Raw genomic sequence first — 71,668 nt, 5'->3', positions numbered from 1 at the left:
TGGAGTCATTCAGTCTCTTAGTCTGTATTCATTTGTGTAACCTAGTGGTGGGCCGTCCATTTTATACCTGGGCCTTCACTGCTGTCCTCATTATGACGCCACAGCTATGGTTATTATTTGTTTCGTGTAAAAATGAAGCTCAGCACCTATAAATACACTAACTGCAGAGTGCAGATACATGAATACGCTGAGAGTGCGTCTCCTCTCTGCTCTGACTGCAGCTGGGACTGCTGCGCAAGGCTACTGTGAGAGTAACCGCCTGTGACCGCCTGTGAGTGCCACCACTGATGTAACCCAATAAGAAACGTTGGCTAATGTGAGTTTTGTCACTTCCATATACAGTATATATAAGTGCAAACTCAGATATATTCTGTAAGATCTTTCAGAAAGAGGTTTCCAACTCATAATAGTAACTTCGATGTTGACATGAATGCTATTTTCAAATTGGAAACTGGTAATTATCGTAATTCTGATATGACACGAACGCAGCATTAATGCAGGGTTGAGAGAGGAGGGTGGCTTGATTTTTGGGTTGAATGTGAGTTCAGACTGAAAGCAAGTCTGTGTTTAGAGGTGGCACATTGGCATACAAAGTCAATGCATGCTGGGTGGATACAAACAGATATTTACTACATTTTTCAACCAGGACGAAAGTTTGCACTTTTCCTGTATGAATCCAGCGACTGTACTTTTCCACAGGGACCAGAGGGAATGGAGAGTTGTTTGGAGAAGATCAGTTCAGCCGTGTTCCGACCAGACGGCAACCTCCAGATCTGCCGAGTGAAGTCAATGTGTGTGTCTTAAAACGTGCATTCTCTCTACTGACCATCAGGGGGAGACTCCTCTGTTTGTATAGAAGTCTATGAGAAAATGACTCTACTTCTCTCTTGATTTATTACCTCAGTAAACATTGTAAACATGAGTTTATTGTCTCAATCTCTAGTTTCAAGTCTTCTTCAATACAGCATGATGTTCATTTAGTAAATGATGGTCCATTTAGAGTCAAATAGACGATAAGGCAGCGTATGCTTTAGGCAGTGGTGGGCCGTCAAGGCCAGCTAAGCCTTCTCTGCTGGCCTAAACAGAATCACAAAGTTATAGCTATTTTATAATTTTTCACAAATACACTACATGTATTATAATTTTTTCCCCATTAGCTTATTTTCTCATTGCACAGCTCCTGTCTTCCACTGTTGCTCTTTCTCTATGGAGAGAGGCCCGATGCCCGCTAGAGAGCCTTTACAGTTTAAGTAAATGGGGACGATATTGTTGATTGTCATAGTCTTCAACCAATCAGATCTTTAGTTTGACATGTTGGCCATATTCTTTGACGTGCCAGTGGCACCGAGGTAGCCTCCTAAGTACGTCTGCATTAACGTGCAGCGTGATTGGTCAGTGGGCCAGCGTGACTTTTGTCTAACAGAAAGCTAGCTAGCAGATCTTAGTGTTTAGTAGGGCTGCAACTAACGATTATTTTAATAATAGATTAATCTGTCGATTATTTCTTCGATTAATCGATGAAAAAAACAAAGCATTAACGCTGTGGCGCGATAGCCTATCAGCGTTGAGATGTTTCTCCTGTCATCACTGACGTCCTGCCGTTGTTGAATCAGGAAATTAATACTGTAGCTGTCTGTGTTCACCCAGAGCTCTACATCCCTCATATTAGTAGAGACCGGACCAAACTATGTGTATAAATGTGTGTGTGTAAACCATACGGTGCAAACAATGAATAGACGCTGCCGTATTTACGTCTAGATGACATTGTGTTGATGGAGCTGCTATAATGTTAGCATAGCCTAGCACTGATCGATCCGAGCTCCATTGATAAAACAAGTACAAATGGGCATCATTACGTAGTTATTTCGGAGTCCCTTTTTGTCGGTTTATTGCCATTAAATCATAGCCAAATCAGTTTATTTTGTGTTCATACAACTGTAGTAGACAGCCGACGTGTGGCTCGCTAGACACAGTGAGCTTGATGAAATCCACGGAGCTCCTCTGGACTATGTTATGAACCAGACATGACGGCGTTTAGTTTCCCGTGATATCTGGGACTTCCACAACACGTACTAAGCAGAAATAGAGGTTATTTTTCCACGGTTGATGGCGGACAGTTGAAGAGCTTTCAGGCAGATTAAGCCGCGCCCCCTCTCCGGCGCGATTCACGCGAATGAACACAAATAGTCCCCGGAGAGACCGGCGGTGCGAATGACGCGAAGAACGCGGCGTGAATCGCGAATAATGCCGTGTTTGGTGTGAACACCGCATTATTCGCGAGTGGCTTAATAATCGCGCGACACAACAAATCGATAATGAAATTCGTTGCCAACTCTTTTAATAATCGATTATTATCGATTCGTTGTTGCAGCCCTAGTGTTTAGTAAGAGTTCAGGTTGAAACATATGTAAGAGAAGTTATGACATTTTTAGGGTTTTGCTTGGTGTAGATTCTTTTTTTTTTTACCTAGAGTGTTTTTTTAACACTCAATGGCTGAAGGAGGAGAAACAGATTTCTGGAGAAGGACATTTCCAGAAAAACTGGACATCGTATCAAAGGGTCGGTCAACCACACAGCTAGCAGCCCTAACCCAGCATGGAAAAGGATTTGTACGAACGGTATTTCTGGCTGACAGCGTTGGAGAAGCGTTGCACATTTTATGGCTAAGAATGCGTTTAATTTGCAAATGAGCTCTTGGTGTTTGGAGCTGTTTAGAGCTACGCTATGCTAGCCAAGGCAGCTACACGACAGGACACGCACAAGCTACGTGCTTGTGAAAACATTTGGTGAGACATGAGTGGATCTACAACTCAACGAACACGTTCGCAGGAGGACTGGCTGGAACTGACCCGCACCGATGTTCTGAACAACCACGGTTTTAAACTCTTTATTAACAAAGAAAGGAGGATGGACTTTGTCTTTAAGTGAAGGCAGCTTTGGTAAGTGAACTGCTTTTGCGTTTTTACGTCTGCAGTAGCGTTTCTACTGTGTTCATTTGTCTAACGTGTCGTTTTAATGAATAATATGAATGGCTCGTGCTCTAGCGCTGCAGTGTTGCTGGATTGATTTGTTGATTTGTTGTCATATAAATATATGTCACTGGTTCTTGTGAGTTTGTTCTTGTCATTGTGTTAATTACATTGATTTGGACTATATGCGTTGTCCGTTAATTACGAAGCATCCCGTCATGCGCGGGGTTATTGTCTGGACAATTGAATCCGTTCGGGCTGTTGTTTCCCCGCTAAGCTACTTTAGCTTAGCCTCCCTGAAGACATGTGCGGTGCCGGTGACTCAGCTGTTTTTTGTTTTTGTTCCGGGTTCAGAGGTCACACAGTCCGTTGTCTCCTACTGAGCGCAGTCCACCAAAAACATTATATTTCCCACAATTTAAGCTTCTGCATTTTCCAAATGCACTAGTATTATTCTAACGTATTGTTCGGTTCGTAAGCCTCGTACCAAACGGTTTAATACGAATACATGTATTGTTACACCCCTAGAAACAAATAACCGTAGCTGTGGCGTCATAATGAGGTTATTAGGAGATGGCTCAAGTGTAGTAGGACAGCACAGAAGGCCCAGGTATAAAATGCACGGCCCGCCACTGGCTTTAGGGCGGGACTACCTTGTGATTGACAGGTCACTGCCTCTACCAGAGCTGTATACGCCGTCTCAACATCACTCCTCCACATTCCAAATACGGTAACTTCTGTTCATTGGTTGCCAAAAAGTGAAGATGGCAACGGCAAAATCTCCGAACTCAAGGCTTCATAGCGTCAGTCCACAAACCGATGGGTGACTTCTTTTATACGAGAGTAGTGTGTCCTTTTACATTTGAAATAAGTGTGGAGGTTGGGGTGGTGGATGGGTGGATGTAGCTTGTCCAACCTCATCCTTTCTGACTGATAGGGTTGTGACCTGCAGGCCCACTGATGTTATGCCATGGCAGCTGAGCACCATGTATGATGAGGATTTACATATTTACAGGAAAAATAAGTCTACAGGGTTCAGCCAAATCGAAATTTGTGATGAACCGTGAAATTTATGTCCTGCATTTCTCCCTTCAACACCACTAAAGCATTATTAGTGAGTAGATGACTGTAATCAAAGTGAGTCTTGAGCTCAAGTCCCAGAATGTGGAGAACCAACAGCATACTCACAGGAGCTTTTTTAGTCTGTGCACTGTTGTGTCTATCTGCTGGCAGATTATGGGCAAAATTAACTTTTGCTATCTTTAAACCAAAAAGTGGCAAAAAGATAGCAGAAAGTGAAATTGAATCAAAATACAGTGAAAATAGAATAAAAGTATGACTAACACTGTGAAAATAGAGCAGTGGCACCTCCACAGCAAACGCATCTCTTTTACATACAGTGTATGCTTCACAGTACCTGTGCTAATCCATTGACTTCAGAAATGGCAAGAAAAAGAGGAAAAAATATGCTTGGATGCTACAAATGCTCAGGAGAAGTTAAATAATATTCATGAACATCATCAATAAACAGTTTGGCAATCACAGAATGTTTCTTTCCACCTACATCATCAATTTGAAACCTTATGATTGCAAGAAATGCAGATTACTATCAGTAACAATAACTATCTAACGCGTTGTAGTATTTCAGTGAATATTTCCTGCACAAAACATTTTGAAGCTATATACAATGTAATGAAACTATAGCAAGAGTAGGGGTTTCTCGAGAAAAACGGAAATATAGAACACTAATTGTGATTACTTACTTTACAAAGAAATACATTTCGTTGTATGGGAAGGAAAAAGCTAATTTGACATTTAAGGTATTCCTTGAATGAATTTACCATTTTTACCATTTATTCAACCAGAGGAATTAACTCCTGACAAGTAGAACTGCGTTTATGATTATTTTTGGGCCCCTTTTTCTTCCGATTTGGTTAATCTTCAGTTTTTGAGAATGCAATCGTGGAGTGGTTTGACTATCTGGCAGATTTAGTTTCATATGAGTTGGATTGTAGTTTATAATAATAATATAATGTGACAATATCATATTTTAACTCAATGGATGATGGATGTTGTTCTTTCATTTAATGTTGCTGCGAATATCTTTTTGTTCTTACGGGGAATTTTGTATAGGAAAGAGCTGAATAAACTGTGGAAATATATGGCAGCTGACAGCACCTTTTTATTGTTCTTCATTTGTTGTTATAGTTTTTTTTTCTTGCATGTCTTGGATGAAACATGATCGATCCATAATTAAACAACAGTACCAATTAATCATTCTGAAACATTACCCAAACTGTCATAAACCCAGCTGCTTGTGCACAGTTATTTATTCTATGCAATGAGGGATTATCAGCAACATTTTAGGTGTGTTCATTTTCAGTTTTATGAGTCAGAGTTATCCATTAAGGCAAAAAGAATGTAAGAGAAACATGTGACACAAGACTCGTTCTATCTATTCCTAGTGCTATTCACTGCCATATTAAACTTTTACCAGTTCAGAAAGTAATCATCTGTGTCAGACCAGGAGAAATATTGTCTCTATCTTCTCCTCTCATCACAGACACCTACATACATACATACACCGCCTCATCCTTTTGCACAGGATTTTGTCACCTATTTGTGTCAAGAAAGCTAATGACATCCAGGATTCTTCTTTGAGCTTCCCTCCAATCCCCTGAATGTTTTCATGTTTCCCAAAAGTACAGCTTGACATGTGCAGAAGTCATGTCAAGTCTCACCAACAGTCCAAAACCTAAATATATTCTGTTTACTACAGACAAGGACAAGGAAAAAGAGCACATTCTCACATTCTAGAAGCTGAAACCAGTGAATGTTAAGCATTCACCTATTGGTTTGTGGACTGCTGTTTTTAACCTTTTAATACCTAGCCCTATTTTTAGGCATCTGCTCAAAAATTGCATACCCATACCAAAAAGACTGTAGTTCTGTAACTACAAGGTCTATTTTAATAAGTTTGATAATAACAGAAACACTTGTGAGATTTATTCAGATGTGTAAATATCAGTGTATATGTTACTGGTTAATACTAAATGAATATGGCACACAGCTCAAATTGAACATTTTCAAGTTCGCCCGAAAAGAAAAGCACTTTTATTGTTATTTTGTTCTTGAAATGAGGCCCTGGCTAGCCTAAAAACTCTCCCAAATCATAGCACATGTCAGTAGTCTCCAAAAAAAATGTGGCTTTGATAAAGTGAAGCAGGACAAAGTTAGAGAGGTTTCAGTACAGAGAGGTCACACGGGGTCAAGCCAAATTCTCATTTTGGAACCAGCTGTTGCAGCTGTTCTATTCTAATTTTATATACTATATAACTATATATTTCACTTGTTTTGTCACTAATAGTGTTCAATCTATCCAAATACAGCAGTTTGGCATCATTTTGAGAGCCAGAATCCTCTCTAAACCTGTAAACCATGGATCCATTCTCGTCTGAGCTCCAGCCTTCATGTGTGTATTTGAAGCTCAGCCAGCCTAGGATTGGTCAATTTTAGAAAATGACACCTCTTTAGATGCGTCAGAGGCTCAGGAATGCGGTAGTAGACGCCTGGTGTCGATTGACAGAGTCTTTAGCCAGTCAAAATCGGAAAAACCACTGCGCACCCCTGAGCCTGAAATTCCATTCGCCAAAAGTCTGATCCCTTCCCCCCAGGGTCCCACACGTTAGGTTGACCCCCCCTTCTCCAGGAAACAGATGACAAAGAAACAGGACATACGTAGCAACAGTTTTTAGCTGGCAAACGGGGAATTATGCCGGTCTTTTCGTGATTCAACGTAAAGGTGAGGTGCTGGCTGTGTTTTTTTTTCTGTGAAGCGGTTTGTTTTTCTGCCCTTTGTTTGCTCACAGCTCTGTACTGGTTTCACGGAGAGACATTCTGAAGATATCTCTGGATTCTGTGTCGAATTCTCATGCTTTCTGGCATATTGCTCGGCCGTGTTAGCCGTTAGCTTTTTGTTCGTAGCTTTCTCAGGAATGGTAGTTTGCCAATACGTGATATTGTGGTACATCTTCTAGTTTCTTGTATTAGTTGTCTAGAATTGTGTTTGGAGTGTGTAAAAAATGACTTACATGGTAGTGTTGCCCAGATGTTGCTGTTTAATCTGGTATATAACATGTGTGTAGCATTCATTATATTAGTTTCTGAAAAGTGCATTCTACGACACTCTTCGCTAAACTGTCTCGCTGGAACCCCAAATGGTCCTCGGTCGGTGGCAGATTGGGTTTGGCATGTTGCCGATTGACATTGTGATTTTTGGCCATTGCCATCTTGGTTCCTGGCTGTCGCCATCTTGGTTTTTGACCGTCATCATCTTGGAGTTTTTGGACTGTTTTTTGCAATCAGGAGTGACTCGAGAGGGTTGAGCTAAATAAACCAAATAAGCTGAATAAGAGATTTACAGTATAGGCAACCAAAACGTTACAATTAACTTTCATGAAGTGAAAACACACTGTGAAAGGGTTAAAGTTGTAAGATGAATACACAAACAACTCCCAGACTGGACAATGCCGTGGTAGTGACCTGTCAATCACAAGGTAGCCTCGCCCTAAAGCATCCTCTGTTAAACTTGTGTTTACAATGTTAGGTAACAAATCCAGAGAGAACTAAAGTCATTTTCTCATAGACTTCTATACAATCTGACTTATTTTTGCAACCAGAGGAGTCGTCCCCTGATGGTCAGTAGAGAGAATGCAAGTTTCAGGGACTTCATCATTGGCTTCACTAGTCACTTGGCCGCTGCTGTGCAATTTATTAGAAATAAACTATAAACTGCTAAACTTGTAAAAAGAAAAGTCTTCCTGACTGAACTTAGCTGGAGCTTCATGAAGTCTCATTCCAGCAGCTGTGAAATCAAAATGTGATTTGGCGATTAGAGGAGAAAGAGGGGAGGACATGCAGCAAAGGGCCCTGGGCGCTTCTTATTATTTGTTGTATTCCTCACATATTTATTATTATTGACTACTCTCTGTAAGCCAGATTGACCTTTGGGGACGTTAAACCTTTAAAGCTTTACTCTATCTGCTTCGACCTTCAATAACAACAGTCTCAACCGGCACTGGAGAAAAACAAGCACCAGAAGCTGACCAGTTGCAGTTCTTGTTGCCCGTAGCCCTGAAGTGTAGATACGTTTTTGAGGAGCTTCGGTGGATATGTGCGTCCTCGGCCAGGTCTTCGTAGATTCCAAAGACCATCTATGCCAATAAACCTTTAAACACAGCAGGCTTCTGTTCCATTCAAGTGTCTCAGTGTGACAGTGAGTCAGCATCAACAACACCAGGACCCAGAAACTGAAACAGATATTGTACATTTGATTATTCACACCTGCTTTTCCTCCGGGAGATTCAGCCTCTCTCCATTGTGTGCACGTCGTCCTTGTTTCTCTCTGTATCTCCGTGTCTTTGTGTCTTTTCTCCCACCTGTGTGAATGGTGAGCTTGAGTTTGGCGACACCTGAAGCTGCTCTAAGTCCTCCATTCTTCATATACAGTATATTTACAATAATTTTATAATTTAGTCATCCTGATTGTCCATGCTGTAATTTTACTATCTATTGCGTGTCTGTCCCAAGGCTACAAGGACTGAGGATCTCGCATGCTATACAGATTGTAATGCCCCTCGTGGTGTATCTCTAAGACAACTTCATCTACTGTACTGATGAAGACTCAATTGAGAAGATTCACTTGAAAGCCCCAGAAAAGGCTAGAAGATAGACATTGAGTAAAGTTGTCAAACTACTTTTCCCAAGGTCAAGCATGGCCTTAAACTCCACTACGTCTTCTACCAATCTTAATCCTGTCAAGGAATGTTTAAATAGGATCTGTGAATCCATCATGTTCAACCCGACACAGCTTCAGAAACAACACGCAACAACAGAGACACACTCATTCTCCAATCATATCATAGCAGGCTGGTCTCTTCCAGCATCCAGCATACTTTGTGAAAAAGTAATGCGCCATAGTCCGTAGATATCCCACAAAATGATTTCGGATGTTATCCACGTAATCAAGAATGAGGAAGTATAAAGACCGGTCTGGCACACACAGTGCGGGCAGGCAGGAGTTGAGGTGGACGGGTGTAACAAACAGCGATCTTTCAGCCAGGAGACCGCCGTTCGTTCTCCATGTGAAACATGATGTTGATGTTTTTGTGTAGCTTTTTGTAAGATATCATGCAAACCATTGAGGATGCATTGATCATAGTTGTCATGCACAGATATTCTAGAAACAAATGAGGTTAAAAATGTAAGTTATTGGGCGTTAAGAAATGTGATTGTATGTGATCCCGGGTTTTGGAATGTCGACGTTCTTCCTAACGAAAGGGTTGCCTTAAACACGTGAAGTAGCTAATCTGACAACAAAAAAAAAATCATGGTTCTGTTTTAGATCAATAGCGTAACTGCATTTGTGTGCATGTCAGGGTTGGTAGAAAAGTGGACGATCTCAAACAAACTGTCCCTGATGCAGGAAAGAAAGCAAGGCTCGTCCGTGGTTTCATTTGCGGGGGAGGGGATGATAACACAACAGTGTGTCGTCGTTTGTGTGGAAGTAACAGAAATAACATTTCCGCTGTGAACCCCTTGGCTGCTCGAGGGCAGAGTTGACAGAATGATCTCGAGCCAGTGAACTGTGTCGGGCATGTCATCTATTGGCACTGCCACATCGCTTCTCAAGATGAAGTAAATAAGTGCATTCGGACGCCACGGAGCTGCTCAGCGCAGACATTTGACGGTCCACACATCACTGTGAGGCTGTCGTGTTCATTAAACATTCGGCTGATTACTCTCACAACAGGCCTGCGTATGGGCAAGTGGAGGACATTCACTTTTTAAACAGGCTGCGTCTCTTTTCTCTTTGCATGTGAAATGAGATTGAGCATCCAGCTGACGGCTTGACAGTCTGTTGGCTGTGTGCAGCACTTGCCCGGGGGACACCAGGGGCCAGGCCTGCACAGGGCACTGAAGCAAAATGAACACAGCCGTAGTTTGTCCTCTGCCGTGCACAGCTGTAAATTACATGAGTCACAGAGTCCTCCAACGGACCAAGGTGTCGCTGTCCGTGGCTTTACGGTTCAGCTGCAGCTTCCAGCAGGTGGTCCAGCTCCCGCCATCAGCTGACTACCTCACAGCAAGTGAATTTATTTAATTAAAAAAAAAATACATGATAACTATACAGCATCCATCAATAATTTAATCACAATAAAGCTTTTTGGCTGATTTCAATTGTGTCGTGTCTGGACGATGACCCTAGATTTGTGAAAAAAACTATACTCGCTGCCCGACAACCTATCCTGACCTAACTATTCAAGGTCAGTGTCTAACCTCAACTGTCTTGCCAGAGTTTCGCAAATCTAGGGTTACCATCTAGACATGACCCACCAACAAAGCCGGGCAAAACTAAAGCCTACATATTCAAGGTCACTTCATAATCTCTTCCTAGTTGCTATTTTAGACTGTCTTAATGATATCAACTGTTGCACAACATTTTCTTCAACTCAATAACTCAAAATCAGAAATCATAATATTTAGTCCCCCAAACCCTATCACTCCCATTAAAAGTGCCCTTGGCCCCCTTCCATTAACATAAAGTCCACTGCCAGAAACTTAGGAGTAGTTTTTGATTCAGATTTAAGCTTCAAACCACAAGTCACAAAAGTTGTCCAGTCCTGTTTTCTACAAATAAGAACCATTGCCAAAATCAAAGGAATGCTCTCTCAACCTGACCTGGAAAAAGTGATTCATGCATTCATCTTTGAAGACTTGATTACTGTGTTGGGGAAAATCTAAATGACTAATGATAAGGTGTGCTTAAAAAGCTTGGTGTCCTTATGTGTCCTTGTTGTGTGAACTGCCTCACCACAGTTGTTTAGTCTATGCGAAAGAACACTCAGCAGCATGTCCTGGATTGAAATGATAATAAGGACTGTGGGAGCGTTAAGATGGGTACAGAGCTATGTTATGAGAACTTAGCCTCCTGACTATGAGAATGTGACCTTTGTGCCAGAACAAATGCTCAGGTAAAGTTGCAGACATCTACTTGGACTACATGGCGTGGACGCCATTTTGTGTGTGTGTTATGCTTTCGTGACGTATTGCCTGTGACACTGTATTGTCGTGGTGTAAATATCCGAGGCTCAGAGTCAGACCTCTGAGCAGCCTTGATCCATGTATACTGTATGTGAATCAACTCTGTCTCGTTCTTGCAAGAATAAATGGCCAATTGATTAATGATTTTCCATCGGTCTTGCGTGAATTTTTCTAACATACTGTAACCTTCTTTCTGGCATCAACCAAAAGCCACTCTCTCGCCTCCAACTAGTTCAGAACGCAGCAGCTCGGCTTCTCACTGGTTTTAACAGACAACATCACATCACCCCAATTCTGGCCTCTCTCCACTGGTTCCTGTTTGTTTTAGAATTGATTTTAAGATTTTACTGATCACTTTTAAAGCACGTATGGGTCTGGCCCCAACATATATAGAGGAAATGTTGACCCCCTATGAGCCAGCTCGCAGCATAAGATCCTCGGGTGGGGCCCTTCTGGCTGTTCCAAAGTCGAGGTTGAAAACTAAAGGTGACCGTGCCTTTGCCCTCAGGGCCCCTCGGCTTTGGAACGACCTGCCTGAGGAGATAAGGCTCGCAGAATCAGTGATCTCTTTTAAATCACTTCTTAAAACACATTTTTACAGACTGGCTTTTATGTGATGTCGTTGCTTTACTGTTCTAATTCTGTATTCTTTTTATTTGTTGATTTGACTAAATTATTTTAATAAATGCAGTTGCACTCGATTGTTTGGCCCCTATTGCGGGTTGGGTTTGTTGGTGGGATTTGGAGGCTTTCGGCTGTTTTCGGTGAACGGCTCGGACGGGAGCAGTTTGAGTGGCTGGGCACGGCTGGTGTTGCAGGGTTTTCTGCGGGTTTGGCGCGGAGTGCCGCTTTCGGTGACTGCTGCGGTCTCTGAGTTGTTCGGTCCCTTCATGGCAGGCGTCTTTGGTGCTTGGTGGAGCGCCCTTTTGCTATTTTGGCCTGGTGCCAGCATGGGGCATGGCTGGGTGCCGGGTTCTGGCGGCGTTCCTGGAGGATCTTAGCCCATTAGCTCCCGGGTGGGCTGAGATTCCTCGGGGGCGCTGTCGGGGCCTGGTGTCTGGCTGTGCGTCGCGTTTGCATCGGGTCGTGGCAGCGGAGGGGTGCTCCGCCGGGTACCGGAGGTGCTTGTCATGGAGGGGTTGAGTGGTTTTGGGACTGTGGTGTTCATTGGTGGGGGAACTTTGTGTTGGATTTGGGGAGACCGCTTGTGGCATTAGTTGTGTTGAGCTATTTGGGTTGTCCTTGTTTGGGTTGTTTATTGGGAGCGGCTGGGGGTTTGTAGATTTTAAGGATGGACCTGATTTGCGGTCGGGGTTGAAGCATTCTGAGTGCAACTATATATGTATACATATGTGTATGTATGTGTGTATGTGTATATATATATATATATATATATATATATATATATATATATATTTCTATTTTATTTTTATTTAATGTTAAATTATTTTTAAATTATTTTTATTGATTATTTAATTAAATTAATTTCTGAGTTTATTTTTAACGTATCCAACGGTCTCACTGAGCTTTCTGTTATTATTGCTTTGTTTTTGCTGCTTTGACTGTCAAAGCATTTTTATTTGTGAACTCTGTTTTTAAAGGTGCTATATAAATAAAGTTATTTTTATTATTATTATTATTATTATTATTATTATTATTATTATTATTATTATTATAATAGCAATTAGGCTACAAATGACTGGAAAAAACTCTTTTCAAGGCCACTTGAGAAAGAAGTCGAGTCTTGGGTTTTCCTTCAAGACTAAAACTGATCAAATCTGGTGTGCTTCCTCTTGCAGAATAGCAGTGAGTATCTTTGAGCATTTCAAATGATTTGATAAAAAATCCATCCATCTATTTCCTGCTGCTCATTCGGGGTTGGCAGCCAGCTAAGGAAGATAATCTAGACGTCCCTCTGCCCAACAAATTTAAGCTTCCACCATTGATTAGCGCTGAAATGTTCCTCCTTTCTCTCCCAGAAGACCTCCTTGTTACTCCGTCCATCACTTACCCTGAGTTCTGTGAGTTTCACTATGTTGCCAATCCTTATTGTATTCTCCCATCATTTTATTGTACAAGAAGAAAAAGTCCACCAAGGTTCGTGTTTGTGCCACATGCTTTTTTTTTTCAGTGTTTTCACCCAGATTTCACTTGTTTCATGCTGTGCATTACCCTGTTTCCAGTAAAGGCACAGTGTTGCCAGCCACTCATTTGGCTAGCTTCCTCTATAAAAATGACCATGGCAATACTTGCCCTTTACTCATTCTCATATTTTTTGCTTAACTTTACTACAGTGACTCACACTGGGTTGCCAGTTGCTAACTTAGCTAATCTTAACTAACTTTAGTGGCTATCTGTTGTTTTTGTTACCAACACCATTCTGCTAGTTACAAATTTGGCCATTCTTGCCCCATATCAGCAGTGGCGGGCCATCAGGGCCTGCAAAGCCTTCTCTGCTGGCCTAAAGAGAATCACAAAGTTATTGCTATTTTATAATTTTTCTTAAATACACTACATGTATCATAATTTATAAAAATATTTTTTTATCTTATTTTCTCATTGCACAGCTACTGTGTTCCTCAGTTGCTCTGCTTCCAGTGCAGCTTGTTTTAAGTAGAGCTTTTATCCAATCAGATTTCACCTCTGTGTCTCTAGGTAAGAAGAGAGGCCCGAGGCCTTCAGACTCAAAAGTGAATCCCTCTGCAGTTTAAGTGAATGGGGACGATATTGTTGATTGTCATAGTGTTCAACCAATCAGATCTTTAGTTGGTCATGTTGGGCGTATTCTTTGACGTGCCAGAGCTGCTAGCTGGCCTATAAGCACGTCAGCAGTACGTGCAGCTCAGTTTTCAGGAGCAGCGCTGCAGTGAGATGCAGCGTATGCTGTGATTGGTCAGTGGGCGAGCACATGACTATTATGAAACGAAACTTACAGCAGAGGCTTAGTCGGAGTAGTAAGAGTTCAAATTGAAAGATATGGAAGAAATTATGACATTTTTTGCATTTTGCTTGGTGTAGATTATTATTTTTTTTACCAAGCTTTGTTTTTTAACACTCAATGGCTGAAATTGGAAGATAAACAGATTTGTGAGTTGGGATTTAACTGTGGGATTAAACTCTTTGTTAACAAAGAAAGGAGGATGTGATCAGCATTTGGTAAGTCAACTGGTTAGTTTTTTTACATCTAATATCTGAATGGCCCTTGAGTGTGTAGCAGAATGTGTGTTGCTGCTGTTGTTTTTGCGTTAGCCTAGCCTCCCGGAACACTTGCGGAGCCCCAGCTGTTTTTGTTCTGGTTCAGAGGTCACACAGACCGCTGTCTCCTAGTGAGCGCAGAAAACATTATATTAAACCCCTAAACCAGGGGTCCCCAAACTTTTTCCTGTGAGGGCCACATCACTGAACATATCGTTTGACCTAGGGCCCGATTATGGGGGGGGGGGATGCTACGCGCAGGTTAGCGACTGTTGCATCGTGCGCGCGGATCGGGGCGGAACACCGCCGTGCGCGATACAGAGAGCTGGGGAATTGAAAACGCGGCGTGTAAATAAATTAAGCACAAGTACTCGTCCTTCAAGCTCCCGTCTCTCATCTCTCGGCTCTTCTACTTCTTCTACTCTTCTACTTCTACAGGGTGCGCGCATGACAGCTCTCATCTCGTTCGCCCCCTGGTGGTCGGCTGATTCAGGAAGCGTTTGATTTGATATGTAGCAGAGCACGTATTTTAAACGTTAATATCGCAGACGATCATGCTCATTTAATCGTGGCAGCCAAAATCGTGATCGCAATTAAAATTCTATTAATTGTGCAGACTGAAAAAAAATCATAATGCGTCTCTGGTATTGTTCAGGGGGCCGGACCAAATGTGGAGGCGGGCCGCATCCGGCCCGCGGGCCGTAGTTTGGCGACCACTGCCCTAAACCCTCACGGACTTCGCGGGAGCGCGCCTCAAAGTCCGTGAGTCCGTAAGGGGGGACATTGGGATTTGGCCTGAGTCTCTGTGTCTCTGTCTCTGTAGCTCCGCCCCTGGTCTCCTCCCAGCTCCCTCCTGTCTCTGGGTACTTGCCAAGTCTCTTAATTGTCATTTCCTTGCTCCTCGCTCCTCGCTCGAACCGGAAGTTGTTCTGCTCCGCCATATTGACGGCCGTCCCAAAGCTCTTATTTAGCTCTGAGGAGCGAGGATCGAGGAGGGAGGAGGGATCTCCGAGGAGCCATGAGCGAGGACCCACGAGCACAGACTTCCAGGAAGTGTTTTAACGGCCGACACGCCCCCTCATTGTTCATAAGTTATGTGATTGGACGCTGCAGCCGATCGGACTGACTGACTGAGTTTAGCACCGGAGTGAAGACAGATCAGATTAAACTCTAGTTTATATTTGATTAGTTTTCTGATTCACCGTCTGATTTAAATATATGTTCATTGTAGACTGAACAACAAAAGGACCACAAACAACTTTCTTCATTTATTAGAAAGATTTGTCTTTTCATGATCTGATATATCCCTCAATAACTTTATTATGAAACAATTAAAGTCAGAGAGCTTTTTACACAATTTATCATCATTTCATTCAGTCACGTGAGTGTTTGATGAGTTATATAATTTAAGAGCAACAATAATCATATTGTGGGTTATTTAATAATGATGTCCCAGTCACAATTTCAAAACGTACAGATGCAAATAATTCATAAATAAGAGTGCGTGTGTTAAGAAGAGAAATGTTGCTGCATGTATAATCCACAGCTGATGAGAGTTCTCACTAAATATGTTTCTCTCTCTCCCAGGAGGCAACCTGCAGTTCACAAAGTGAAGCCAATGCGGAAGTCCGTTAAATGTGCATTCTCTCTAATGTCCAGCAGGGGGCGACTTCTCTGGTTGTATAGAAGTCTATGAGAAAATGACTCTACTTCTCTCTTGATTTATTACCTCAGTAAACATTGTGAACATGAGTTTATGGTCTCAATCTCTAGTTTCAAGTCTTCTTCAATACAGCATGATGTTCATTTAGTAAATGATGGTCCATTTAGAGTCAAACAGACCATAAAGCCTATGCTTTCTCCTGAGCTACCTGCTTCCCTGTAGTGCTGCTGCAATTCAAGAGTGAGATAACTTTATTCCCAAAAGTCCTACTCAGAATAGTGGGGCCCCTCATGGACACTAAAGCTTTAATAGAAATGAAAGTTATTTAAAAGAAAACTCCTTTTCTTTTGTCTTTCTTTTCTTTATATCTGCAGTAACCCCAATAATTGTTATTCCACACATTAGGAAATTTGAGTTTTTTTTCATTGCTAATGTTAAATTTACTAATCCAACGTGGTATTGTACTAAAAGAACAAATTCTTCTTTCTGTGTGCCTCCTCGCCTCAGGAACAGAGGGGTTAAATGCCATTGTGATTTGAGCTTTTATCTTTGGAGCAGACACTCCGCTGCTTTAAACACTGTCGTGCCTTCTTCAGTGTATCGCTGTCACCTTATTGTCCCATTTCTTCTGCCTTCCTGTGACAGCACTTCTCCTGCAACTTAAAGATGGCACACACTCATCTCCTCTCTCCGTCTCTCCTTCTGGTTTCCCTCAGATGACGAGCAGCAGGCCATTATACCACTCCCTGGGATGCAGACGCTAAAGTCAAAAGGGCCGTGACAGGTTGTTTGACCCCACAAATACCACCTTATACTATGTACTATAGTATGACATTTTGTTGTGCTTTTTTTAATGGCATGCTACACTAAGACTGATGATGAAATTATTGTGACACTACTATGATACCTTTTTATGGCATAATAAACTGATATTTTTTAAGACTTCTTTATGGCATACTGTACCATGACACATTTTACGACCTTTTTATGGCCTACTATATACTATGACACTTTTAACATATTGTACCATAGCATTTTCTATAAAAAATCTTGATCTACTATACTTTTCATAGCATACTGTACTATGATATTTAATATGACATTTTTATGGCATTTTCTATGGCATACTACCCTATGAAGCTTTTTTATAACATACGTTTTATAGCATAATATACACATTTCGATGGCACACTATACTACAGTATTTTTAATAACATACTAAGCTACAACATTTGTTTATGACCTTTTTTTGGCATACTATAATAGTAAATGGTAAACTGGACTTGTACTTGTATATCTCTTTTCTAGTCACTCAAAGCGCTTTCACTCTACATGTCGTCATTCACACACTGATGACAGGGGCTACCATGCAAGGTGCCACCTGCCCATCAGGACTCTAACTAATCATCCACACCCATTCATACACCGTTAGGTACAGCCTACGGACAGATGATGAACAAACATAACCTCCATGTTTACTCAGTAGAATCACACTCTTACACACTAATTTACAGCTTCCTAAATCCTGTCATTTTAAGAGAAACCATTTGTATGGAGTTTGGTTATTTTCCCAGTGACATTTGAGCCAAAGTAATAAGTAATCAATATATGTTTATATATTTTCAAGCAAGAGCAAAACAGTTAAGTGCAAATTAACCTTGTTATGTTGACAGTTCTTCATAAACCTTCTTAATGTGTAGCTTGTTTGTGGCAGCATTTTTATATTAACTATTGAGGAAATACTTCCTCACTGTATTGGCCAATCAGTTGACTTTTTTTCCCCCCTCAAGGAAATTCCAAACAGTCAAAACCAGTTTCTCACACAACACACCCTGCAAACTACCTGACAACAGCTACCACACTCACTCCTCGCTCTGACTTAAGGACTCAGCTATGGATTTCCAAGAGCAGGTAAGAACCAATAACAAATAAGTAGCACAGCTCTGAAATTTCTCTCAATGGAATAGTGACAACGGAAATACAAAATATTTTGAATATGATCAGACATCTTCTAATGTTGTAGCATGATCACTTGTATTCTCTATGAATCTGACTGTTATTCTAGGCAATGTAAAGTTAGTCAGTGTACTTTAATAGAATATAGCAATGTGACGTAGCCAATCAAACTGAGATTGTCTTCCAAAGGAATATATAAAGAAAACTCTGTGAAACACATTCTGCGTTGTTGTATTATATTGTATTGCATTAATTAAGCAGATACTTTTGTCCAAAGCAACTTTGAATATGTTCAGTCAACCTTCGTTGGATAATAACTAGATGTCATCAAAACTGTTAGAACAGGACTTAGAAACAAACAAACAAACATGGGGGATTAGTTTTACATATGACCAGTTTTTACCATTACTATGGAACTTGTGACAGCAACTCTACCTGAACTCAATGTAATCTAGTTAAACCTGCTTTCAGGCTGGATAGGGAGTGGAGCAGGGTGGAGATGTGTCTGAGACTCATTCTTGTATTGTCATTCTTGTTTTTGCAATGTTTGCAGGTTGAGGAAATCACATCCACTGCCAAATTTGGAGACTTGATAGAATTTGCCTACCCCATTGGATATGCACACTGGGGAGTTTATGATGAAGATGGATATGTATTCCATTTTGCTGTTGCAGGTGAGTACAACATTACATAGCCTGGATTTGTGTTTGTTTGTTTTTGTTGAAAATGCAATACGATGGTTGGTTGATTTCATACTCTTTGATTTATATGCTACCATTTTTTAATAAGGCCCCCTTCAGAAAAGCTGTATATGCTGTATATTTACCAATTACTGCGATAGTGTTTAATATGTAATTTAATAATACACAAGTTAGACATCTGGAAACTTGTAAATGTTAATGAGTTGTTATAACTGTATTTTGGCCCAGATGTTCTGCTGCCTTTACCACAGAATTCTTCCATCGGAAGGATTTTCCTGATTATCTTAAGAGCTAAATGATAAAGTCAAGCCAAAGACATTTTTCACAACCTGGCAACCCAAAAAGTTCTTCTTATAACTGATTCGTAAAGCATTAGTATTATTAAAGGATACGTCTTTCTTGTCAACAAATGCCACGAGAAGCCCACAACCAACAATGAATATATCTACTAACAAGTATTGTGTGTATTGATGCCTGATATATCCTCATCCTGTGGGCCATAGAGCTCAACTAACTGATAAACTAACTGGATTAATATACTGCAGTTTGTGTGCAGGCCTCCTGCCGGAACAGTGCAACTCATTGCACTCTGCCTGCTATTGTTGAACAATGTCATGTGATCAATTGTGTGTGTGTGTTTTTTTTATAGAGTTTGCATTAGATGTTTCCAGTTTCTCACTTGTAATTTACAGCTAAATTAACCCAAAATGCCAAAGATCCACTTTGGAACAAAGCTTCCATCATGAGCTTAACAAACTTGTTACCATTACAATCAATCATTAACCCTTTACAAAATACAGAATACACCAAAATATAGGTTTACACTTGTTTTGCCCTTGTTTGTTGAAAAACTTGAATATAATGGAAGCTTGGCTTGTAAATGAATTCAGTTCCAGCAACTATAAAACACTATTTTCAGGGCATGACTGGTTTGGTGAATGGTGCTATAAACGCTAAAGGATACATGTCTCTATATGGAGTGTCTGTCAAATGAATGCACATCCTGGAAATAAACTGTCTCTTTTTTTTAGATGAGAAGCAACTTATGAGCAACATACGTACTTACCTACAAAAAATCTTCCCGGTCTGTGGCGACCTTCTTCTCGGGGAGACCAAGATCCGCAGAGTGCCTCTTGGTGAGGTGAATGTCCCGAATGGTGTCCGCATGTCTATCGGTAACAGCCGTCACACCTTCACACCATCAGCACCTGAGCATATGAGACTACGGTGTGACGCCCTTCTTGATCAGGACTTCCAATATAAACTCTTCACCCTCAACTGCGAGCACTTTGCCACTTTTGTACGTTACGGAAAAGCAGTGTGCAACCAGGTATGAATTTAGCAGTGCGAAAATGATCATCTTAAGTGCGATGACTGCCCTGTTTAGATTAAGTAGCAACCTGCATGTTTTGTGGCTATATTAGACCAACCAAACTGTCAATTGTGTGTTGTATTTATATCTACGTAAAAATATTCACAAAAGCTTGCACATCTATACGACATACTAGTTGCTGGAAGAAAAGCATGGAAAACAAGTTGGGTCAGCACACTAGATAATGCTCCCATCAATGAAATGTTCATGGAGCATTATCTCCCATGCGGAACATCTTATTGTCTAAGCCCAGTGACATAGTAGTGAAAAAACAAACCTCAATGAAATCAATTTACACAACTCTTACCCAGAGTTTACCCTTATTTATTTACAAGGCTTGCATCAATCTGAAAAACTTAACCAAATTCAATATATCAAATTGGTATGAGTTACATTAGAGGGAAATTTAAGTCTGTACTAAAAGATTCAGTTTTTGCTGAAATGTGAATACATCATATCTGTTGTTGCGTGTCGCTTTAAGGAGCAGTGTGTAGGATTTGTGGCATCACGTGGTGAAAACCATAGGGGTGTTGGAGAACTATAGTGACCTTCGGGTCATGCAGAAATACAAAAAGGCCCTATTTGGAGCCTGTGTTTGTTTTGGCTGTTCTAGGCTCCTGTAGAAACATGGTGGACTCCGAGGAAGAGGTCCAGCTTCATATGTAGATATGAAGGGCTTATTCTATGCTAACGACAAAAACACTTCTAGTTCCAGATGACTATACACTAAGGAAAACTTAGTTATGAATATTATATTCCATGCTAATAATAGATCTCCCTAAAGTGTACACACTGCTCCTTTATGTGGTCTGAATGCATTTTTAAGACCTTGCTGACCTTTAATGACCACTAAGAGGCTGTTATTCTGTTGTTTCTCTTGTAGATTCCTGCAAGACCGAAGAATAAAGAGTGTGAGGTGGCCACTGCAGTCTTCAAGAACATTGTCAACTCTAAAGAAACTGCTCAAGATGCCTTGAATTTTACCACTGACTTCTTTAGTGCATGCGTGTGGTAGGAAAATGCATTCTGGGCAAATTAAGTGAACACTGGTGTAAATCATAAATGATCTGTTGGACTATATTGACCCTCAATTATTACAATTACAATTAATCAGATTTACTTATCAATCATTGTCATGCAACCTCAGCCTAACATGTCAAATGTTATGTCAAACATAATGTGTTAGTGTTATGTTAGTTGTAACCCAAGCTTCAAGTATGTGTGTGTATGTTAACAAGGGGAAGGACAGTGACGGTGTAACCCAACAGTGTAGCTCAACTGGAGAAAACGTTAAAGTTTCTATTTTACTTTATTTTAATGGAGCCTAACTTGAGACGAGGGCAGTGCTGGGGTGATAGCGATTGCTAGACATTGAGATAAGAGCAGGTGCCGCAAACGTATTGGTGATGTGCAGGTAACACTTTGCAATAAGGATATATCAATTAGTGTTATTTAATGCATTAATAACCTTTAATTAACAGTTACTAATGTAGCTAGTAAGCATTTACTAATGGTGTTCATGTTGACTAAGATTTCATTTCATACATTATTTAATGTTTGAAAACATGCTATACACATTGGTTAATGCAGTTAGAAGCATTGACTAAGTAATACAATAATAATAATAAGCATTAAGTAACTGTTAACAAATGTCTCTTTTTAACATGTATTTAGGGTTTACATGTTAATAAAGGTACTAACTAATATTAATAAATGGTTACTAAAGATGTTAATTAGCTTTATGCATGAGTTCACAGCTAAGCCATTTCATTAAAAGAACATTGTGGGAGATTTAGAAGCATCTAGTGGTGAAGCTGCAGATTGCAACAACATACTCCTCTGCTCACCCCTCTTTTCCGGGCGTGTCGGAGAACTACGGTGGCCTTCAGGTAGAGATATAAGTAAGTATTCTACTACTACAAGGAAGTAATCTTATCAATACTCAGTTCTTTCACAAGACAAAATATTTGCTTTTAAAAACATGTATATTATTTTAAAAACAAACTAATTCAGAACCAAATTAGAATTGACTTAAATGGACGGTAAATGGACTGTACTTGTATAGTTCTTTTCTAGTCTTCTGACCACTCAAAGTGCTTTAACACTGTCCCAATACAGAGGTGAAATCTGATTGGATAAAAGCTCTACTTAAAACAAGCTGCACTGGAAGCAGAGCAACTGAGGAAGATAGTAGCTGTGCAATGAGAACATAAGATAATGGGAAAAATAATTTTATAAATGATACATATAGTGTATTTAAGAAAAAATATGAAATTATAAAATAGCTCTAACTTTGTGATTCTGTTTAGGCCAGCAGGGAAGGCCTCGCAGGCCCTGACGGCCCACCACTGCATACTAAACTACAACATTTCTTTTATGAACTTTTTATGGCGCACTATACTGTGACAGTTTTTTCATGACATACTAAACTATGATATTTTCATGTTTTCTTTTCATGACATATTTTATGATTTATTTGTGGCACTCTACACAATATTTTATAAAATACTATATTATAACATTTTATGGCATACTTTACTGAAATTTAAATTCCATACTATACTTTTTTCGTGGCATTTTATACAATGACATATTTTGTTAGTTTTTTATGGCATACCATACAATGACATTTTTATGAAATTAAAGTACTACCCTCGAACATTTTTCTGACATTTTATGGCACACTATACCATATTATTTACCACTTTTTTATGGTACACTATTCTATGACATTTGTATGCTATTTTAATGGCATTTTATGAGATGTTTAGGGCATACTATTACACTTTTTATTACATACTATATGTGCTCTTTTTAACATGTTTTTATGGTATACGATAGTATAATATATTTATGATATTCTACCCTTTTTATGGCATACTATGAAATGATTTAGGAAGTTTTTATGGCATATTATACTACGATATACTTTATAACATTTCACGGCATACTATACTATGAAATATTATACTATGACATTTTTTCTGACATTCTATACTACTACACTACACATGTTACGCTTTAAAGGGAATTTTATACGTTATTTTTTAAAACTTTTTTTATTGTATACTATACTATGACATATTTTAAGACATTTTCAGGGCAAGCTATACTATGACACTCTTTATAACATACTAACTATACTATGATAATACTTAAGACTTTTTCATGGCTAACTATACTATGATGTATTTTATGAAACACTATACTATTTTTCAGGCCTTGATATCTTTTACCAAATTTTCAAGGCAACAATGACATTGTTTATGCTATTTAAATGGCAAACGATACTATTTTTACCTATTCTATCACATTTGATGGCATACCACACTGAAATATTTTAAAGAATACTATACTATGACATTCTTATGCTATTTGTCATGGAATACTATACTATCACATTTTTCTGGCATTCTATGCTATGACAATCTGACATATTTCACAACATACTATACTATGAAATTGTTTATGCTATAGACACAATACTGAAACATACAATTTCCTGACATGACTAATATAATTTAACTTATCACTTTGCTTAATTTGTTAAAATTTTTTATAATTATTTAATTTGAGCTTTTCCCCTGTATTGGAGAGGATGAGGGGAAGGGGAGGAGAAAAGTGACGACGTACAGAAAGGGCCGCAGGTCCGACTCAAAACTGGACCGCTGCGGTAAGATGTTAGCTGATATATACATCACATAAAACACATATGTATACCATTAATACTGATACTGTACACATATCAGTGGTATGAGCTGTTATGCTGCAAGATGGGGTGCTGCACAGAGCAGAGTTAAAGAGTAGGTTTACTTCGCTGCAATGCTTCAAATAGCAGAGAAAAAAATAGACGGGGAACAGTAGTGGTAAATGTGTTTTAGTTCACAAAAGAAATAACTGTTCTATATCAAAGTAAACAAACAAGTGACTACCAGATGATTGATTTTTGTCCATTACGGGTTGCTTGAACATTAGGTTACATAGAGGACAGCCATCTTGTTGGTTGTGCATTAACAAGACACTATCATGCAAGGTCAAAGTTGAAACTGAGTGCAGCGGGTGAGGTGTGAAGTCAGTGCAGCGTGCAAAGTCCCCGGGTAGCTCTGCTGCGACGTCTTCAGCATCTTCAGAACAGGAAACAATGGCTGGCGGCAACACAAAGGGATTCTGATGCTCGTCATGTGTACAGTTTTGTGTTCTGAGGCTATCAGTAGGTTCTTTGCTCCATTCAAAACATTCCTACTATGAGATGTCAAGGGGCACCTACTGGGGCTTTAGACTTAGTCTAAAGGAGTAAAACAAAGATGCAAACAACTCAGTAGATGCCCAATTTGTCTGGTTTATGAAACCTATCTGGGTGAAAGAGAAGCCAACAGTTACACACTAGGGAACAGAGGAAAGCCGGGAATGCAGTGGAACTGTAAAACACTAGGAAGATATGCCGGTAAATGCAACTTGAGTCCCCAACTGCAATAAAAACAAACACAAGCATGTGCAACAATGAATATCAGTGTTCCAGCTGTGCTTTTAAGTGCCCATCAACCAGCAAAGCTTAGAAGAATGCAGTGCAAGGACGACGCAATGGGGGACATTTTTAAAGATGAGATAATTCATCTTTATAATCTATTTAACTTTCTGATTGCACTAATATCTCTCTGTAAAAGGAGGGAGAAGCAAATATGTCCTTGTAGTTGGCTTACACTCTACAGCTCTGAAGATTAAGACAGAACAGCTCCTAGTTTTCTGTTCACTCGCCAACATGATTTCAGTAAGACGTCTATTGGGAATTCAGTCTCTGAAAGACAATAGCCTCAAAAGAATCAAACCATTCCACTTGTTCTGTGACAATGCCAGATCATTTGTTACGGAACAAATTATTTATCATTATTAGTTATCACGTCACCTAGAGAAAAGGGTCATTTTTCAAGATTTACTCTCTTTATGAATTGCCTGCCCTCAGAGCAGATAGTTGTGCCTAAATGTGTGAGCCCGGAGAAGCATTTGGTTAATGCGATGGCCTCTCCTGGGACCCTCAGTCTGCTGCTGTGCTGACTTTCATGTTGGAAACTGTAACCTCTCCAGACCTCGAGTGTGCTGCAGGCAGCATCTGCTGTTCTCTTGTTTCAACCAACCCAGAGGCCACATGCAACGTGTCCAAGTTTCATCATCACTGCAGTTTATCTTCAACAGTGAGGAAATCAGCATCGTAGTTTCACATTATTTTCACTTTCTTCCACTCTTGTGTTTTTTTGCCCAATTGTATTGTAGGTGTCAAAAAGCTGGCGTGTGACAATGAAGACATTGAAACATATATTTAAAAAAAGAAAAGAAACACATTACAATGTTTGAAATAGTGGCCAAACTAAATCATTAGAAATGTAAACAAAATGACTGTATATATACATATTATATATGCTCTGACCTCAATGAGCAGTGTGTGTTTGCAAGCAGAAGCTCCTTAACTGCAATTCAAAATACAGGATTATACTTTTTTTTCCTGACCATTTTTTGTGGGGGGGTTTCATACTGTTCCAGGAAGACATTGGTTTCGGTATATTTGTGTTTGGTATGAAACCCAATTAGCACACTCTAATCCTAATCTCAAATGTTTGTTCAGAAGGCAGACTTTCAAATTTGTGCAGTAGAAGATAATCCACATTGTTCATGGACCTGCATCTTTCTTAAAAAGAAGTGCTAAGTTCTGCTAGCTATGAGACACTGACCACGACAGTACTTGGAAAACAGCCAATCAAATTGCAGTGTAGCAAAAAGCACTCGGCCCCACTTGGCATCGAATTTACAGCCTCCGCTTTCATGAAGAAAGGCTTTGGGGCGTGTGTATTGTTGTTTTCCCACGGTTGGGGCACTTGACATTGTGAGTGTGGGGCTATCCCCACATAGCAGCCTCTGGAGCCAAGCGCAATTAAAACACCATTTTAAAGCTATGCTATCAGTCGTTGACCTTTAATTGTAGCATTATGATAAATAACGGCAGCAATCAGGGATATTTGATGTCTGGCATTAATCCAGAATTATATTCATTTCCAAATTACTCAGTGCCACTAAAACCAGATTCTTTTTCTGTTACCAGCTTTGCCCCACCTGACCCATCGACCTCTACTCCTACCTGACGTCTCTGCAAAGATCTTCCCTGGGTAAAGTACAGCAGCATTGTTTGAGCTATCAAGTAAATTGATTGCAGATGATATCGTGGAGGGAGATATTTCCCTCTTGAAATGACGTCCTGCCATCTGTTTCCTCCCTTTAATTGCTCTGGAGACCCTCACACACCAGGTTCATCTGCATCCGTCTAGCTGTTTGGAGGGAAGGACTCACACAGCTTTCTCCTCACAACTTTACTCACTGAAATGACTCGCTAAAATCTGGTTCATTAATAAGTCATGGTTTATTATTGTAATTAGCTAATCAGTTTAGCTCAGTGGATGGGGATTTAGTTCCTGTACATCCCGTGCATACACTGTGTGTATCAGCATTTTTTTAAATAATGAACGCTCTGAATGAAAGCATCCTCTAACTGTCTTCGTGCCTGTGAGCAGTCTGCTGCCGCCCTCGCTGCTTATCTGCATTCTCCTTTCCTTTCTTTTTATTGTCAGAGCATTTTATTTACTGGTTTCCGTGTCGGTATATAAATATGATTTCAATAAGTATAACAAATAATGGTTCTAAAATGTAATTGCCTACCCACGCTTAAAGGGCAACTCTGATATTTTCCAATCTGGACATTATTTTCCCATGTTTTTGTTTCTAAGTGACTAATGGGGACAACATTTTGTTAAATTGGTCGCGTATTTGGGGAGATCGCTGCAGACGGCAGACGCTAAACAGTCTGCAATGTAATCGCTCGGGGCAACTCCTCACCGTCAACGTACGTCAACTAAAAGTGCTTGTTTTTGCTACAAACGGACTCAGATTATTGTTAGAAGTGTCTGACAACATTATGGAAAGAACCCTACAGATGAATTAAAGGTGTTTCTTTACCTTTCACTTGATCCGGTCTGTTTGTTATTCTGTCTTGTGACTTGAAGACAATGGTGGAAACGTGAGGGAGAGTTCGTCGTGTTGGAGTTCAGAAAGTGTAGCTTAGTGTTATCTAAAAGATTTGTCAATGTCGTGGCTGAATGTTGAATTGATTTCAACAATGTGGATGCAACACATTTCATTTCAGAGCGAGACTTGTCCGAGCGAGACACACATTAACAAACAGACCAGATCAAATCAAATACTATATATATATATATATATATATATATTTATATTTCTCTGTAGGGTTCTTTCCAGTCAGGCCTGAGGTGAATATATATTTGTTTAGCTATTAATGGCTATTGAACAAAAATTATAAAGACGTCAACCAAACAGAAGAACAACTTGACTAAGTGGATAAGCAGCACATTTTAGACTTCCACATTATTGCCTGAGGATCAGACGGTTTGATTCATTTTCAAAGCTTGACTCCTATGAAGCTGTGACTAAATCCAGCAGTAATGTGAAAGTCAGGTCAGTAACAGGCCTGTTATATGCGGTATTGTGTTACAGCTGCTCAGTCAAAACTGACAAACCCAGGTCTGTATGCTGAACCAGTAAGCAGCGGCGTTTATTTTGAAGTAGTCCATGCAAATGCGGTGTTTGTTTGTGTTTTCTGACTGCATTCATTCTTGATGAGCAATTTACGCCTGCCTTAATTTTCCACATGCCTTTATCCCTCAGCAGGTATGAGACTGTAGCCACGAGGAACAAAGATGAATGACAGGAACGGCAAAAGCTTTGACCAGTGTTGATTGATCTATCGTTTGGCTTTTTAAGGTATGGAATGAGGAGATAAGCATTCGTGCCTGAAGGACGGCAACACTTAGATTAAACCTTGTAGCCTCGGACCCCCCCCTCCCCTCCCTTAATCTGAAAGCAGCAGGTGAATGGTGTGCTGTGATGAACCCACAGGGACTGTGAAGCCATAACACAAGTCCAGTGTGTTTTTATGGTGTGCAAAGGCAGTGACACACTGCTGCAAACTGCTCAAGGACATTTTCAAAGTAAAGTGATTAAAATAAGCCACTATAATGTTGGGATGCACTGGGGGAGGGGGCAAAATGCCGTCTCTGAATCACGCTGACAACTGTGTTGCCGACAGCTTCAGGGTGATGCAAACAAAGGTGCCGAGCAGATTTCAGAAACTCCCTTGAGAGGCAGAAGAAAAAGAGGAAAGAGACGAAAGGACGTTATTGCTACAAAGACACTTCACTTCATATAGAGACAGGCAGATTTTCCTATCCAGAGAGAAAACTAAAGAAAAAACGCTTATGAAAAAGTTATGGCGTAATTGCTTGTGAAAACAGCTTGGGTACATTAGCAGACGGAAACTTGCTATTAGCTACTTCTAGTTATCATACTTATAAAAAGGCCCAGCTCTACAGAAGCAAAGCCAGGAAAACACCAGTTTGCTCGTGAGTTACACGCTGTACGCCAGCCAGAGACTGACAGCATCATCGCGAGCTGCTCGTGAGTACCGTGCTTGTGAGCTAATTAGTTGATAAATCCTTGGTGTGGATGTGCATGGTTTGTGATTCTGAGTAGTGGAGTTTAAGTACTGGTGTGTGTGTGAGCAGGAATTCAATTCAAGTTTGTATAGCCTAAAATCACAAATTAGCTTCAAAGGGCTTTTCAATCTGTAGAGCATATGACATCCTCTGTCCTTTGACCCTCGCATTGGATTAGGAAAAACTCCCGTAGTACTTTTGGAGACTCAAGGAACCACAAGTAACCCTGCATTCTGGGTGCGCAGTGCTCCAGTGAGGTTATAGGGTACTATGAGCTCTTTAAGATACGATGGTGCCTGACCAATTAGGGCTTTGAAGATGAGGTAATGGATTTGAAATTATATTCGGATTCTACAAGGAGCCAGTGCAGATAAGCTAAAACAGGAGTAATATGATCTCTTTTCTTAGTTTCTGTTCGTACATGAGCTGCAGCATTCTGAATCAACTGGAGAGATTTAAGAGACTTCTAGATCTGATAATAAGGAGTTACAGTAATCTAGACAAGAAGTAACACATGCATTAACTCATTTGAGACTTTGTGTTTGTATCAGATGGATTGCAATGAAATGTTATACTGACATTGTTGTTTACTAAATGATGATGGGGTCCCAGTGCTAGACCCCTTATCACCTGCCCCTCCACACGTAACGCCTCATAAGTTGGCTCACAGATACTGTGCTGGTTCCAAATGTGAATTCATTGTATGAGTTCCACTCAAATTTTGCTCTTTTAATAACCATAATCTGATTTACTTCAAGCCCTAGCTTAATTAGTTTTCCTAAATCCCCTGATAGATAAAGCCCTTTCATTTACTGGGAGGAAGTTCAGTGTATGTATATCTATCCCTTTTTCTTTTTTAAGCATTGAGGCCTGCAAAAAATGTTCCCCACTGAATTCAACTATTCAGTTTTTCCTTGTTTTAGCAGGGATAATATTCCCATCCTTCCTGTCATGGCACATTGCTATCGTCAGATGAGCGACAACTTTGTTCGGCTCATTTTCTGAAACCAGTGGAAAGCATGGTGGAACACTGCAGTTATATGGCGTGCACTGTAACCACTCAGCTAACACGTACTCCAGTGTGAATAAGTCATTTGTTTGTTTGAATATGTTGTATATTACTGTATTACATAGATGCAATGCCATGTTCAACCTTGATATAACATCCGCTGAGGAGATGCACCATAAAGGGGATTTGATTTGAGATAAAGGATGGGTCACAATGTGTACAACACGAAGGGCAAACGGTGAAAGAGAGAAATAAAAAGATGATTATCAGAGCCCCTTGTTTCCAGTTGAGTATCCTGTCCTCTGCAGTGCAGGAGACAGAGGACAGAAGCATCAATGGGGGGGGGGGCTAATGTGTAATTTAAGTCTGGGCTTTGACAGATTTATATTTTAGAGCCATGAAAACCAGTATTCCTGAAGGACCTGACCAGCACAGATACTGGGTTAGAGCTGCATTACCAGAGACACTCAGTCTCAGTGCATTCTTGCTGGTACACACACACACACACACACACACACACACACACACACACACACACACACACACACACACACACACACACACACACACACACACACACACACACACACACACACACTGTTACAACCCAGCTCTATAGGGAAAGGAAAGCAACATAAAACCATATGGATTCATAAAGTGTATCTATTGCATGGATCAGCTGTAGGCAAAGGAGGGGGACTACAAAGGAAAAGAGCCTGAGGGTGTTACTCAAATAAAATAAATGCAAGCAAAAGCGGACTCCTAACTCAGAGTTTTAACAAGGTCTTTAAGTAAGTTCTACCTGAAGATACATGAAATCACAGCCACGCCGACACATATCTCAGCCCAGAATAAGACTTAAAGGAGACATATCAAGCTCATTTCAGGTTCAGGTTTCTCTGTCTCTCTCTGAAACGCTCTGTTTTAGGGCCTGTCTCTTTAAGCCCATCCTGCTCTGATTGGTCATTGCGGTACTTTCTACCCTGAAGGATGCACTTTGCGGGGGACTGCAGGAGGACCTAGGACTCCGGTGGGTCGAGAGTAGGTGGACTCTGTGTTAACATCAATGATGCTTGGTGCCCAAACACAGTCAAAGCTCATGGACAATGTTTCCCTGATGTCAAATTTCAATGTGAAGATGTTATCTGCCCAGAATGTTTTTTTTTACTTGTGTAGCGAATGGGCTACAATTGCATTTCGTTATGCATCCCTGTGTTGCATAATCTAATAATAATAATAATAATACCTACGAAAAGTGATGCGCTGTAATTTGTAGACATCGCAAAAAATGATTTCATATGTCATCTACGTGATCATAAAAGAGAAATTATAAAGACCGTAAAAGCACACGCAGGCTGGGCAGGCTGCTGAGCTGCTGCTGTTCACTCTGGACAGAAAGGAGGAGTATAAGCTTCTGACTTGTAATCAAAGTGATCTAAAGACAGATTAAGGTTTGGCATTGTGTAAAGAAATGTGCAACATCTGTTTACCCATATACTGTAATATCACTTATTTTGTGTTTCAAAGATGATTTGTCTGTTTTATGGACCTTTATATCACTCCATCACCTGAGCTGCTGTTGTTCACTGGACAAGTTTTTTTGTAATAAATTAGAGAAAGCAATATACTGTATGTCATCACTCAAAGCTGTTTATATTATTGATTCATGTTAAATGAACATGTTTTTATTATCTTGCTTTAGTTTACCCCACCCCCCCGCGTCACCAGTTACTGGTGTTCACTGTGGACAAAAAAGGTGAGCGAGCATCTGACTTTTGAAGAATGTGAGTTTAAATAAAAAGTCATATAAAGACGGAGGAAACTATACGCTACTATGAAATGATGTAAACTAGCTACATACTGCTTAGCCATGCAATATCGCTTATTTAGAAATGAAAAGATATTTTTTTCTGTCCTACATACATTATTTATACCTGTCTACTCTTCTCTTACTCCACCACCTGAGCTGAAGGTGAGGATGAGCTTCTGGCAAAGTGACCTAAGATACTTTGTTATGTAAAGAGAAATGTATGTTATTGTGAACGAGCTACATTCAGTATTCTACACCTGTTTACATATAACATTACTTAATTATGCATTCAAGGATTGTTTGTCTTTGTATCTTTATTATTATACGATTTATTCTTTTCACAGAGAATCAAGGTTCCTGCAGTACATTCAGAGCTTCCTTTACAACAAAGAAGACCTGCTTTATTATGTAGCTGAAGCCAACAGCCGGTTAGCTTAGCTTAGCATGGAGATTGGAAAGTACCTCTGAAGGTACGTTATGTCTCATTTGTTTTTAATCTGTGCAAAAACTCAACTGTAAATATGATCCAACAAGGATTCATTTTCAAATCGTATAAATCATGGTTTAGCTTTAAATCATGTTGCACCAAACTTTATGACTAGCTTTAAGAAAGATTACATTTATTCTGTTGCATTTTAGATCTAGTTTTGGTAAACTCTGATTGTGTTATGTCACATACTTTACTCTCACTGATGTTGGGTTAACATTAGATGTAGGTTGCATTAGATGTGTAGCGGTTGAACTGCATCTAAAACAATATACATACTGTATACATATTTGTAACAGTAAACAAAGTAAGTAAGTAATTCCTCCTCCAACACACACACAGATAAAATAAAACCAGAAAAAAGCATGTTGGAAAGAAAATTGAGAAAAACCTTGACTATTCTAAAATACATTTATTTTATTTTGTCCAGACGGTGGAGCCAGAGCGAACGTTGTCACTAATCTCAACTGTACGGGAAATTAAATGACCCGACTTCTTCTACTCTGGTGCCAGGTTATCAAATTTTCAGAAATTCAATTCAACATTGAGCACCATTTTAATTGTTCGTTCGTTAACTGTTCATTTTTGTAAAAGATTCCAGGGAATCGCTTCACTAGAAACGGCCAGGAGGGCCTTGACTAATGGCTGACACAGCATCCGGGTCTCCCCCCGATCTTGAGGAGAGGAGGTGTTGGTCAAGTTCAGGACAGTTGGAACCACCATGCTAACTGTAACTGATTCCTCTCCTTCTGTCAGGTCTGTTGCCTCGGAGAATGGAACAAGAACTGTGACTGGTGAGCACTTAAAGCCACATGCTCATAAAGTCCTCGCTGCTCCTTTCATTCAGGGCTTTCGTGGTCCAGAGCTATGAGGGCTGTGGCTAGTTTTAAAGCGCTGTAATCGTCTTTTTAGTGCCAAACATCCGACTTGTCTTTGAATTGTGAGCTGCTATGTAACAGAGTCGTGATGTTTTTGCAGTGGTGCTGGCGACGGCCCTAACCTCATTCATGTCATTCTCAACTGACTGCAGAGAGTGATCAGAGCAGCTCAGACGCTCACCTGATGCCCACAGTTATTCTGTGCCACTGAATACATATCCTCCCGCTGCTCTCGTGGTTTTCCTTAGAAATTGTTTCTTCCAGAGATTGGTGTGCACTTACTATGACGAGTGACAGAATCAAATCTTGAAAAAAGGCTTCGCTGACGGCTTGTTGCCGTTGCAAATGTATGCTGTAGATCCGCACTCTCTATGTATGCTGTAGATCCGCACTCTCTATGTATGCTGTAGATCCGCACTCTCTATGTATGCTGTAGATCCGCACTCTTTATGTATGCTGTAGATCCGCACTCTCTATGTATGCTGTAGATCCGCACTCTTTATGTATGCTGTAGATCCGCACTCTTTATGTATGCTGTAGATCTGCACTCTCTATGTATGCTGTAGATCCGCACTCTTTATGTATGCTGTAGATCCGCACTCTCTATGTATGCTGTAGATCCGCACTCTTTATGTATGCTGTAGATCCGCACTCTTTATGTATGCTGTAGATCCGCACTCTCTATGTATGCTGTAGATCCGCACTCTCTATGTATGCTGTAGATCCGCACTCTTTATGTATGCTGTAGATCCGCACTCTTTATGTATGCTGTAGATCCGCACTCTCTATGTATGCTGTAGATCCGCACTCTTTATGTATGCTGTAGATCCGCACTCTCTATGTATGCTGTAGATCCGCACTCTCTATGTATGCTGTAGATCCGCACTCTTTATGTATGCTGTAGATCCGCACTCTCTATGTATGCTGTAGATCCGCACTCTTTATGTATGCTGTAGATCCGCACTCTCTATGTATGCTGTAGATCCGCACTCTTTATGTATGCTGTAGATCCGCACTCTCTATGTATGCTGTAGATCCGCACTCTTTATGTATGCTGTAGATCCGCACTCTTTATGTATGCTGTAGATCCGCACTCTCTATGTATGCTGTAGATCCGCACTCTCTATGTATGCTGTAGATCCGCACTCTCTATGTATGCTGTAGATCCGCACTCTCTATGTATGCTGTAGATCCGCACTCTCTATGTATGCTGTAGATCCGCACTCTCTATGTATGCTGTAGATCCGCACTCTCTATGTATGCTGTAGATCCGCACTCTCTATGTATGCTGTAGATCTGCACTCTCTATGTATGCTGTAGATCTGCACTCTCTATGTATGCTGTAGATCCGCACTCTCTATGTATGCTGTAGATCTGCACTCTCTATGTATGCTGTAGATCTGCACTCTCTATGTATGCTGTAGATCCACACTCTCTGGGTAAAGGATGTTGGCTGTGTGACATCTGTCTGTTGCCCCGCCTTGTACTCCAAAAACCTAAAATTCAGGGAGGAGGAATTATACATAGATAGAATAGATAGAATAGATAGAATTATTCATATACATAGATATCTGGTCATGAGGACATCAATCACATCAATAGAGCAATCTTAAAAAAATAATGCAAAAGTATGAAAGTATTTTGGGGGCAACCGTGGCTCACTGGGCTAAGAGGGTTGTCTTAGTCTCCCCGGGCGCCTGTCATGGGCAGCACTGCTCCCTATACACAGGGAAGGGTCAAATGCAGAAACATTTGACCCTTACTGGGATGAATATAGTATAATAAAAAATAATAATAATAATACCCTTAAAATGTGTGCATGAACAATACACAACCAAGTTTTTCTAATATGTCACAAGGTTTTTTTTGTTTCCTTATATTTTTACTAGTGCTATGGCAGTTTTATATTGCATGATTTTTATATATTTAGTTTTAAATGTTTTAATTAGGATCCGAGCACCGACAACGTTGGGTCCGCGAGTTCCCTATTGTATCTGTAGGAATTATTATTATACCCTATGATGAAAAACCGTTTAAGGGTATCTGACATGTCCCCAACCTCCCCATATTTGGCGAGCATATCAGGACTGCGGGAAATTTTGATATTTTATGGGTCCAATGCTCGAGCATACAAAATTACTTGCTAGCGCCACCTAGATAATGGAAAGGCAAGCCCCGACAGCCCGTATGTCCAAATTACATAAGATTTTACAGACATGAGCAACTGAATGAATGAGTTCTATAAAAAATTCTCTTGGGACCCTAAGCTCCGCCTACCAACATTTTCCACCATTTTGAATTTTGTAAAAAAAAAAAAAAAATCACTTCTCCTAGACCCTGGGTCTGATTGGTAACAAATTTGCTGTGAATCATTATTGGATATATATCATCAAAAGTTATGAAAAGTTTCTTGATATCTTATTGCATTAAGAATATATGGACCAATGAATTTCATGAGGAGTTGGCCTTCTACAGCAATATATATAACTTCAAAACCATGTGGCTTATCATCACGAAATCTGTAGCATATGTTCACATTGTGTCCTGTAACATACCCTCAAATTTTTATTCCATACAACCACTAGGGGCCGATGCAGTAATACTCTCATTTCTTTACATTTTTAGGCATTTTTCATTGTTTTCAGGCATTGTACATTAACAAACTACTCCCACAGAATTTATACAATCAACTTCAAATTTGGTCAAGATGATCTAAAGACATTAATGATGAAAAGTTACTGAAATGGTGTACTGACATTGAACGACCTTCGTTTTATTAGGCGCCCATGTCAGGCACATTTCGTGCCGTTCGCCATGAAAGAGGAAGTTGTTGTAACTACAAGGTACTTTATTCAATCTGCCCCAAATGTGTTATGCATGATGCTGGTCCAGGTCTGAGCACATTTCCATGCCAACATTTTCACAAAGTCATAGTGCCACCTACTGGCACAAGGAAATGACAAGTTTGATACTTTGATGTATTCCGACGAGGAAGTTTCCCAGATCAGTCTAAAATTTGGTAAGGCAAGCCGCAAGACATGATGATGCTTCATCGTGAATATTGTGAGTTGTCGTTAAACGCTGTTGCCGTGGCAACGCGTCATTCGCCATGAAAAATGAAGCTTATTTTTCTGTAACTTAGGATGCTCAACAAGCCTTGGAACTTTGCACAGGTGTCATAGGTGATGGAAATAAATATTTCATATGGCTTTTTGGCTTGACCCTTTCAAATTGCCTCGATAGCGCCCCCTACAAATATTCAAAAACCCAGCCCCAGCGCTACGTTTGACCTACATGTATGAAATTTAGGAGGCACATGTATCACATGAAGACTTAAAAAAAAGTGTCTTGGGACCATGCTCTAAATTTAAAGGGAAGTTGGCCAGTTTGATTTTTGTGTGAATTTCCCCATGATTTCTAGTCGCTATACTTTAACGAACTCCTCCTAGGGACTTTGTCAGATCCACTTCAAATTTGGTCAGTACAATCTAAAGAACTTTGCAATTACAAGTTACTCAAAGCTTTACGTTTGATGGAATGGTGAAGCCGTGGCATGGCGGCCATTTTAAGTGATTCGCCGTTAAACAACAAGCTGATGTAACTCCACTGGACTTGCTCAAATCTGTCCCAAACTTGCCATACTTGATAATAGTCATGGCCTGAGGATGTCTATGAGCCAATTTCCACTTAAAACCATAGTGCCACCTACTGGCAACAGGAAGACAGCGTTATGTGACACACTGAATTGGATTTACACGATGTGGTCTATACTTGATATAGAGCAACATAATGCATGTTTGCGCATGTTCTCTAGCGCCACATAGTGGATACAGGAACTGATGAAATATTTGCACTACATCATTTCCAGTGTCACACAGTCCAAGCATTAAAAATAAGTCTAACTTGTGGGCTCGCTGTCTGATGGTCGCAGATATTTATGGCCGCTTCTGCCGGCATCCCGCCAGTACCCCCGACGTGCGGGAGGATGCGAGGGCCCGTACATCGCTGCTTGCAGCTTTAATTAAAATTGACTTTGCTAATTGCTTTTAGTTTGAAATGTATTTGTTGCTCAATGTTAATGTATATTCCTGCCGCTGCCATGTGATTATAACTAAATACATATATATGTATATATGTGTATATATATATATATGTATATTCATAGAAATATATATACATTTATGTATGTATTTGTACATATGTATTTGTGTATATCTATATAGATATACACACAGTATATAGCTGTTTGTACTTCAAACTTAAAGAGAGCTATAGATTTTTACTTTTCAAAGCACAACCTCAATTGACTTACATTTCTTTATATATAACAAATTGGTCACATACAGAATCTGCACCAATGTTCCTTTTTTTTTTTTGCTCCTGTTCTAATAGCTCCAGGGTCAGCACTGTCCCAGCCCGGGACATATACAGTATAATTAACTCCCACCCTGAACCTCTGTTCTGCAGAAACACACATTACTATGCAAAGCGAGCATGCCACGGTTTAAGGGAATTAAGCTCGATTTCCCGCTGCTGGTGACCCCACAGAGATTACTGTGACACTGCAGTGGTGTGATATGCGCGCCGCGCCGCTAACAGCTGCATTTCCACAGAGATTAGCTCCCCATGCTCCAGTGAACAGGCGTGAACAGACACAGATACCGTTTTGGTACCGGGGTGGTCTGCACAAAACAACAGTAAACAAAACGCAGGATTCAGAACGAGTCACGCTTTGTTTCTACCTCAACATACAGTACAAGAGAAAGGTGTCTCAGGCTTATCAGTACAATCTAACTACTAACTAGTCCGTCTAAGTGTTCTTCTCACATCTCAAGTACTGCTCATCAGATCCACTCACACTGGTGGCTGTATTGCTGGAGACCCAGCTTTGTTGAATTTGGTGCAACTTGGTCATTCGACACGTTCAGGCAGCGGCTCATTAACCGCAGTTGCTAATGACTCCTGGATATCGCCTGCTAACGCTACGTACATTTTGAATAAAGTCACAACCAAATAGTTTTTCTCTTCCCTGGAGTCAATGAGCATGAAATAAGCGCCAATCTGCCAATGCAACTCAAACTGTGTTTTCACCACACTGACGTTTATTAAGCATTGTAGTAGTAATTGATGTATGCAAAGTGCCAATTTTTGGTTACACAACATGACAATGACGTTAATGAATATTTTGTTCAGCGTTGCTCACTCGCCTCAAAGCCGGCTGCACATAGAGACAAATGTTATTCGTCCAGCTGGGAAGACGGCTTGTTTTGATAGAAATGAGGATGTAGCTTGTTGTCTAATTTACTACGGTTGCAAAGAGTCATCATTTGTGTTTTGATAATGTTTCACTTACGAGTTAATGATCCAGGAAGTCGGAATCTGTGAATATCTTTTCAACTATACCGAACTAGGCTACCTTACCTTTTCTCATAATTATGAGATATTTTGTCATAATTTTCTCATAACGATGAGATTTTCGAGATAGCAACTCATGATTACGAGATAAGGTGTATGTTTGCTTGTTTTTCTTATGTGTATGCAATGCGCTCCCATACATTTAGACGGCTTATTAAGAAATTAATTTCAGCCAACGAAATTCCAATACGGCCACCATATTTCAAGATGGCCACTAAATTATGGTTACTGGATTCAATTATCTTCATATAATCAAAATGTATGTATTTTGCTACATCCAGGTTTGTAGGATGGATTTATTCACATTCTTTGGAAGGTTAAAGATATGTCATGTCTTAGCTGTCTAATATTTTACTGTATCATTCAGTTTTCATGGTGAGTAGACATCTGGATGCATCATCGTGTATTTATTGAATTCTGGCACACACAGCTACATTATGCAGTGCACCTCAGGCCAAACTGAGCATTTGTGTCTTCTATGGCATTCGGTCTTACAACCACATTTCGCCAGCTGTTGGCAACACTTTGAAAAAGAGTGGCGAGTGGTCCATCAAACCTCGCTGTGCTTTGTCCATGCAGTCACTAGGATTCATGTACTGTGGCCCACACACAGTTGCCTGACTCCATACACATCCTGTGTGGTGAAGATTCTCCAATGCCAGACATATTCAAGAATATGTGGTAATAGGCAATTAAAGGCTGAGGGTTTATCCTTTTACCATCTTAATTCTAAGCACTCTCTATTGTATGGAATACAACTAGAGCAGGGGTGGCCAACCCGCGGCTCCCGAGCCGCATGCGGCTCTTTGCCCGGTTTCATGCGGCTCTTACGTTCATATCGAAGTTTGTATTTGTGTTTTTTTAATGTGCGTGTTCGCTTCGCTTGAGTTAAATACGGTATTTTCGTCAAACGCATGTGCGGCCACAGATTACGTTCCTCGTCGACCCATTTAACGCAGAGACGGACTGTTTGAAAGCCCCGCTAGTCACAGATGAGGATGCGGCTGAGTTGGAGATGATCGATCTTTGTGAGGAGGACCAACTCAAACCTGCTTTAAGGGACGGGACCATTGAGTTCTGGAAAAGTGTGCTAATGAAAAAATACCCCAATGTCAAACGGGCTGCGCTTAAGATACTGTCAATGTTTGGGTCAACATACGTCTGCGAGTCTGTGTTTTCTACCCTGAAACACGTGAAATCAAAGCATCGATCTGTTCTGACTGACACCCATGTGAAAGAATTGCTTCGAGTGGCAACAACGGAATACAAGCCAGATTTGAAGAGGATTGTTCAAGGCAAGGAATGCCAGAAGTCCCACTAAGTAACATGCATAGTAAAAGAAAAACACTATTGTAAATTATTATATTTTTGTTTGTGGACTTGGTTGAACTGAGAGTTTGTCTGTGTGAGACAGTGCACACAATGTTCATTGTTGAAAATGACTGGCCTGTGGTCTTAGGAGTCAATTTCTGTCATTATCATGTTGGTGTGTGACATTTACAATAAATCTGGCTGAGCAAAGGTATGTGTGTGTGTGAGGAAGGGATAGGGTGATGTTCATGTGTGCCCATGTGTATGATGTGGCTCTTTGCAGTAACACAGTAAAAAATGTGGCTCTTGGTCTCTGACTGGTTGGCCACTCCTGAACTAGAGGTTCAGCCATTGAACTGCTCTACATCCAGCCTGATCGTTCATCCGGTGTCACATTCAGGTCCTCTGTATATGTTATGTTTTAATTTCTTCAGTATTTGTCTCATTTCCTGTCTCCACTTCCTGCCCTTGTGTGTTTCCCACCTGTGTGATTTATTGCCCCGCCTTGATTGACTTCTGTTCTTCCAACCGTGCAAGAATGAAACGCTTCATATAAACTCAAGAGGGATATTTTCAAAAGATTTGCCACCCTGCTTGGGGAGTAAAATGATAAATCTGTTAAAAAATGATTTGTTTGGGTTTATTCAATATCTACATGACAGTGGGAAACTGTATATAAAATAGCGGCTGAACTTGATTTATCACTGCTGACTGCCCACTGCAGCAGAGGAAGTTGTATCAGAATCTAACATCTGGAACAAGCTGGTGTAAAAACGCTTTCATTTGTCACACAAAAGGGAAACAGAGAGGAAGAGAGAAACAGTGAGTGACAAGTCAACTTTGTCCCGGGTTCCATAATGTCCAGACAATTGACAGAAACACAGAATTTTACTGCAAACTACATGTCAGCATAACTTCAAGTCTAGCGCATTCTGAATGAAGCAGCCAATAAAATACTTAAGCTGGTATGTTCTTCAGCAAGAAGTGAGTGAAAAGAGTTTAAAAGTTAATCCCTGCTCATCATCTGAAGTGAGGAGATACTGTCTCAGCCAGCTAAGTGTGAACCCAAAATACAGTTGACCTTTAATGTGTGCAGCTAATGCGAGCTGTGAAGCAGCTGCTTTGTAGTGTTCACATGGTGAAGCCCATACCTTGTTCTACCGGTACAGAGAGATAATGCATTAGAACAAGTTAAATGTGTCAACTGACTCGTGATCAGACGTGTGATGTCTTCTCTTACTGCCTCTGATCCTCCGGTGTTGTATCAAGAGAAGGCTCTCAGCACTGCAAAGACTTACTCATAGAGGCTCCGTTGTGTTGCAAACATCAAACAGGTGCTTCTCTGGAAGCCATTCACATGCTCACATTTTGTATTCTTTCCATCATTTGACATCATGTGTGATGTTTTTATCAAATTGTTATTTCAAGCAAGACCACTACAAGAAAACAAGCCTGATGCATGATGCCTGTGACATATGACTATTCTTTGCTTCATATGTTTCACAGTAATTAAGACTACATTCACATTGCAAGGCTAAAGCTCAATTCTGAATTTTTTTTTTTAGAGGTCCGATTTCTCTGTCGCATTCATGTTTGAAGAGACCCATAGCTAACGTCAGTGCGAACAGATCTCTTCCCTGAAACGCCTCACATGCAACCAATAACTTCTCACACACACACACACACGCAAAACAACAAACTAGACTTAACGCCTCGCGGCTGTTTGCCTCCACCAAACAGCAGTCATGTTGCAGTCTACGTCCATCTCTGTCCAAAACTGTCACCACTTCATCATTTTATCCTTTTAGACGTTTCAATCAGGAGAGACGAGTTACATGAAGAAAAATACAACTGTTTAGTGAGAAGATAAATGAGAAACCACTGTGAGCTGGGGAAAGAGGGGAAAATCGACTACCACAAGCAGCATGGAGGAGAACAGAGAGGAGTGAGAGTGGCTAAAAGGGGAGATCATTTGATGTCTAATTCAGTTTCTGGACGTCTTTACTCAAAAAGAAAATAGTTGATGTAAATGGAGCAGTAAGTGATCCAAGAAACATCTGGGTTTCATGAACTTTCTTGGACGACAAGGGTTTGGTGGACGTATGCTGATCCCGGGAGCAGGTGGTTTGCATAGAATCCTGTTCAGCTACAACTTGGACCTGCTGCATACAGCTGTGGACCTCCTCATCTTCATTTGTCCATTAAGATAAGTCCCCTTTTACTGCAACTCTCCAGGCTTCTCCTTCCTTTTCCTCAAAAACCCACACACACACACTGAACTGAACTGAACTGGATTGAGATTAACTGCTTTCATTTACAAACACACACACACACACACACACTGATCTGATCGGGACTGAAATGAACTGCCTTCCTTAAGACGACAGTCACACACATTAAACTGAACTCTATTCATTAAGATTGTAAAGGACATACAACTCCTACTTTGAATATTTGGAAGTAAAACCTCCCGCTACAGATCATGCTTAAAGGAGGCAGCAGCAAGATGATAGGCTAGCAATGTATGTGTCACCGTGCTATTGGATAGAAGAGACCAGCTGATGAGAACAGCTGATATCCTGATTGACAGCTCCAAACAATGACCTTGAGCACATTAGGAGTGAGCGTGCATGAGAGTGAATGGCAGATGTATGAGAAATAAACTTCAGGCCTAAACTGAGTTTAAATTCTATGAAATGAGCATAATTAGCATATGGATAATTGAGTTACGGCCAAAAATGGCCAGTGACCTTTGACGAGAGTGGACCGGACATACGAACGGACAGACAATCGCCCATAACCATGTCCCATTTATTAGACGGGCAAGCTATGTCATTATATATTTATTCACTTTGTTGATGTGTGATTTAAAGTTCAGCTCGATAATAACACACCAGGTTTCTTTTTACTTGCTTCAATAAATTAGATGTTGTCTTTTTTTCATGGTTGGATGCATTTTACTGCTTACACAAAGTTTTCAATAGACTGCAACGCTCCTTCCTCCTTTGATAGAGAGAAGAAATCAAAATCATTTACATACTCATAAGTTAGCCTACCTGGGCAAAAAACAAAGCTGCGTTTTGGTAACACTTGGATTAATAACTGTAATATAATAACTGTTTTGAAAGTTGCTTACACTACTCGTTACAGAGGAAAGCAATATTACTGCTCAACACTGCGTGTAACTGAGTCAACAAACAAACACCAGCAGCAGCACTACTATCATCAACAACTGAACATTAATTAAGCAAAGTCACTCACTCTTATTTATAACAATGTGTTGGTCTCTCGCTCTACTAGCAACATGCATTAGTGTAACATCAGATTTCAGACTGGACTTTTTTTACTGGCTTCCTTCATTGAATCCCTCTGTGATGAAGTTTGAGCTGACCATGTAGACGAAATACTTTGAGTAAATTAGCATGTTGGAATAGTAGAGCAGAGCTAAATAACCTTATCCTATGAACTAAACCCATTTGTATTATCCCCGTTGTCTTCTGCATACCACTTCAGATATAACACTTTTGACATTTTGGTGTTTTCACTGGACTCTGTGGGCACTTGTAGTCCTAAACCCACTCTTTATGATACATAGTGTGAAAAGTTGACTTTTTGAAGTGGAGTTGGCGCTGGAGGAAAGCTCATGGAGTCACCGTGCATTACGGAAAGGAGTCATTCCCTGAAAAGCATTCATGTGTTCTGTGAATCTGGAGCGATGTCAGTTGTTTAAATTGTCTCACTTGTTCTTTGCCTGCGCAATAAAAAAAGTATTATCTTAAAATGTATTTACCACACATTGGTATCCAGCCTTGGGTAGATGCTACAGTTTGCCCTGTGCTGTTCCATTCCATCCACATTGTGCTGTGAGTCAAAGATGCTTCCATGCCATCTGTCAGTGGAAGTACCTTGAGAAATGCTCTAATACATCTAATATTAGCAGCTTCTCCCACGGTACATCCCCTCAGTGGCAGTATCCTGGGGGAGACCATCTGGTGGCTTGTTTTAGGATTTGTCCAACAAGGAGGAGGGAGAGCGACACTATGCTTCTATAGCATGCATACATGTGCAAATATGTAATACTGCCACATATGTAGTGCGTTTACTTATGTGAAAAGACATTTTTTAGATTCTCGACCACAAGTCTTGTCATTCTGAGCTTGGAGAGAAAACCAAGAATATTTATTTTTGTCTGCACAGAGAAAATACATTTGTTACTGCATTTATATCTGTAGATGATTAGACTGATAAAAAAAACATCCCAGAGGATAAACTATTGTCGTGTAACAGATTCTGTCTGACAACCGATTTAACAAGATTCAGTACAATTAAAGCCCCTATTTATAGGATTTGAACAATTCTGACTTGACTGGCCCCAGTGGTAATGTATATAGTGTTAAATTCTCTTAAAATGTTTATTAATGTTTTAACAAAAGCATATGCCAAATGAATGTGATGTCACTGAAATGCTGCTTACATGGGTGTAGTGACCATTGAGAATGTGTAAGTTGTAACAAATAGTTTACATTCAAACAACACTGAACCATCAACTAGGAAGAGAAGATACCTTTTACAGGAAAGATAAAGAACTAATTTTTTTAAGGAAAGAATGAAAAATAACACATTTCCACATCAAATAATTTCCAATGATAAATAGTAAGGATTGCCTGCTTGCCAGGGGCAAGTAATAAAGTGCCACGTCGTGCTATTATATCTAGCCCAGAATTCCACACATAATTCTGATGATGCTGATGATGGATGTAGCTAAGGAGTGAGCCGTCCTGCTTCCCTCTCATCTCTGTTGAGAGTTGAAAGGTACCGATTGCACAGCGGTTAAAGACAGTTTATGGGCTGAAGTGCAAAGGAGCATTTTAATTATCCTGGAAACAGGAGTTAAGTCAGGTGGTGTTACAGGATGTAAAACTCCAGATTCATTTACTAAGACCATGCTGTTATTTGATAACCAATAAAAAATAAACAGTTTGTACAGGGGCAAGTCAAAATTGACTGTGAACAAGTAGATTTCTGCCTGAGCAAAACAAATAAAAAGTCGAACCCTGCATGATACAGAAATTGTTTTGTAGATATTCTCAATGAACCTTCTTTATTTCATCAGAACCAGAAACGCTTTAAGTATGTTTGCACATACAAGGAATTTGACTTAATGAGGTGCAAAAAAAATGAAATACAATAGTATAGACATAATTACAAATAAGAAATATTAAAATGGAAAATACAATATGAAAAACAAACACACAATGTATTAGTACGTTAAAATATGCTTATGATTAAAGTTGATCAAAGATGTGTAAATGTATGTAATTGTCCAACTCAGTCCAACTCAGAGGGGGTCCCGGGCTTTATTGGTGATCCAGACTGCAGTCGGGGGGTTTTGGTCCTGATGGAAGTGACTCAACAATATTTTTTTCAAGGTTAGAGGGGTCAGACACAATATTTCTTGCTTTCTTCATATATATTTCATGGCACAAATGGAATATAAAGTGTCACACTGACACCACAAAGTGCAGCACAACATTTGATTTACAACAGCAGCTTAACCTATATTGTCTGTCTCACTATTCAAATATGATATTTTTAAGTCTGTTGTTGAGTTGCATTTTTTTAAAGGAGGAAGCCTGAAATATTCTCTATTCTTATTCTGGTTATTCTAGATCAAAGCCAAGTGTATTAGTCTGCCTTTGTGACTTCCCTGCACTGTCCGTGACTCTCGGGCCAAACACATTGATTAGCACTGGAGATAGAAATCTTTAAAAACACCTCACAAATGCATCGTTTCTTTTCTGCTTCAGCTGGCTACTGTAGTTTTCAGCAAACTGTACACAAACAGTAGCAAATAGTGCATTTGCTCGGGACATGCTATCTGCCCATGGGATTTGTTGATGACTAGATGAATATAGAACAACACCAGAATGAATTTCATCTGACGTTGTCTGACCACAATAAACAATGAAACCTGTGAAGATGATGTTGGGAATGAAAAGGAGCGTGTTTGAGTTATCAGCATATAAGAAAACTAAATTATTGACATCAATAGAATTATTAAAGTCAGTAAGATTATTAACGATTATTAATAATAACGGGGAACCACCCTGCGAACAGGGACCAATAACCAAACGATAAACTAAGTCTCATAATTAGTGTTCACTCACAATGTCAATAGTCTGAGTACTGTTACACATTCAGAGTGAACATGAAGGTTTAAGTTCGAGCAACAGACCACAGATCAGCTGTTATCACAATACATGCACAAAGTAATCACAGACAGCTGCTCTTTAAAGTATAACAGAGTTTATTATGTTCTAATAATCATGATCTAGTCAACTAATATCTAAAACTAACAACAACTATACATTTATGAGCACGCTATCTAAAATCAACAGACTATGGTCTAGGTGGGGAGTGTGTGTGTGTGTGCATGCAGTGTGTGTAGGGGGAAGGGGCGAGAGAACAGCTCAGACAACGTATGACATAATCTGAAACGTGGCAACATCTCTCGCAAGACCACGGCCCAATCCCAATGTCCCCCCTAAAGCCTCAAACCCTGAACCCTCAAGGACTTCCTGACGTCACCTGGTAAGTGGGTGAGTGTGAGAGATTGTGAGGGCTTGAGATGGTGTGAATATGAATGGGACAACACTTTGCTGCAATATATCACATTACCATGACAACGTCCACAAATATGATGTATAATTGTGTGTATTTATTTTATAGTTTGTACTCCCTGATTTGAACGTCTTCCAGGCTCTTTCCTCACAAGATGAGAGGTAACTTCATATAATCTATTTACTCGTTTTTGTCAAAACGGATTAAATGACAAAATCAAATATTTGATGAGTAAATAAATAAATATCCTCTGATTTCATGTTTTAATGTTCCATCTTCAACCCTTAATGTTTCTGAGTAAATGTAATACTCCAGGCTGAACACATGTAAGCCGTCTTCTTTGTTTAACTTTTTTTTTTACGTCTCCATGCATCAACTGGTTACCCCGTGTTTAACATCACATTGCAATGACTTGTGGGTAATTCCCTGAGGCAAACTTACGGTAAGGGTTCATAAAGCGCTCAAAATGTCTGCCAGACACTCAAACACTCGATGTTTTGACAGTGGGACAGCACTAAACCCTCACAGACTTCACGGGATCACGCCTCAAAGTCCGTGAGTCCGTGAAGGGGGACATTGGGATTGGGCCCATAAGATGGCACGAGGCTCTACAATGGCGGTAGACAATAGAGATCTCGTTATCTACATGTGTCTGAACATTAGCTTAAAGCTATATGTGTGTGTGGGTTAGTAAAAGAAGAGAGAAAGCAAACAAAACAAAACGGTCCTCCAAAAACAGATTAAGATCCTACCCGCCGCAGTGGAGTACGGAAGATTGTTCTCTCAGCTACAGAAACACAGCTGACGACTCTTTGATTAGCAGCCGCGGTTCTGACCTCTGAACTGATGAGAAACAACCTCCGCCTCCGCTAGCGGTGAATTATCTCAGCACGAATTCAGTAGTATGAAATACACAGTAACTTCTACACAACATTAACGATCTTGATCGTTAATCTCGGCGATTATTGAGCATACACACCACGTTATAAAAATGACAGTAACTTAAGCAACACTAACAAGATAATAAACACAATTAAAGCTGCGAGCAGCGATGAACGGGCCCTCGCCTCCCCCGGCGGGTTCCGGCCAGGGCGGGCGAGAACTTCCGCGATCGTCGGACAACACGTCCGCGAGCGAGACGTTTTTAGTCCTGCTGGAAATGATGCTTTGCAAATAGTCCAATACTTCCTGTATCCGCTGCCTGGCGCTACGGAACACGTGCAAACATGCATTATGTTGCTCTATGTCAAATGTAAACCACATTGTGTAAAAGTCATGTAAATTGAATGGTGTTTGTCAGAAAACGCAGAGTATCTTTCGCCAGCAGGTGGCGCTGTGAGTTCTAGTGAAAATTAGCTTGTAGACATCCTCAGGCCATGAGTGTTATCAAGCATGTGAAGTTTGGGACCGTTTGGAACAAGTCCAGTTGAGTTACATTAGTTTTTTGCATGGGGAATCACGTAAAGTAGCCGCCGGCTACGGCTAAGCCGTTCCGTCAACAGTAAAGCTTTTGATAATTTTTAATCACAATGGTCTTGAGATTGTAGTGACAAAATTTGAAGTGGATCTGACAAAGACCCTAGGAGGAGTTCGTTAAAGTATAGCGACTACAAATAGGCCAAAATCTATGGAAAAATGACACAAAGATCAAAATGGCCGACTTTCGGTAGGGTTTAGAGCATGGTCTCAAGAGACTTATTTTTAAGTCTCTATAGCAGTGGTCGCCAACCCGTCGATCACAATCGACAGGTCGATCTCGGAGACTTTCCCTGTCACTCTCCAAAATAAAATAAAAAAAAAAAATAAAAAAATCCTGTGCTTTTATTTTGAAGGAGATTTTTTTATGCAGCCTATCTGCTCATCGTCTCTGCTTGTGTGCACGTCTCAGAACGTGCAGCTAGTGTGCCCACCGAGGCGGGTCTATGAAGCAGTTTAGCCAATTGCTGATTAAAGATATAAATGAGTGACATACAATTTAGCCAATCAGCGTCCTCAAATAGATTCAGCTTGGGGCCAAAACGATTTGGCCCCAAGCTGCGCGTTCTCCTCAGGAGAAGTATCTACAGGGGAGCGCCAGCGCAAGCACTACTCCTCCAAGACCCGTTTGAGAGGAGAAGTTTGCCGGAGATTCTGCAGTTAGAGAGCTGATCCCAGATCAGCCTGACCTCACAATCAGACAGCAGACTAGCGGGAAAGGGAAGCAGAACATGAAGCTTCTCTACTAGCTGCACCAGACAGGTTTGGCTAGCTGGATGCAGTCATGCTAATAACTTAAAACAATGGGGACAGATCCAGCATGGACAGTTAGAGAGTGAGGGATGAGGAGGTAAGGAAACATGAGAACACCAGGGTAGGGAGTGAGGGATGAGGAGGTAAGGAAACATGAGAACACCAGGGTAGGGAGTGAGGGATAAGGAGGTAAGGAGACAGACACCTCACAGACTGCCTCAGACTGGCTCTCTGTGCTTATGAGCCGAACTACAAGACAATGTTCAGTCACAGCATCACACTGACTTGAGTCACATGACTTCTGATGGCATTGTGATGGGACACAGAGCTGAACTGCACTTACATTAGTTGCACTGACTGAGAATTGTGTCAGTGTTGTGTTGTAACGTCAGTTGATAAATACAACAGTTAAAATTGGTCGTTCATCCAGCCTGCTCATTGCAAATGTGTTTTCTTGTTCATATTGTGTGCGGTTAACAAATAATTTCCTTTTTATGTTGCATTGAAATTAAGTCATTTAGTGTGTTCTTGGTCACATCAATTTGAAAGCTGGACCAAAGTGTTTGATTTCATTCAATTACAATTAGGCCAAATAAAAAGCCTCAAGCTGTAAGTACAGTCTGGACAGTCTTTTTCTCTCAACGCCTCAAGAGGTAGATCTTGCCGGTCACCAAGGCAGAGGTCAGGGATCTTGGGCTTAAAAAGGTTGGTGACCACTGCTCTATAGGATACATGTCTCTACCAAGTTTCATACATGTAACTCAAATGTAGCGCTGGGGCTGGTCTTTTGAAATATTGTAGGGGGCGCTAGAGAGGCAATATGAAACGGCCTAGGCCAAAAATCATACAAAATATTTCTTCCAATGCCTTTGACACATGTACAAATTTCCATGCGTTTTTGAGCATTTAAAGTCACTAAAACATCAGCTTCCTTTTTCATGGCGAACGATGCACCGCCACGGCAACAGCGTTCAACGAAAACTCACAATATTTTTGGCGATTCTTCATCAATGTCCTAAGACTATGTTTACCGAATTTGAGACTAATCGGGTCACCTGGCTAGGAGGAATAAATAAAAGTATAAAATATGACATTTCCTTCAGCCGGTAGGCGGCGCTATGAGTTTTGAATTTATTTCAATTTAACTATGTTCATGCTTGAAGTGGCATCATGCACAAGAAGTTTTGTGCGGATTGGATAATGTACCTTGGAGTTATAACAACTTGTTTTTTCATAAAAATGATGCAAAATGGCCGCCACGCCACGTCAAGGTTCTTCGACGAAAACTCTAGCTTTTAATAATTTTTAATCACAAAGGTCTTAAGAGCATCCTGACCAAGTTTGAAGTGGATCGCATAAATTCTCTAGGAGGAGTTCGTTAAAGTACGAAGGCTGAAAAATGTGCCAAAAAACACAAATTTGCGGGTTTACTGTAGCGCCCCCTATTGGTTGAATGTAACAAACATCTCAGGGTATGTTACAGGATGCGATGTGCACATATGCTGAAAGTTTCGTGAATTTTTGACAAATGGTTGAGAAGTTATGTGTATTGATATTAAGCCATGCCCCTAGGAAGTTCATTGGTCCATATCTTTTCAACGCAAAGAGATATCAAAAAGCTTTTGATAAATTTGAGTGATCTACATCCAATAATGATCCACAGCAAATTTGGTAGCAATCAGAGCCAGCGTGTGGAAGGAGTTTGCAAAGATGTGTTTTACACTAAATTCAAGATGGCGGAAAATCTAAGTCGGCGGAGCTTATGGGTCTGAGAGGCTTTTTTTTTTAGATCTAGCAGATTTGTACGTGTGTTGAATTTCAAGTCAATCAGACGAAGTGGCCGAGGGGCGTTGCCGGTCCGCCTTGTAGGGGGCGCTAGAGAGCCATTTTGTTTCACAAATATGGCACCTATATCAAACCCCAAGTTTCACCAGACCTGACAAGTCTGCAAAATTTGGTGAGTTTTCTTGCATGGCAAGTACCCCAAAAAGCTCCATTCCCGGCAAAAATAAAAATCACGAAAAAGAATACCCCTTAGAAACTCAATAGGGCCTTTGCTGGCCCGACGTTGTCAGTGGCTCGGGCCCTAATAACCTAAATCTAGCCCAGACACCGTAAGTAGCCTTACTGTGAGGTGGTTTCGTGGTTGAAGAAGTGGTCCTTCTGAGTTTGTCGGTGGAACTCAGGCAGCGTGGCTCCGTGCAGCGCTGTGATAAAACTCTCTGTGCGTCAGAGAATTTCGTCGGCTCGTAACCGGCATGAATCGACTTGAGGAGAAAGAGAAGTCGTCCTTTTTCTCTGAAGAAGTCCGTTTCTTCACCTCTGCAGGAAAATTGTCCACTTCCTCTCCCAGGAAGCGAAACAAAAACAAAACAAATAGTCCAGTAGATACATCCAGTGGATCTAAACTGTTTAAAACCTCGGATTTTCTTTTAAATACAGCAACGTTGCGTTCGTGCTCCCTTGTCGACCGAGATCGAGGGATACGTAAGCCATGCGTTCAAGCGCGCTCAGTGGTTTTGTTAGCTAGTTGCTTCTGGCCGTAAAACCGGAAGTCCTGCCTCGGCATCCCTGGTCTCGTCCAATTAAACCGCAGTGTTGCATTTGAGTGACGAGTTCACACCTTAATGTGAACTTCTTCCTAGTGGAGGTTTTGGTGCTTATCAAACTCAAATCAGGATGGGCTTTCCCTGCAGAATGGGCAGGCCCAGATCTCTTTGTCTCAAAGCACATAGCGAGGCCACATGGTCAGATCCCAACAATGTCATTTGGTTTTGGCTGTGTGATTTCAACCAAACCTGCTGGCAAGTGAAAAAGGTTTCTAGATACACACTTAAATGTAGTTCCAGTGTTCTCCTAGTGTGCTGTGCAGCATCCACTTGCACAGAACATATTTGAGACTACGAGATCGGTCACTGGAGCCAGAGAAAGTTGGCCACGATCCAACGGCACTAAATCAAGCTCTAATTGAAATGTTGGTTTCTAACTACCGAAAGCATGATTAGTCACTGCTCCCTTCATATTAAGCAATAAAAACATTTTTTTTATATTTAATATCAGCTCCTGGAAACACAATGACAACGTGGAGGTAATATCTCAGTGCATCTGGTGCCATGTGATGTTAATTCATGCTGGCATATGGTATGATTTGGATGGAATTTGTGTATTTGCATCGAATTTGCATACAAATTGCAGAAATATGGAAAATCAGTTTTGCACATACTCTTTCATGTAAGCACTCTGGTCTGGGGAAACGTAAATATATGCTTTACAACTTGATTTATTGTGTATTAATGTATATGTTTTTGTTATATGTTCTGCCATACCTATCTGCTTAGTTTCTTGTGTTGCTATGCTATTTTTTTATCAAGTAATTGTTTCATAAATCTTTTGTTTTTCTCAAATGAGAGGATTTGATGCTTTTATTTCCTTTATTATCTTAAAGAATACAACTTCTCCTTGGTAAGATAAATTAAATGTCATCATCTTTTGTACCAATTAAGGCAACATATTTTAATGAATGTATACACGCTACAGTTTCAACCAATCTAAAGCCATCCAGATGTTTCCAGTCAGTGTCAATTACTATAGAAGCAGAGTAACTTTTAGTGCAAAATACAAGGTCAAATTGACTGGTTTGTACAGAGAATTAACATATATACATTTCAGTTTCAAATCGTGATTTAACATTTCACATTGCCTGCTCACGCAGAGTTAACAGTATATTTCCATACATTGCTGCCTTCACCCCTATAATGCATGTTCCAGTGCGACAGAATTAGCATGTGGGTGAGACTTTAATGCGTCAACTGTAGGGATGTGAAGGGGGTCCCAGAGCAGCCTATGGTACCGGCAGCACCGCCACGCAGCACACCCTGGCAGGCTATTTGAATACAGCAGAGCCTGGCGCAGGGCAAACAGGTTCATTCATGTGGAAGCAGAAGGCCACTTTAATTGGATTGAACCCTGTTTTTTTCTGGTAGTAGCTCTAAACTTTAAGTTGACCAAATATGCATCATGGTTTTGACGTCACAGACAGACCGTGTCAACAGTAGATGGTTCCTTTATTCACAGTCAGGATTGTTCTCCTCTGGGTGGCAGGTGTAAATAAATGATTCAAACTGGACCCTTCAAGTGCTACATTTAGCCACCAAAATCATTGTGCTTACAGAGACAATGATCTAAATCAAAACTTCTGCCATTCTACTCTTTCAATCTACATTAAGATTTACTGAAGAGAAAGATGAGCCTTTATCTCCTTCTATTGCCACAAACTGTGAAAGAACACCACACAAAGACAATGATAAGACACGTGTTGCTGGCTTTTGTAGGTAATCACACGAAAATGAGGACTAACTTTTTCCTAAGATATCATACGAGCCATTGTACAAGGATACGTTGACCACACATGCTGTAGTTTATTTGACTCATTCCCACATACATCTTCCTGCTGCCACAAATACTCACTAATCCGCCGCAGAAAGTAGTGTTTAGTTTACAGTACAATACAGTAACTATATTCATGCCATCTTCAGTAAAATTCATTGTGTCTGATAGTGTTGCGAGTATATGAGTATTAAGAATAAACACATTTCATTTGTGTTTATAGCATGCTACAAAGACAAATATTCTGAAGCACATCAGTGTGGAGTTCCCATGTGTTTGCAAAGTTGTAATGCAAAAATATGTTCATTTTTGGAAGACTTTCTATTGTTTTGAATGAACTGCTTTTGCAAGAGGTGTAAGAAATTGTGTATTTTGTATGTTTTTGGTTTTTGTGTGTAGTGTTTAGACATTGTGTTTTAGCAATTGCAAAGAACTGCAAAAAACAACAACTGACTGCTCATGTTTCAGTTCTACCTGCATACAATATACAATATGAAGTCCATTGTTTTTTTAGAATTCAGACTACAGTTTTTGGTTGAGATTAAACAGTATAAAAAAAACAGTGACAGATATACTGCAGTAAAAGCTATATTAGCCAAATGTGGGTTGTATTTAGTGCACCTTTCTAGTTAACATGTTTTGTTCCATCTCAAAACAAGTGCACCTTTTGAAAAGGATTGCTGTTCAGGTAAAACATGTTACCCCATAATATAATATTATTGAACATTTGAATAAATGTCATTCCACCTACAAATTAGTCTTTACTGATTACATAGTTACGACCAGGCAGTTTAAAAGCTCTCTGCAGCACCTGCAACCACTCCCAGCTGTAATGTCATGTTGTACTGACACACACTTGAGCACACTTTTTAATCACTGCAGCAGAAGGAAACTTACTGGGGGCCAGAAAGATCCTCCGCTGCTTCATTAATGGCAGGAAATGCCAGTTTAAAACAAAGTGATCACTTTTTAATACGCATCCAACCTCTCTTCAAGTACATCCCTTGTTAAGGGAGAATAATAAGGAGCATATTGTCTGAAGAGCGGTAGCATTTCTAGAAACTAAGAAGCAGTCAATAGAGAGGACAGTTGCCACCGAAAAGCTTGTTTTGCAGTGTAATGGAGTCTGGTGATACTGTACCCACTGGAGAGCAGCTCATCCTCATCGCCTCGCCGCTCCTCCACAGTCTGCAAGGGGATATCTTATCTGAACCATTAGACCAGCTCTGCACTAAAGTAATTAAAAATTAACCAGGTCACTGTTTCATTTTGTGAAGTCTGCTGAAGGAAAGGGAAGGTTGAAAAGGTTCCTTGTGTGGACTTGGATGGAAAGAAAGTCATTGACGTTAGAAATCTAAATTCAGACTGTAAAGGAATGTGCTAATAGGTAAGGCATAGAACCAATTGACCCTTCGCTAAGCCCCGTCCCCCGCTGCGACTTTGTTGAGCTGCCAGAATTACCATGGAGCCCACACTGTCACTAACTGCACAACCTGCAGAGACACACATTTTTGTAAAAACGAAAAAGCAATTTTAGAGAGAAGCAGACAGAGGGATCTATAATGTGTTTGAAGGATATATCAAACTGATTCAGTAGTGAAAGCAGATTTAAAAGAAAAGATAGAAGCTAAAGCTACAGATCACAGTGTAAAAGTGAACCACCACATCACCTGGAGATGAAGACAGAAGACAATGAAATTAAGGATTCATTTCTCTTTTTTCACTGTTACAATCAATTCAAATAAATAGCAGCATGTGTAAACATTCAGCATACCTTCAGTAGCTAGCGGAGCATGGAAGTGCTAACGCTAGTTAATGATCTGCTAACATACTCTGATAATGTTAGCTCCCCAGGTTTTAACGTAGAAACGCAACGTCTTAGAAACGTATATCTTCTTCCAACCTCCCAGTACATAAACGTTACACAACGTTTAGCCATGACTAGCTCCAAATCCACGAAACCTTGAACATGTAATAAAATCTAAAACCATTGGATGAGTACACGAAGCAGATCCAGATAGTTGTCGGACCCTGGTCAGAGCTGGACGATGCTACGCAATGATTGACTAGTCTGCGTTCTAGGGGTGGGACATAGCAAAGGGTCAATTGTGATTATTGAATCATTTAGAAGAAGAGGCAAATAAATGTACCATGAAACATGGAAAGTAGTGTTGCCAACTGCTAGTTATGGAATGACAAGCTGAGATCCCTGTCAGAATGCCAACTGTCAGGGAGAAAAGCAGCTTATTTCCCTACAGTGCAGCAGGCATTCTCCAGCATTGACAGCCCTTGTTTATCCAATCTCTGATCTCTTCAAATTAGCACCTAAAAGTCACCACGGCATGTGTCCTCACATCACAACTGGGCATTCGCCGATATTTGTACCTGTTGTTTTTCTCAGCCTGCTTACTCGTTGATCGCTGCAGGGTTCAGTGTCAACTCATGTTAAAAGGTCACTTTTATTGTGAAGCACACTTTTAACACACCCTTGTTGTTGTTAGTTTGGACAGCTGAGGGTTTTTATTATTCTGACTGAATGACTTGGAATTTAAAAAACTGCCATTCCTTACGCCACCAGAAATCGCAGTCAGCCCGCCTCTTCGGTCCAAGCTGAAATATCTCTTGGATTGATTGCCGTGGTCTTTTGTAAAGACATCCGTGTTCCCGGAGGATACGTCTTAATGACTTTGTGGATCCTCTGACTTTTCCTCGAGCACTATCTCTACTAACTCTAAATATCTACAATCTATTGGATGGATTGCCATGGCACACATTCACTTCCACCTCTGGATGAATTGTAATCATACCACTTTGGGGACCAAAAGTAAATAGCTGGAATGCATTAATTGGTACAAAAGATTGAATAAAGTGATGGCACTAAACTTTGGGCCATCAGAAAATATCAGTAACAGAATTTGACTTGTCAACAATTACTTTTGAAACATGACTGGGGAAACAAATTAATATGATACAAACCTTATTTCTAGGGTTGCATTCCACCCTCTCCCTCTCCCTGCTGAGGGACATTCATATCCAGTGACAGCAACCTGAAAGTTCCACACTGATGACTCCCACTTTGCTTTTTGTAACTATTTTCAAATTAGCGTTACAATTAAATCAATTCGATTTAACTTTGCTTCGATGCAAACATAATAAAGTCTGTGATTATAACAGTCAGCTGAAAGCACCTCAAACTAAATTAGCAACAGTGATTAAATCAGACACCGGGGTTGTCATAACTACGGCTTTTCTAAACAGGCTGGATTTCGTTAGCAAGCAGACTGTGTGACAACAATTTCATTGGTCACAAGGTTATCCTTATCTGAATCGAGGGTCTAAGGTCAGAGAATATTTGTATGTTGAGGCAAATTTGTGATATTGGACTAAATAGATTGACTTGACTTGATTCGTTTGTTGACCTCCCGACCTTTCCTTGAGTGGCATCATCAGACCAAAATGTCAATTTTTACACAAGAAATACCCAAATGTGTTGAGACACAGTTTTAGATTATTACTTTTGGGCATTTACGTATTACGTATTTGGCAGTGTCTGTAGAGAGATGACAGGAAATGGGAGGGGAAGGCGATGGAGAATGACATGCAACGACGGTCCTCGGCCAGACTCCAAATGGAGATGACGATGGTTGCCATCTTAACCCCGTAGGGCCTACCTTGCAAATCCTGTTGGATTATTCACGAGACCTCGAGATCTCGCAACAATCCTTGGATCACATTCCACATGAAAACACATCTTATCAGGCTTCAAGTATTGCATTTTTATCCGAACGAGAGTAGTTCAGACCAATCAGCGTCCTGTGAGGAGCTACTAGCAGCTAGGGTTTATCCTTAGGTGTGTGAGAGACAACGCAGAGGTGACTGTTCGTTCTAAACAACCTCCTGACGAGGTTAGTGCAGATGCTGCTATAGCATCCATTTTATCAGAACTGGAGTATTTCTTCATTGAAAGTAGAGCAAAGAACGACATTTAAAATGCTATTTTGACACCCAGTCTGCCATTAAAAAAATCTCCTGTGATTTGAAAATTGCAGTAGGTGTTGTGAAAAAAACCCCGTAGAGACAACGGAGAAAGTCAATTTGTATTTTAGTTAATCAAATGCTTTATTTCAAGCTTAAACGGAGTATTATATTCCGGCAGTTATACGTGCACGGACCTAACAACCAACACCCAACATAGAGTTGAGATATTCGTAAAAAGGCGCTTGTAACAGAGTGCGCTGATGTATTTAAGGTTCTCCTTAGTGGAGCCTCATAGGTCAAAATAATAGATGCAGGCGGAGCTGGGTTTAGAGCAGCGGCCTGGTTGGAGCACTGAGCATTGTCCCGCCCACACCGGCTCACGTCCATTGATTGTTGTCATCTGTCAGTGTGTGTGCATGTTGTCGAGTGCGTAGATGCAATCAGGGCAAGGGCACTGTTCCGCTATGATTACTAGACAATGTGTTCCTGTTTCTAGTGTGATGTGTGATGGCCTTTGCCCTGATCACACGTTGATCACAAGGGCTGTATGCTGACAGCCAGTGTATGTTGTGTGTGTGTGTGTGTGTGTGTGTGTCAGACATTTCCTCCTTTATGTGCCACTTAATAAACTATCTTTCAAACTTAGAGGCTCTTACTTGCCCTGACGTAATTTCAAACCTTCTACTCAGTGTTTCCCACATTATACAATAAATGCCTGTTTATATGCTTATATACGTGTGTGATTGTGTGCTTGGCTGCATATATTTATTTCCATGACATAGGCCATGTTACAATTTCGATAAAATTTTGATTAATTGTGACAAGTCCAAAGTGTTTTAATTAATAAGGTTTCAGCAAAGACGCATTTGTTTGGGAATTAATGAACAGATCGGATAGATGAGATTGAATTAAACAGATGTTTTGATATAGCGTTGCTTCTTGTTATATACGTCCACAATTTACTTCAAGAAGATTTTATTTAAGAATTCAATGTAACACGGGGGGAGTAACTAATACATTTGGTAATTTTGTGGGTGAAGTAGTCAGCAGTGAGCATAACACTGGGCAGTAAAACCAACTGAACACAGCAGTTTGTTAGTCTTAGTCATTATCAGTGCTCTTTAATTTCATGTTTCACTTCCTCTGTGAAGTTTAGTTTTGCTCAGTTTATGACTCCCTCAGGACAATCGCCCCACAGCAGGAACTATAATGTCAGCAGCTTGTTTCACACGCTGTCAGAGAGAGAAAGAGAGGGAGAGAAACTCGTGGAGGTAGAGGCAAGACGGACGAAAATGAAACATGACACGACACATCCTCTGCATTCAGTGTGTTCTGGAATATTCGAGATATAAATAAATGAATCCTAAATTGTCAAATGGCTTTGTCTTAAATGCATGGTGGTTCTTTGACTCCACCCAATGGAGTTTAAATCAACCAATAAAATAATTTCCCTCAGTGTTGTTCTTATAACAAAACCACAATTAACCCTTGGCTGAGCCTCCCCCGCTGCCACTCCGTCAAGTGGTCAAAGCTTAGTGACCTTGGAGCCCACACTGTCACTAACTGAACTCTCTATAGAAACATAGGTATACTAGTTTAATTTTTGTAAAATGTAAAAAGTGATTTCAGAGAGAAGTGTGTTTGAAGGATATATTAAGGGTGTCAAATTTAGTCAGCAGTGAAAACTGGTTAAAACCGCAATACCCAACAATAATCTCTAAAAAATGTTAATCTGCAAAGGTTTACAAATCCCAATGATGATGACCGAACCCATCCAGAATGTACCCCAAAATATATTTGGGATGGATCCAGTACAACTGCAAAAGATAAGTGGGTTTAGACATGCAAATGCAAAACTAATACTCTCAAAATATCTACTCTGAAAATGAGCAGTTGTCTCTGTTAACAGCGAATCCAGTCTGCAAGTGCAGGTCATACACAGGATGGAATGATTCCTCCGTGTGTTTAGAAACAAGTAAAAACTGCATCCTTTTCTTCTATTAAACTGAGGATTAATTCCCAGATAGCTCTCAACAAATATAGTGTTTACGATCGGAAAATGCCATATTTGCTGTTACAGAAAAGCAAAAACAATGCCATTATATTCAAATGTGATGACATTACTGAATATTTGCAGGTTCCTTGAGCTGTTTTAGAGAGATGATCTGGCATGAATCCACTGGGATCTTATTGCGACGGTCTTGTCATGCACAGGAGGGAAGCTGTTTAACGATATTCAGGAGCTGAGAATCTTTGGATGAAATCTGCAAAAACTAATGGGTTAATGAAACAGTTCTGATTCGATGCCAGCAGTTAGCAGCCTGAAACGCTCCATGTAGGTAAATTAGTATAGTGGGGTAGTACGGTAACGCTAGGGTTAGGGTTAAAGGAGTGGGTCAACCTGCTTTAAGTAGATGTCAGGTCATCTTAAAGGAAGAATACACTGTAAACCAGCACCACTTGTTGCTGATGTTCAATATGCTTTGTTTGTATTCAATTGTCCATTTATATTCAATGTAAGGTTACACATTTAAATAATGTACTTCAAGAGGTCTTGGTGTTAGATCCACAGAGACAAGGAGCCTGGGGTTTTTCACATTTAACATTTATACTGCGAGAGAGTCCTCATAGAACAAGACTTCACATCTAACCAGCTACTCTGGAGGCAAAAAAAACACAACCAATCACACAACAAGCTTCAGACAGAACAAACATGATGGAAGTTCAGCACTGGACAAAATGTCATGGGTCATTAAAGTTAAGGTTATTTATTGAAGTTTGTTTCTTAATACTTTCTGACTCCTCAACTCTGTCTGTGACTTTCAACCAAAGCCCATTGTTTTCTGCTTGAGATGCAAATCTTTAAAATCCCCTCACAAATATCGGTTATCGTTTCTTTTCTTTAAAAAACAGCAAACGTGACCCACAACAATGTCAAGTAGGTAAGTACAAGTATAACTCGATCAGACACATACATTGTGTTGGGAGGCACATTTTTAATGCATAAAAAACACCACATACACACACACACACACACACACACACTGAGTAAATATCTATAAAATGGCTACACTGCAGGAAAAACAAAAAAGTAATTTAAAGCTTGATTGTGGCAAATATGTTTGTACAATCACTGATCTAATCATTATAGAGCTAAAATACTGAAGCCTTGTCATTCAATGTGATGATTAATCCCTATTAAGCGGCATTACAAAAATACAATAATCTTAACATCTAACTAAAGCGCGGACTGTGTGTGTGTCTCTCTAATACCTCAAGAACCGCACAACCGATCTACTTCATACTTGACGGGCATATTGATGGTGACCTAAGGACGAGCAGTGTCGAAGTTGGTGCAATTTGGACACACGATACATTCGGTATTATTAAACTTGAATAAATAAGTAATAGCTCTTTGTGTAGCAGAGGGGAGGGGTGCTTCAGTCATGCATGTCGTCCGTTGCAGGGCTTTCTGGGGGTGCTCATTGTCCTCAATTCACTTTTGCTGCTGGCTGCTGGATATACTAAGGTTACAACGGAACTCTTCCTAATTTACGAACAGCCTTGTGCTACGATTGGCCACTCCCCCAAATGGGCACTGCACTAGTCCCATTTAAAAACTTTTAAAATGAAAAATGTTTGTTTTTCATTTCCTGAAAGGTAGCAGTTTTGGCCATACAAGGTTTCCACCGATAGCGACATTACTGTATTTCTCATTTACCTTACAGTAACTCCCTCATCATTCTGATTATTATAGTAGTAGAAATGGCGCATGGAAGAACAAAGCAGCAGCTAACTTTGTAAAATGAGCCAGCTGACACAGAAAGCCCCCATTAATTCACAAGCTACAATTATGTTCCACTCAAACATACAAATGAGGCAATTGCTGTGGAAAATGACACTGACATGCATTCAACACAATTTATACATCTGTATAAATTACAAAAAGGTCACTCTTTGCATATTCACATTCTTGCATTGAGAAGTACACTTTTTTTTTTCTCTGCTGTATTTTTTATGGAAATATTTTCTGTTTGAGAGTGTCATGGTGTTAAGTTCAGTAGAATTACACAGCAAGCTAAGGCATTTTTAGTGCTGCTGTCTGCTGCATCATGTGAGATGCAGCGGCCTGTATATTAATGTGTAATGTAGGTGTAGGTCAGGTCTGGTGAGGAGGTGTTGCAGAGTGGACTCAGCTCTCTAGAAGGAGAAGGGAGACTGCAGGATGATGGGATCCAATAAACCCATAAAGTAGGACAATGCTCTCAGACAACCAGAGATATTAAAGGTAATCTATGCAACAAATTGGTTAAAGCCACAAAAGAGAACCAACTAAATCGAAAGTTCCTAAAGCTGGATTTCACGAGCACTTCCTGTGGTGGTTACGGCATTCCCACCACAGATACGTAGAGCATAGGTTTTCATTCATATCAGTGTAGGATTTCACCTGTTGACAGCATCAATTTTCTGCCTTGCAGCAGAAAATTGTAATCATTAAAAATGGACAAATGGACAACGTGAAAATTATTCAAGACTATTCATATAGGTAGCGATGTGAATTTGTGGCAGTTGCAGTACTTTTTCACTAAAAGGTACGAAATAGATTCATGCAGGCAGAGGAGCAACTACCTGGATCCTATTGAACCAGAAACGTGTCTGGCTGTCTTTCTGAGGCAAATTATTGTACAGCCTAAACTACTGTAAGATATTTGCTTTGAGTGAATTTGAGTTCCCTCTGGTAAGCTATTAGTGTACTCACTGACTGTATACAAGAAGTAGACGTAGTCGGCCTGATGTCACCCATTGGTTTGTGAACTGCCAACTTTTGGTCATGCCCATCTTGCTTTTTGGCTGTCGCCATCTTGTTTTTTTGCAACCAGAAGTGAAAAACGCTGCATAAGACATTTTAAAGCGACTAAAATGTCCAAATTAGTCTCACGGTAGTTTGTGAAACAGTCTTGAAATGCAATCTTTTGGTTTTGTTGATATGTTTTGTGTGTCTTGGAATTATTTTTTTGCAGGACGACATGACATCAAAAACGTAAGTTAGGTTCATGCAACAAAACCACTTAGTTAGGTTTTGGAAAAACATCATGGTTGGGCTTGAAATAACTACATACAGTTAGGTTCAGGCAACGAAACTATGGTATTACAATAAATGTATGTTCATACATAGATGTTTCAAGAAGATATGTAGGGACTTAGGACCAAGGGGCAATGTAGGGGAAGCAGGGGAACCTGGAAAAAAGGGTTAGTATCGGGGCAGAAGGGCATTGTTGGTTCAGGCTAATAAAGAGTTTAGTTGGAAGCAGTTTGGTCTCACGTGAATTCTTATATGTTCTTAATAACCTAAGCCTATTTTGAGGCCGCCGCTCGAACATTTCATACCCACACTCTAAGGGGCTTATCTCGCTAACTACAAGGTCTATTTGAATAATTTCAATGGTATTATAACACTAACACTTGTGATAGTTTTTTAATATACATACATATCAGTGTATATGTTATTGGTTAATGCTGAATGAATATAACACACAGCTCAAATAAAAAAATTTCAGGTTCTCCTGAAAAGAAAAGCACTTTTATTGATTTGAAATGATGCAGTCGAAGGCTTAAACTCTCTCAAATCATATCACAAGATGTCATCAGTCCTTTTTAAAAAAAAATTGGCTTTGATAGAGTGAAGTATGCCTGAGAAATCAATGCCGGTGTACAGGTCAACCAACGTCAATTCTGATTTTGGAAGTAGCCAATATAGCTCTTTTAAATACTATATAACTATATTTCACTTCTTTTATCACTAAGTGTTCAATCTATCTAATACAGCAGTTTGGCATCATTTTGAGAGCCTGTGCTATATAAAAACCTGTAAAATATGGCTAAGTTTTACGGGATGTATTTGAACCTAACACAGCCTGTGATTGGCCGATTTGCGCAATTCTTACAGTTCTGAACCCGGAAGAATCTAGTGTAGTGATTCGTTATTTGAGTTTGACAGAATTTTAAGCCAATAAAATAATCGAAAACTGTGATCCGCCCCCATGGGTCAAACCCATTGGCCAAAACTGAAATTATTATTCATTCGTCATAGAAGCTCGTCAGAGACTCAGTTTTTTTAACAGCACAGCAGAGAGACGGCTTCGATATGCCAGCACAGATTATTCTTTTTTTTTCTTCGATTTTCATCCAGGAAACATCTAAAAGGTACGAAGCGTTTCAATGTTCATGATGATGGGCTGAGTTGATATCTTTGGCAGATCAATAGAAACTTTCTAAGTAGAATAATTTGGAAGCGATAGGTCGATGCAGTTTGTTGTGCTCGTGCTCCTGGATATGAAGTGTGTGTGTGAAAGTGCCGTAGGTCGCGGCTGGGACCGATAACGGAGAACATTGCTCGGCTTCTCCTGGCGAGAAATAGGTGAAATTGTGGTAGTACTTGTAGTACCTTGAAGTACTTTGTGTATATATATGTTTTTGAGTGATTAAAATAGGTTACATGGTCCATTTGATCCGAATCCCTTTGTCATGTACGTTTTTGAAATATTTTAAAATATTTAATTCGTTCTCAAAAGTGATTTGTACTACATGTGTACACTCTTCGCCCCCCCTCTAGAGCCCAATTGGGCTCTGCTCGGGATCTAAAGGTTAAAGAACACGACATGGTGTCAGAAGTGCTGCTTAACTAACTCAGAAGGAAGGGAAGGGAAGGACAAGAATCGGTGAGCAGGTTCAATGAGTGACATTGACGACGAGCAGAGCGGGGACGGAGCTAGCGCTAGCAGGATGGCTAATACCCGCGGCGCTACGTTTAGCATACAGCCGCTGGATCCCTTTGACTTTTCCAAGCCGCATGAGTGGACAAAATGGATCCGTAGATTCGAAAGGCTCCGCCAAGCAAGTAATCTAACAACAAGCTCTGAAGAGAACCAGGTGAATACGTTGATCTATTGTATGGGAGACAAAGCTGATGATGTCCTGCGAGGCTTAAAGCTCAGTGATGCAGACCAGCGCCGTTACGCTAATGTGAGGGATGGTTTTCAGTCGTTTTTTGTGGTGAAGAAGAATATCGTTTACGAACGTACACGTTTTAATATGCGCAAACAAGAACCAAACGAGACTGTTGATGCATTTGTCACTGCCCTGTATGCATTAGCTGAGCACTGCAATTATGGGATGTTGCATGACGTGCTTATCAGAGATCGGATTGTGGTAGGGCTGGCGGACACGCGGCTCTCGGAACGCATGCAAATGGAAAAAGATCTAGACCTGGACAAAGCAATTAACATGGCAAGACAATCAGAAGAGATCAAAAAGCAGCAAAACACACAGGAGTGATGCCAGTGGTGTAAAACAGATGGATATCAGCTCGGTAGACAGAGTGTTTCAAGGCAGACAGCTACAAGAAAAGCCGAAATTCGGCAAATTCAAAAGTAATGTTGCTAGACCATATAGCTCTCAGAGTATAAGTTCAACCTCCCAGTGTTACAGATGTGGTGGTGCGCCCCACCCTAAACACGACTGCCCGGCTAAGGATGCAGTGTGCCGTTCCTATGGAAAAAAAGGTCACTACCAGCGTGTGTGCCTTGCTGGTAAAGCCGTGCTTGGTATTGAGGAAGAGGAGGAGAGTTTCTTTCTTGGCTCTGTGACATCTGATGCTGATCCATGGACTGTTGATATAGACGTTATGGACAAGATTTTCACTTTCAAGCTTGACACCGGAGCGGATGTCACTGTTGTGTCACAGTCTGTTTTTAACAGCATTTTTTCCGATGCACAGCAGCCTGTCCTCCAGAAGGCAGAGAAGCCTTTGCTTGGTCCAGGACGGATTCCTCTGGAGGTAGTGGGGTTCATCAGACTGCTGCTGAGGGTAGGAGCCAAGCAAACCCTGGCAAAGGTCTACGTGGTCAAAAACTTGAGCATGCCGTTGCTCGGGTTGCCAGCCATTGTGGCCCTTGGTTTACTCATTCGTGTCGACAGCATAGACATGGCGACCCTCAAGTCAAGCTACCCTAAGCTATGCAGTGGCTTAGGTGAGGTACAACAAACATATGCCATCAAGCTTAAACAGGGGGCCGTGCCATTTTCTTTGAAAACCCCCAGGAGACTTCCACTACCGTTGGTGGGGAAAGTCAAAGAAGAGCTCCAGCGCATGGAAAGTCTGGGAGTCATCAGCCGTGTGGAGGGGCCAACTGATTGGTGTGCTGGCATAGTGGTCGTGCCCAAGAAAGATCGTGAAAAGGTGCGTTTGTGTGTGGACCTGACCAGTTTGAATGAGTATGTGTGTCGAGAAAAGTACATTCTGCCGTCAGTGGAACAGAGCCTTGGTACGCTGGCCGGAGCAACACTATTCAGCAAACTGGATGCAAACATGGGGTTTTGGCAGGTTCCACCTACTGAAGAATCAGCCAAGTACACAACATTTAATACACTCTTTGGGCGGTTTCACTTTAACCGTCTTCCATTTGGCATTGCCTCAGCACCTGAGCATTTCCATTGTATGATGGCTGAGGTCACAGAGGGGCTAGAAGGCTTGGTCTGCCACATCGATGATATATTGGTGTGGGGGCGGGATCAAGAAGAGCATGACGCTCGGCTCCATGCTGTGCTGCGAAGACTGGAACAGGCAGGCATCACCCTGAATATGGACAAGTGCGAACTCTCAAAGAGCAAGGTGGTCTTCTTGGGACACATCATCACAGCCACAGGCATCTGCCCTGATCCAAGGAAAACAGAGGCCATCATAGAGATGAAGGAGCCCACAAATGTCAGTGAGTTGAGGAGTTTTCTCGGGATGGTCAATCAGCTGGGAAAGTTCATTCCTCATTTGGTGGATAAAGACAAGGCACTTCGCGACCTTCTTTCGAAGAAGAATTGCTGGGTCTGGGACGTGGACCAGGCCACGGCGTTTGAAACGCTGAAGAAAGCACTTTCTTCTCCTCCTGTGCTCGGCATGTATGACCCAAACAGAGACACTAAAGTCTCAGCTGATGCATCATCGTATGGCTTGGAAGGTGTTCTTCTCCAGAGGTGGGAGGAGGAATGGAAGCCTATTGCATATGCATCGCGGGCGCTTACTCCAACAGAACAGCGATACACGCAGGTGGAAAAGGAGGCTCTGGGTCTCACATGGGCTTGTGAACGGTTAGGGAAACATTTCTTTCTGGAGACTGACCATAAACCCCTCGTCAACCTGCTGGGATCACAAGCACTGATCTTCTCCCGCCGAGAATCCAGCGCTTCAGGATGAGGCTGATGCGCTACACTCCATCGAGCATGTGCCTAGAAAGTTACTTTGGACAGCGGACACACTGTCACGCTCACCTGTGGAGTCACATATGTCCACGGAAGAGTAGGAGCTAATGGAGAGCACCAACATTTACGTGGACTGTGTCTACCTGTTAGTTCCACATACATGGAAAATCTGAGGGAGCAGCTAAAAGTGCACAGAAGGATGGCCCGTACACGCAAGACAGGAACCTGTGCTAAAAAGCTACTGGCAAGAGCAAGCTACACTCACAGTGAAAGATGGCTTACTGCTAAAGGACACACGGCTCATAATACCTTCAGTGATGCGGAATGATGTGCTTGCCAAAATACACGAAGGACACCAAGGAGTGGTGAAGTGCAAAGAGCATGCTCGCCAGTCTGTGTGGTGGCCTGGACTCAGCCAGCAAGTGAACGAAATGGTGCTCAACTGCAGGACATGCATAAAGGAGCGACAAAATCACAAGGAGCCACTCATGTCACCAGAACGCCCTGAAAGACCGTGGCAAAAGTTAGGCGCAGACCTGTTTGTCCTGGGAGGCAAATCTTATCTGCTTGTCGTTGATTATTTCTCAAGGTATGTTGAGATTGCACCATTGTCTCACACCAGGTCCACCGACGTTATTGACCCTTTAAAATCAATTTTTGCCCGCCATGGCATTCCAGAGATCCTGATGTCAGATAACGGACCATAGTTTTGTGGACAAGCCTTCACTTCCTTTGCAGCTTTGTATGGGTTTAGGCATGTTACCAGCAGTCCAAGGTTTCCGCAGAGTAACGGGGAGGCAGAACGAGCAGTTCAGACTGTAAAAAATCTACTGAAGAAGGCAGCAGACCCCTACCTGGCTCTGCTGGCCTACACAGCCACACCACTACAGAGTGGTTATAGCCCAGCTCAGCTACTCATGGGGAGACGTCTACGCACCACAGTGCCAACTCTTCCTTCTCAGCTGGACCCTGCACTGCCTGACAGCATCACGTTTGCTTTGAAGGAGAAGGAGAGGGGGATATCAGATGCAGAGAACTACAATAGGTGTCACCGTGTCAAAACTCTCAGTGTTCTGTCACCAGGAGAACAGGTGTGGGTAACTGATGCAAAGTTATCCAGAACTGTGCTTCAGAATCACTCCACTCCAAGGTCTTACTTGGTGGATCTACCTCAGGGGGTGGTGAGATGCAACCGCCAGCACCTGATACCCCTACACACATCTGCACGAGACAGGGGTTCTCCATCACAGCAACAAACTCTAGAGACTACTGCTGAGCAGACTCCTGTGTCACCTGCTGTGGTACCCCAAGTCACACCTGGGGAGACTCCCACACTCAGATCTAGGTCTGGGAGAGCCATAGTTAAACCTAGTAGGCTTAACCTGTGAACTTGTAAATAAAAAAAGAAAAGTAATGTGGTTGTTACGGGTTACTGTTTAATGTTAAGTTTCTGAAAGTGTAGTTTTGAGCACATGTAGAATATTAAGAATTTAAAATGCCTCAGTATGTTTGGTTGAATAATCACAGAGGCTATGTTTACTATGTTCTTCTTTTAGGAATTAGATAGGAACAGACCTTCCAACAAAAGAGGCAGAATAATCTTCTAAGGTCTGAGGAGACAAAGGCAGTCTACCCTTTGCTCTCTAGAAAGAGGAGATGTGGTATTACAATAAATGTATGTTCATACATAGATGTTTCAAGAAGATATGTAGGGACTTAGGACCCAGGGGCAATGTAGGGGAAGCAGGGGAACCTGGAAAAAAGGGTTAGTATCGGGCAGAAGGGCATTGTTGGTTCAGGCTATTTAAGAGTTTAGTTGGAAGCAGTTTGGTCTCACGTGAATTCTTATATGTTCTTAAAGAACACAACAGAAACCACGTAATTATGTTTAGAAAACTGTCACAGTTTTCTAAACTGTGACAGTTTTCTAAACAAACAAAACCCCTTCTATTAAACCACAAAGCGGAGTCTGACTCTGGCCTTGTGATTGAAAGTCCTGTGTTTGTTGGACCCATCCACCTGCCCTCCTGCCCATCATAAGTGGTCTTTTTGGATATTGAATAGTACGTCGCGCTGACTGTTGCTTAGTCACGTGGATGCATTTAAGTTGTGTGTCCACCACAAAAAAGGGTCATAATTGACCTTCCTTTGGTATTATTTTTGTCCTGAGCGACACAAAAAATACGTTTGAATAATACTATTGCATTTGGAAAATGCAGAAGCTTAAATTGTGGGAAATATAATATTCTCTCGGTGGAGCCACTGCGCTCAACATGGCAACCCACTCAACGAAACAGACAACGTGCTGTCTGACACGCCCACCACGGAAGAACAACATTGTCCTCTGGTGAGGCTTGTGTGTTCTGGGAGGCGTGCTACGCTAGACTAGCTTAGCAGGAAAACCAACAGCAGTACACACGCTACAACTCCCTGCAGCGGAGAAACAGGGCTAAAGCAATCGCCACACAATCCCCATTTCTCCAGACCATAGTTCCTGCTTTGTAAAAGAAAACAAAAGCCCAAATAACGAATCAAATGTCCGAACCCTAACCCCTACAGGTTATTTGTTTTGTGTAAAAATGAAGCTGACACCAACAAATACACTAACTGCAGAGTGCAGATACATGATTACGCGCATGACGGGATGCTTCGTCATTAACGGACAATGCATATAGTGAAAATCAATGTAATTAACACAATGACAAGAACAAACTCACAAGAACCAGTCACATATATATATATGACAACAAAGCAAGTAGAATCAATCCAGCAACACTGTGGCGCTAAAACACGTATTCATCCACACACTGAAGAGCACGAGCCATTCAACTATTATTCACATCAGAGGGAACAATATTAACCATATCACAAAAACGACACCATCGACAAATGAACACAGTAGTAACGATACTGCAGATGTAAAAACACAAAAGCACTTCACTTACCAAAGCTGCTGTTCACTTAAAGACAAAGTCCATCCTCCTTTCTTTGTTTACAAAGAGTTTAATACCGCGGTTGTACTGTACATCAGTGTGGTTCAGTTCCAGTCAGAGGTCCTCCTGCGAACGTGTTCGTTGAGTTGTAGATCCACTCGAATTGAAAACGTTTTCAAAAGCACCGTAGCTTGTAAGTGTCCTGCCGTGCTATGGTGTCGTGTTGCTGCCTTGGTTACCCAACTCAGGTTAGCAAATAAAGCGTAGCTCCAAACACCAAGTCGCAAATAAAACGCATTCTTAGCCATAAAATGTGCAACGCTTCTCCGACGCTGTTAGACAGGAGTACCGTTCGTACTTGCTGGACTGAAAATGGCGCACAAATCTTTTTCCTGGCTGGGTCAGGTCTGGTGTCCAGCTTTAGCGTGAAAAATCTGTTTCTCCTCCTCCTTCAGCCATTGAGTGTTAACAAAACCAAGCTTCACCAAGCTAAACGCTAAAAATGTCATGCCAATGTCATAACTTCTTACATATCTTTCAACTTGAACTCTAACTACTACTACTACTACTACTACTAAGTTCTGCTAGCTAGCTTCAGCTTCATAATAGTCGCGCTAGCTCACTGACCAATCACGTCACACGTTATTGCTGAGCTGCACGTTAATTCTTACCTAGAGAGAGCATAGGGGTGAAATCTGATTGGATAAAAGCTCTACTTAAAATAAGCTGCACTGGAAGCAGAGCTGCAGGCTGGAAGCAGAGCAACAGAGGAAGACAATAGTAGAGAAAATAAGCTAATGGGAAAAATAATTAGAATACATATAGTGTATTTATGAAAAATTATTAAATTGTAAAATAGCTTTAACTTTGTGATTCTGTTTAGGCCAGCAGAGAAGGCTTTGCTGGCCCTGATGGCCCACCACTGCTGTAAAATGTATAAATGAACCAACAAAAAAAAGTGAAATAATGGAAGAAATTATCAAAACTTAACTCAACTTATTATGAAATGCTATTCCATCATTCATGTTCATAATAATTGAATATAATAGCATATCATTCTTATTTATTTCATCATCTTATTTATTTCATCTTTCATCATCATCAATGGAATCTCTTGTCACAGCCTCGTCTACCAAAATGCATTCATCTACCAACACATTTGATCTGATCATAAAATGTCTATGGAAGACCATTTGCAGCAAAAGATCCTGTAAGTCATTATAAATATAAACTTAGTCAAATATATACCTAGCACTTCAAAATATTGAGCTTTTTATCTCATTATTTTGAGATTTCAAGTCATTACTTTGAGATCCCAAGTCAATGTTGAGATGCTAACTCAGTAGATTTTAAGTCATTATTTTGAGATACAAAGTCATTATTTTGGGATTCTAAGTATTTTTATTTCAGATAATAAGTCATAATTTTGAGTTTCTTAGTCATTATTTTGAGATACAGTCATTTTGAGATACTATGTCATTATTTTGAGATACCAAGTCATCATTTTGAAAGGCTAACTTTATTAATTTCTCAATATAATGACTAAGAGGACCTTTTTATTAATCACAGTTTCATGTTTGTTTCCATGAAATATACATAATGTTCGAGATGAACTGCTCGTCGCCTGGAAAGTGGACGAGAGCAGGCGGCAGCAGCAGGGAGTGTTAACAAAAAGACTGCGGTCAAGTGGGACAGTTTTGAGCCGCCTTCAAAGAATAAACAGGAAGTCAAACAAACAGTTACTTCCTGTTGATCCGATCTGTATATAACTGTAGTGGTAGCTCTTCTGTTAATACAAAAATATAAGAAAACAAACAATACCACACAGGTAACTCTGAAATGAAGAACATGAAACATTTGGCCCATTAATAAAGAGAAATGATGCAGTATATCTCAATGTACTCATTACATTTTACCTGCTAGCTCAAGTGCACATGTGGCGGCAACGGACACCAATCCCATACAGCACTACACAATGAAGATACACAATATTTTCGATACAATGCACACATTAAATGTTCTCAAAATATAAATGCTAAAATAATGTATGATGGTCTTAAAATGCTAAAAAAATAAAAATGCTAAGCACATGTTGATCAAATCTGTAAACATCGAACCAATTGAATCACCATTAGCGCATTTAGCTTCAAACAACTGCCCTGGCTCTAAAAACTCTCGTGAGGTTATCGTTGACCACGTGTTCATGACGTCAGAGCAAGTCGGGATCAAGTCAACAAATCTAACCAGCATGCATTGTGTGGTGAAACGCCTGGCTGTCTTAATCAAAGAGCTGATTCAGTCATTCAGTCATTTAGCAGGAGCCGGGGATTGAATCTAAAAACATATCTTGATATTATTGATTGATGACATATTGATAATAATAAAGCTTATTTATAGAAAACATATCAAAACGAGCATCAAAGTGTTCCACAGACAGCCAACACAAGTTTCCACTTAAATGTATCTAAAAAAAATAAAAATAACTCGAACGAGCCTATTGACAGCCTTATTGCGACGCTAGAGTTCTCCCGGAAACAGCCGAATGTGGCCGACAACACTAGATGGGTGTATATGGAGGAAATACTGGAGATGCTGCTCATAGAGAGAGAGAGAGAGAGAGAGAGAGAGAGAGAGAGAGAGAGAGAGAGAGAGAGAGAGTGCAGACTGATACTGCTGTCTCTGAGAACGGGGATCACTGAGAAAACTCCACAGTCCCAGCAGCTGAGCGGGGATTTACCTGTCGCTCCTCTACGGCGCGTTTACGGACCTGTTCTCCAACACACCTCCGGGGGATTAGAGCGAGTGTTGCGCGACCGGAGAGGAATTTAGGAGACTCTTTTCTAAACTG

At 40.6% G+C, this 71,668-nt stretch overlaps 1 protein-coding gene across 1 annotated transcript; it reads left to right on the top strand.

The window, feature by feature from the left end:
- The first annotated feature begins 17,761 nt into the window (after positions 1-17,761).
- On the top strand, positions 17,762-22,480 carry LOC306694552 (phospholipase A and acyltransferase 4-like). The gene is made up of 4 exons (XM_079157456.1): positions 17,762-17,841; positions 18,440-18,560; positions 19,619-19,917; positions 20,843-22,480. Exons 1-4 carry the CDS (start codon positions 17,824-17,826, stop codon positions 20,972-20,974), a joined length of 570 nt encoding a protein of 189 aa, XP_079013582.1. The 5' UTR covers positions 17,762-17,823; the 3' UTR covers positions 20,975-22,480.
- The last annotated feature ends 49,188 nt before the right edge of the window (positions 22,481-71,668 follow it).

The sequence above is a fragment of the Pholis gunnellus genome (assembly GCF_910591455.1).
Source record: "Pholis gunnellus genome assembly, chromosome: 4".
NCBI classification, from domain to species: Eukaryota; Metazoa; Chordata; class Actinopteri; order Perciformes; family Pholidae; genus Pholis; species Pholis gunnellus.
Note: the sequence above shows the minus strand (reverse complement) of the source record. Positions and strands in the feature narration are given on the sequence as shown.

Bases quoted from the DNA above. Each gene is read 5' to 3' on its own strand.
- LOC306694552 (XM_079157456.1), top strand. The intron at 18,561-19,618 runs GTGAGTACAACA...TCTTTTTTTTAG, and splicing joins ATTCCATTTTGCTGTTGCAG to ATGAGAAGCAACTTATGAGC. The intron at 19,918-20,842 runs GTATGAATTTAG...TTTCTCTTGTAG, and splicing joins GAAAAGCAGTGTGCAACCAG to ATTCCTGCAAGACCGAAGAA.